Here is a 66,703-nt window from a genome sequence, read left to right as displayed (position 1 = left end):
CTCACTTTTGCCCCGGTCTGAGCCACTTTAGAGCCCAGATTTTGTGACTTCTTTTTTTTTTTTTTTTTAAGATTTTATTTATTTATTTGAGAGAGCGAGGATGAGGGGGGCCGGGGGCGGTAGAGGAGGAGGGAGAAGCGGACTCCCCGCTGAGGCGGGAGCCCAACACGGGGCTCAATCCCAGGACCCCAGGATCATAACCTGAGCCTCAGGCAGACGCTTAATGGACTAAGCCATCCAGGCACCCCTGGATTTTGTCACTTCTCTTGCATTATTTATCTGTGGCTCACCTCTCTGTGCCAGGTGCTGCTGGGCGAGGGTATCGGGTGGGTACAGAAATAGGGGGGACCTGACGCCCCTGTCCTCGGGGTGCAGTGCTGGCCCTGTGAGGACATGGTGGAAATTTAAATGACACCAGGCTGAGAAGTCCGAGGTCGGATCAGGGAGGAGAGCTCTCAGAGCAGCCTGGCTCCGGTGCCCCCGAGCTCACCCCGCTCTTCCTGCAGGTTATGACTTCGCTGCCGTCCTGGAGTGGTTCGCCGAGCGGGTCGACCGCATCATCCTGCTCTTCGACGCCCACAAGCTGGACATCTCTGACGAGTTCTCCGAGGTCATCAAGGCCCTCAAGAACCACGAGGACAAGATCCGCGTGGTGCTGAACAAAGCTGACCAGATCGAGACCCAGCAGCTGATGCGGGTCTACGGGGCTCTCATGTGGTCCCTGGGGAAGATCATCAACACCCCCGAGGTGGTCAGGGTATACATCGGCTCCTTCTGGTCCCACCCGCTCCTCATCCCTGACAATCGCAAGCTTTTTGAGGCAGAGGAGCAGGACCTCTTCAAAGACATCCAGTCTCTGCCCCGAAACGCTGCCCTCAGGAAGCTCAATGACCTGATCAAGCGGGCACGGCTGGCCAAGGTAGACTGGGGGTGGGGGCAGGGCCCCCTGCTGGGGGGGGCCCATGGGGGCTGGGACTGGCACTTGGGGCCCCAGGATTGGTCTGCCATGGCTTTTGGGGTGCCTGAGACCCATCCCCGCAGACCTACAGCCACACCTACGTTGCCCTGTGTCTAGACGGGTCCTCTGTGCGCCCATGGGTGTGGCCCTTTCTCAACTGAGTCTTCTTGATGCATGTAGATGTTAAGCGGGAAGGGAACACTGGGCCAAGGGGCGGCCTGGGAAGTGGGGAGCCAGTGGGGGTGCAGCTCCAGTCCTCATCGGCTTCCCCTCCCAGGCCTGTTGATTGAGCACTCCGCGTGTGCGGGGTGCTGGGGACACAAGGGGACTGACACGCACAGTCCCTGCCCTTCCAGCGCGCACCGGTCGTACCGGGAAGTGGAACATGTAAAGGGAAGTCAGGCACGGTTTTTTGTCCTCTCGTGGGATGCCGCAGAAGCAGGCGACTGGGAGGCCTCGGGTGGGTGCTGACGCATAAGCCAGGACAGGAAGGAGCTAGTGGAGAGATGGGGCGCAAGCCTGTGGGCCGAGGGAGAACCCTGGGCGGCCTCAGCCCCCAGAGGTCTCGTAAAGCATCCGGCCCCTCCCTCTGGCACCTGTTGGCGGCGTCTGGATCGCTCAAGAGCTTGGAATCTCAGCTCCGGGCCACGTACTTCAGGGAGACCCTGGCATGGCTGGGGCTGGGAGAGAAGGCTGATGCCCCCAGCGGGCCCCTCAGACACAGAGGGCCAGAACACCCCCCGATTGAACACAGCTGCATATCCTGAGCCTGCCTGGAAAAGTCCACGGGCCGCCACCGTGCACATGCACGGATCATGGATCCGTGGGGCTCAGAGCTCGGCTTCAGCGGGGACCCCATGCATCGCCGCTCCTCTGACGAAGTGGCCGCAGAGGGTAGGGGTGTCGGGGGGGCTAGGGCTTCGGCGAAGGCATGCTCCCAAGTAAAGGCCTGAGGAGTGGTGCCTCCTCTGCAGGTGGCAGGCCCCCCGCCGGGGAGAGCCAGGAGGAGCCCCGCGGCCCGCGCTCCTGCCTCCGGGAGCCAGCCGCGTAGCTCCAGCTTTTGAGAGTCCGCTGTGGGCCACGCACAGCAGCTCAGGCCGCCCCACACCGTCTCGAGGTCTGGAGTCAGGTAGCCTTTTGGTGCTCACCGTCTTGAGTAAAAAAAACTGACCCCTCCTCTTCTACCACCAGTCTGCGTCTCCACACTGGTTACCAGAGCGCTCGTGGACCATACTGGAGTGTGCTAGAAGCACGAGCCCTCGGGCCCCACCCCGCACACCTGAACCGCCTGGGGATCTGTATGCACAGTGAGGTTGCAGAATCTGCTCTGGGGTCTTGCTCCTCTCTCACTTCTGGAAGCTTCCCAGTGCAGGGAGCTGGTTCTGAGAAGGGACCCCGTGAGAAAACCCGCATCACTGGCTCCTGGCCTCCCGGTTCTAGGCTGCAGGGAAGGGCAGCGCTGTTCCCTCCTTGGCCAGCACCCCCCCTCCCCCGGCAGGGCCGCCTGTGCCCTCTCAAAGCCTCCTTCCGGGACAGCACCAAGGGAGGGCTCCCCGTTCATCTGCAGAAATGGTGTGTCACCGCCTCCGGGCACCCTGAGTCACCACGCCTGGAAAACCCCGGGGCCTCCGATCTCGTGTTGCACCTGCGGCTCCAGGCTGTTTCCTTTTCCTGGAGCGAACGGCCTTCTGTGCCAACCTGCAAAGGCCAACCTACACGGGCCGTGACGGGCGGAGCGGCGGCTGCCTCGCTCTGTGACAGGCCTGCTGCCCTCGGGCCGTTCGCACACAGGGTCAGGCCGGGGGCGGGGCTTCGATGGCGCAGAGCTGGCAGTGGGGGGGGGGGGGGGGGGGGGCGGCTGGCCGGCTGCGGCCCTTCCCGCCCGGACGTTACTTGGCGAGGCGGAGGGCTCTGAGGGCCTTGGAGGGTTACCAGCCCGCCGTGGGGAAGTGAAGGGTGTGCCGCCCTTCGCTGGCAAACACCGAAGTAATACTGAGCTCAGATAAACTTCAGAACATCTGGGTGAAGCCTCATGTGGTTTTCCTAATCCTTACTCACGCCAAGTTCTCCGGGTGATACACTGAGCAGAACTCGGGCCGTGTTGGGGTTTTGAGAACTCGACGTCCGCGGCCACCGTGTGCGCATGTGGGATGGCGGGCTCCGCATCTCCGCCGCGGGACAGGAAGCTGGGGGTGCACCCGGGGCCCCAGAGAGCACGGGTCCCGGACTGCTTTGGGCGGTCCCCAGTGACGGTCCCGGTCCTGGCCTTTTGGGGCAGCCTGGCGCAGGCCCCCTGCCTACACGGTGCCCCTTCCTGTTCTCCAGGTGCACGCTTACATCATCAGCTCCCTCAAGAAGGAGATGCCCAACGTGTTCGGGAAAGAGAGCAAAAAGAAGGAGCTGGTGAACAACTTGGGAGAGATCTATCAGAAGATCGAGCGGGAGCATCAGATCTCCCCCGGGGACTTCCCGAACCTCCGCAAGATGCAGGTATGGCTGTCCCCCGCTCGCTGCCCTCCCTGGGACGGGGCCTCCAAGCTGGGAGTCCCTGAGTTTAGTGGCCGTGACACCGCAGAGGGGAATGCGGTGACTCACCCCCAGGGGTGGGGAAAGGGCGGGGCGCCAGGCCCTCCAGGACCATCCTGGCTCATCCCCTCCCCAGCCCTTCAGGGAAGGAACTGTTCCCACCTCCACTAAACAGACTGGGGAGCCAAGGCCAAGGGGCAAGCCTCGGTGGGGGCGTGACCTGGGGCCGGCTCTGTGGCTCGGGACCCCTGCTCCGGGCACTCTGCCTGGAGTCCATGGACACCTGACCCAGCCCTTCCCCCTCCCTTGCCCACCACAGGAGCTCCTGCAGACTCAGGACTTCAGCAAGTTCCAGGCCTTGAAGCCTAAGCTGCTGGACACAGTGGACGACATGCTGGCCAACGACATCGCCCGGCTGATGGTGATGGTGCGCCAGGAGGAGTCCCTGATGCCCTCCCAGGCCGTGAAGGGCGGTGCCTTCGACGGCACCATGAACGGGCCCTTTGGGCACGGCTACGGCGAGGGGGCCGGCGAGGGCATCGACGATGTGGAGTGGGTGGTGGGCAAGGACAAGCCCACCTACGATGAGATCTTCTACACACTGTCGCCCGTCAACGGCAAGATCACGGGCGCCAACGCCAAGAAGGAGATGGTGAAGTCCAAGCTGCCCAACACAGTGCTGGGGAAGATCTGGAAGCTGGCCGATGTGGACAAGGATGGGCTGCTGGATGACGAGGAGTTTGCCCTGGCCAACCACCTCATCAAAGTCAAGCTGGAGGGCCACGAGCTGCCCGCCGACCTGCCCCCGCACCTGATCCCACCCTCCAAGCGGAGGCACGAGTGACCACCCGGCCAGGCCCACCGGGGGGAGGCGAGGGGCTGGAAAGACTGAGCAGAGTTTCCTCAGCTCTCAGAAAGGAAAACCACCATCTTTCTTTTCAGGCTGTTCGCAGGCCCAGCAGGGAGGCGGGTGATACTTGTATGTGAATGATGGAATTTTGTGCACAAGAACTATGGATATTTTTAATATATAACGTTAGAGGCAGCGTTCTTTCTTGCCTCCTCCATTTGACAGCCCCACGCACATGAGCCCCTGTCCCCCCCCCCCCCCCCCCGCCCAGCTCTGCTCTACAGCACGTGCCCACCCTGGCTCAGCCCCGACCCGCTGGCAGGTGCCGTGTGTAGACAGGAACCCCAGGATTCCAGTTTGTTTCTAAGCTGAGTACTGCTTCACTGACCCAGTGGCTCCTTCCCTGTCCAGCTCTGCCCCCTCCCCACGCTCCTGGATTAAGCTGGTTCTGGTGCCTTCTGCCTTGCCCTCCCCGGTGGCCCCCATGCACGGCCCTGCTCTTTGCTTTCACATCGCACCCCCTCCCCCAGCTTGACAGTCACAGAAGCAAGCCCAACTCCCTTTTTTATGAGGTCCAAGGGATGAGGAGGGATGCGAGAACGTCTCCCAGAAAAACATACAAGCTAGTTTTATTCTGTAAAGTGACACCTTTCATACTTGACCGAATTTTCCAGTAACTTCCCAACCTCTTGTTCAGAAGCTGTGATTTTTGTCTCCTTTCTCACACTCCAGCTAGGGGGCAGCTCCACCCAGGACCTGTTGGATGTGCAGAGCACACCCTGTCGAGGACCCCAGGTTTTGTGTTTCCTGCTTCTCCCTTTCAATCTCCTGGAACATTCTGGTGTACCTCCTCCCCCACCTTGGATGGGTGGTGGGCCCTCATGAGTCTGGCCTGGCTTGGTGCTCCAGCCTGGGCCTAGTGTCCAGACAGCAGAGATCAGGGACAACCCCGACCCTTCTCCTCGTACCTCCGTTCATTCTCCATGGAAGCTCTCTCCTCCCATCGAGCAGAGTGGGGCAGCAGATGTCTTGGATGTCCTTCGAATAACCTCCCTCCAGGCTGAGGAACGAGGGACTGGAGGCAGCGAGCAGCCAGGGCAGGCCGCCTCATCAGCTTTGCCTCGGCCGGGCTCTCCCAGCACAACCTCCGGGGGCCGGGACGCACTCCACTCACCGGCCCTTGCTGGAACCGCGGCGTGGGGAGCACGCTTGCCACCAGGCACTCCCAGGGTAGGTCTCAGGGACTCCGGTGGACCTCTTCTGGCACCACCGCCCCCCGCCCTCCAGGGCTGCTCCCCGGGCCCCTGCGAGGTCTGTGTTACCTGCGTGTTACCTGCAGCTGGCTTCGGCCCACCATTGTGTGCAGTATTAGGTGAGGGCGGAGGCAGCCTCCTGGTGGGGAAGTCACTGTGAGGTGTCCTGGCTCCTCCCCACTTGCGTGTGGGAGGAAAAAGCAACCAAACACCACTTTTTTTTCTTGCATTAAAAAAAAAGTTTAATTGCGCTGAAGCTCTCGGTGCTTAGTTGTCTCTTCCAGGGGCCTGTCCCGCCCGGCGCCTGCTGGGATGCTGGCAGAGCATCTGGAGGGCCGAGGTGCCCGCAGAGACCGATGGGCAAGCCTGCCGGGGGGCGGTGGTGGTCCCCGCCCCGCGATGCTCAGCTCGGCGGCAGCTGCTGCCTTCTGCGGGGGTGGGAAGGGGTGAAGTCAGGAGAACTTCTGGTGACAGGCTAGGCTGGCCCCCCAGGGGCTGGGGGAGAAGGTACCCGCATTCTGCCACCTTCACAGCTTCTCCAACCTGGGCCCATCCCTGGCCGTGGGCAGATGGGGGGCACCGGGAGGGGTCAAGTAGACAAGGGTGCACCGTGCTCCACGCTAGCCGCAGGGTGACCTGGAGCCTGGCCCGGCGGCACACCAGCACTGACGAAAACACAATCGGGAAGGGTGGGGCCAGCGAGGGTCAGGGGGACTGTTGGTTCCAGCGGAGTGAAGGGGAGGGGAGGGTGGCAAATCGGAAGCTGATGCGCCCTCGAGGTGCAGTCTGGGTGGAGACCGGCCAGGCCGGCCCGTGTGTGGCAAATGGCAGAGCACAAAGAGGTGCCCGTGGCTTTGGAGGGCCGGGTTGTGGGCTGCAGCTCGTGTGGCAGGCGTCCGGCCTGATGGCCAGTGGCCCAGCTAGTGGGGGGCCCACCGGCTCAGCTCTCCCGTTACCACTCAGAAGGTTTGCCTTGACCTCCAAAACCTAGAAGGTCACTTTTTCCCATTTTGCAGCCCGGAAGCGGAGACTCGGGAGAGCTGGGAGACTCAAACCCAGTCTGCCCGACTCCAGAACTCTCGAAAGCAGCCTTTAAAAAGGAAAAGCTCGAGGGGCGCCTGGGTGGCTCAGTCGTTAAGGGTCAGCCTTCGGCTCAGGTCATGATCCCAGGGTCCTGGGATGGAGCCCCATGTCCGGCTCCCTGCTTGGCAGGGAGCCTGCTTCTCCCTCTCCCTCTGCCTGCTGCTCCCTCTGCTTGTGCTCGCTCTCTCTGACAAAATCTTAAAGGGGCGGGGGGAGGAAAAGCTCGCTGTGTCCCCAAAGTCTGTGCCAAAGACTCAGGTTTGAGAACCCCACACTGAAGGTCCAACGAGGTCACTCCAGCCCAGGGCCTTGAAGGCTTGGGACAGCTAATTTCCAGGGGTCACCCAAGAGGTAGAGCGTGCTTGTTCAAGCTGTTAGAGAAAGAAAACACAACTTCTGAGTTCTTACGGAATGTGGCTGAGAGGCGCTGCTGGCCTGCTCTGCCCCTTTCAGCCAAGGCCCGCACTCTCAGCATGGGGGTGCTGCCCCAGGAAACCTCAGCATGGGGGTGCTGCCCTAGGAAATGGCTGCCCATCTGAGGCTTGAAGGAGGGGCCCTCAGCAGGTGTCTGCCCCCCTGCTGCTTCAGAGCTCCTGTCCTTGGTCTGTGCTTTATAGTTGGGAGGGGGTCTTCTAGGTTCAGATGTGGCCACCCTCCTGAGGGCCGGCCCTCCTATCCCTTCCTCCTCCCTGCCTCCCTAGCTGGCCAGAATCCTGGGCAAAAGGCCCCTCTTCAGAGACTAGTCTGGGGCACAGGGGGCTGTTTGCACCCGGCCCCCAGAGCTCCTGGAATGAGGTGTAGCACCTCAGAGCCCAGCACCCAGGGGGCACTGGGGCCCACCCCCTGTGTAGGCCCCAATCGACAGCTCTGTTTTAAGATTTTATTTTTTTGAGAGAGAGTGCGCATGAGCAGGGGGAGGGGCAGAGGGAGAGGGAGAAGCAGACTCTCCGCTGACCAAGGAGCCCAACGAGGGGCTCGATCCCAGGACCCCAGGATCATGACTCGAGCCGAGGGCAGACCCTTAACCAACTGAGTCACCCAGGTGCCCTGGCAGCTCTGTTTTACACATTGACATCCCACGTGAGAACACATCGGAATGAACATTCCTTCTACTTCCTAGTAAACAAAAAAGTAAACCATTGAATCCAACCCAGTGTCCTGTTCTTATCTCAGACAGGCTGGTTACAGGACTTGCCCAAAGCCACCACTCCTGCCCCTCTGCATTCAGAACACCCCAGCCGAGAAAGTACACAGAAGGCAGGCCTCAGGCCAGGCAGGGGCAGTTAGAATCCCAGCTCGGCCTCTTGTTAGGACTTAGCCTCTCCCTTCCCAAGGCTGTTTCTTCATGTGCCAAATGCAGCTTCACAGAGGGAAGGCCCCTGGGGTGCCCAGCTCCGGAGGCGCACCGTGGTTGGTCAGGGGAGGGGTGGTAAGGATTGGTGCAGGGAGCCCAGCACCGCACCCAACTCCCAGAACAAAGCAGGCAGGACCCACCCTTCCCTGAAGCAGCTCGCAGACCGGGTGGCGCCCATGGGCCAGAGGGGTGGTGGCCAAGGGGGCTCAGGGCCTGGCTTCCTGTGCACCCAGAGGGATTGGTAATTATAAAACCACGTGGGGCTGCAGCCGCTGTGTGGAGCGTGGGAGCCCCTATAGTGTGCTGGAGCAACACAGAGAAGGGTTTTGGAAGAAAAACCAGGATGATGAAATCACCATATGTCCACCCATTTGGCGCTTTGGACTTTTCAGAGGACACACCCCTGGTGTGTTGGGGAGGGCGGGGGAGCGGGCATGCGGGGCTGCCAAGACTAGCTTGGGGAGTGGGGGCCCTCAACCCCACCATCTCTATCAGTCCTTCCCCGAAAAGCCACCCCAGTAGACAGGGCGATAAAACCCGAGTGCCTGAGTAGCAGGACACAGGGAACCCCCCCGACTTACCACCCCCCCTCAACCCCACACTCTAACTAGACAAACAAGCGCCAGCAGCCGTTGGTGGCCATCCTGCGGACCATTTGCCTCTCACGCCTGAGCTGGGCAGTTCTCCCTTGTGCACAGAGACAAGCGGCCCAGAGACAGAGGAAGTGACTTGCCCAAAGCCAATGCCTGGTCAACAGTAGGCAGGGCAGGATGAGGCCGCAGCCAGCCTCTCGGTTTTCCCTGGCTCTCTGGGGCAGGAGTGGGTCACTGCTTCTGCTGTGGCCAAGGGCAAGGGCAGCCTGGCACCCTAGTTAGCCCTGCAGGACCATCTGCTGAGAGTGGCTTCCGGAGCAGGGCTGGGAGGGGCTCAGCCTCAGCCACTGGGCCTGCATCTTGCTCGACCTTGGGGGAAAGGGGAGCCACAGACCAGGCTGGGGAGGCTTAAGATGTGGCCGTGGATGCAAGAGACCCTGGAGCCTGGCTTGTTTCTGGTCCCCTCATAGACCCAGAGGTCTATGGTCTGGGGGCGGGAGAAGCTGAGTGCCCTGTCACTCACTTGGGGCCCCCCTATCGGGGCTGGCCTCTCTCCCCTGCTAGGCCTGGGTCTCGCCATCTAAGGACCTTGGCAGAAGTCTATGTCAAGTCCACTGTGAACTATGTCCTCGAGGACCATGTCCTCGCCCCTGTCCCCAGCATCTGGGCACGACACGCTGCCCTCCTGCTGCCAGGTACTGGTGGACACCTGCAGCCTGGGTCAGGATGCAAGCTGGCACTGCCCACCTCCCACCTCCCCAGCCTCAAGGTATTATTCTATTAAGAGAAGGAAATAATAACCCCCTCCTCCCGAAGATAACAGATCTGCAGTCACTTTGAAATGCTCAGAAGCACAGTAGGAATGGAATGTAAGGTGTTATCCAGGTGATCTGCTCCCCACAGGGCTGGATGAGAGATGGTGCTGGCACCTCAATACCAAAGGGACTCAGAGTGGGGAAGAGGTTATGAGGGGAGCAGGTGTCCCTGCAGCTGGGTGGGCCTCCCACAAGCAGTCACCAAGAGGGCAGTGGGGAAGAGGGAGGTGGTGGAGGTCTCCTGCTCAGACCCACCCGCTGAACACCCACCGGCCTGGGCCAGGAGCCTCGTCCCACACAGGGCGCCCTGGGGCAAGGACCTGTGGCCCTACAGGTCTGGCTCACACACGCTCAGAGAACAGATCTGCTGAGGCAAAGCAGCGCTGCGTGCAAGAACTTTCTGCCCTCAGGGCTGGAGGACCGGCGGCTTGTGGAGGCTGGAGCAGAAGTTCAGGCACCGACTGAGTCCTGAGGGGCTTTCTGACCTTGAGGCCGCACAGGAGTGGGCAGGGCGCCCAACCCCCTTTACAGACAAGGAAACTGAGGCTTGGAACAAGGATGTGACAAAAACGAATACAGGGGGCACCTGGGTGGCTCAGTCATTAAGCGTCTGCCTTCGGCTCAGGTCATGATCCCAGGGTCCTGGGATCGAGCCCCGCATCGGGCTCCCTGCTCCGCGGGAAGCCTGCTTCTCCCTCTCCCACTCCCCCTGCTTGTGTTCCCTCTCCTACTGTCTCTCTCTCTCTCTGTGTCAAATAAATAAACAAAAAATCTTTAATTAAAAAAAAAAAAACCCAAACAAATACAGGACCAAATAGAATCAAGTACCGGATGGGTGGGGAGTGCCAAGCGCCAGTCCCTTCTCAGCCCAAGCAGACCTCAGCAGTACTCAGCTTTTGCTGCCTGTGACTCAGTTTCCTTTCTGCCGTCCTATGTGGAGATGGCATCTTTTTTTTTTTTTTAAGATTTTATTTATTTTTGCGAGAGAGAGAGAGAGAGAGAGAGAGAGAGAGGGTGAGAACACAAGAGGGGGAGGGAGGGGCAGAGGGAGAAGCAGACTCTCCATTGAGCAAGGAGCCTGATGTGGGACTCGATCCCAGGACCCTGAGATCACGACCTGAGCCGAAGGCAGACGCTTAACCAACTGAGCCACCCAAGCGCGAATCTTTTTTTCTTTTTAAGATTTTTAATTTTCTTAAGTAACCTCTATACCCTGGGGCTTGAACTTAAAACCCCAAGATCAAGAGACCCCGGCTCTATGGACTGATTCAGCCAGGGGCTTGTGTTGTGATGGTTTTTAGAGGGAGCCCCCAGTAAAAGGCAGGAATTTCAGGCATTCAGGTCACCATAAGGTGGGCTGAGTCAGCCAGGTCCCCCTGTGGGGATGGAGTCTTCTCAGCAAGAGGATAGCCTTGTCTGAGAATGGCATTCAGAGAGGCTAGGGACTTGCCAGAGGTCGCACTTGGAGTGATCCAGGACCCAGAGGCCTCACTGGTTGGCCCGTGACTGCTGACCCCTGCGGGCTGTGGCGGGCCGGGGGGCAGGGAATCAGGGTGGCCAAGAGGGGCAGTGAGGAATGGCCCATCTTCCCACCCAGGACACCTTCCCTACCCTAGAGTTCCTTAGGAGATGGGCACTTGAACTTGGCCTGAGCACCTGGCCCTCCTCTGGTCTCTGGCGCCCCCCTGTGGCCTGTAGTGGGGGGAATCTTCCTGTGGGCCCCACCCCAGCCCTGCCCCATTAGGAGGACCCAGAATGCTTCAGGTGAGAGCGCACCAGAACTCCTGCCCCCACTCCCTGCCAGGAGTGAGTGAGACAGCCTGACTCCATTTCCCCACTTGGCTGAGGGTGGGCACAGGGAAGCCACAGGGCAGGGCTCAGAGGACAGCAAATTGGAGGCCTGACAGAAAGTCCCCTGAGTACTGCCAGGGAGGCTCAGCTCAGCTCCGCAGACATTCACAGAGCGCCTCCTCCGCCAACGCTGGCAATGACTCTGTCCGGACTCAGGGAGGTCCCCGTCTGAGGGGGCAGGCAAAACCCCAAAGAGATCTTTTAATGGAAGAATTTGTTGTCTAAAGCCACTAAAATGCCCCACCCTTTGTTCCCTCCTCTTGGACAGACCCACAGTCCCATGGCGTCCGGTCCAGCCCAGCTGTCTCCAGCTGGGCAGAAATCAGAAATGCCACTGGATAGAATCAGTACCTCCACTCGCCCACCTCCTCCAGCCCAGCTTCCACCTCTCCTTGGTTCTCATGTTCCAGGCCGGCCGCAGGCCTTGCTCCCGCCTAGGCTTGAAAAGCCTGTGGTGGAGTTGCCAGCCCAGCCCCACTCCAGGGTCTAGCTGCGGGGCCTCCTCACCCTCAGCCTCTCCATTCACCTTCGTCCTTCTCAAGCCTCAGTGTGTCCATCTGCCAAATGGGTGTAACCATCCCCGCCTCACCTACCTCTCTCCCAAGTCGGCTGTAACGATACAAATAAAATGAAATCTGAAACTACCGAGGTTCTCCCCGCCAGCCCTTGGGAGTGGGGTGGGGGGGTGCCAAGCGCGGCGGGCATCCCGGGGAGAGAGGGGACTACAACTCCCATCCGGCTCCGGGGCCGCGGGCGTCTCCAGCCCCCTCTCCCTGACCTGAGGGAGAGGCAGTCGCTGTCCCAGGGCGGGCGAGGGAAGCCGAACTGCCCCGGGCATCCCCTACCTAGGTTAGGGGTCGGCGAAGGGCCGGGTACGGCTGGGTCTGGGGCCGCGCGGAAATCCAGGCAACCTTCCCGGGCCCCTACGGGAAGACCCCCTTGTCCAGCCCAGCCAGGAGTTTACTGTTCGGGGCCCGCCCCCCCACTTCCTGGCCCAGCGTTGTCTCCGCCCCCGCGCGCCTCCGCCCTCCCACCTTCACCTCCAGTCGCGTCTCCCATTGGCCGGCGCTCACCTGCCCGTCCGTCGAGGGGCGGGGCAGAGGGCGGGGCGCGGCGCCCAGGTGTGGGCGCGCAGGCGGCTGCCGAGGAAGGTGACAGCGGGGAGGGCGGGAGGGGTGGGGGGAGGACTCGCGGACGACCCGCGGACCGACAGACGGACGGGCCGACGGGCGGGCATGCGGGAGGCCCGGCTCTAGCCCGGGCGCGGGGCTCCGGCCGCAGCCATGGAGCGGCGGCTGCGCGCGCTGGAGCGGCTGGCGCGGGGCGAGGCCGGCGGTGGCCCCGGGCTCGACGGCCTCCTGGATCTGCTGCTGGGGCTGCACCACGAGCTCAGCAGCGCCCCCCTCCGGCGGGAGCGCAACGTGGCGCAGTTCCTGAGCTGGGGTGAGTGACCCGGGCGGGACCGAGGTGGGGCCGAGGTGGGGCGGCCCGAGGGACACCGCGCCGGGACCCTCTCCCCCCCGCGCCCTGCGCCCACAGACCCTCCCGCAGGGAGCGGCACCCCCACGGGCTCCCCGCGCGGAGCCCGCACCGGCCCTGATTCGTGCCCCCCGACCCCTTGGGCCCTCTCAATTAGCTGCACACCTTATCCTGCCTCAGACTCACACACACACACTCCTTCCCGCGCACAGAAGCTGGCGCGCGTACACAACACACAACTTACACAGACACACAAGCTTGGTCCCAAGTATAGACTTCAGACTCAGGTACACAATACACGGGCTACAGAGTCACGTCAGGGGTTCCTCACTCACACATCATACTTCATGACCCTGGAGAACAAACAGGCACCCATGCAGACCCCTGTGTGTCTCCCGCACTGACACACGCGCTTTCTGTCTCCCCCATACCACACGGACACGCTGAGATAATCACAGCTCAAGGAGAGATCCGGGGAGCCCCACACTTCACCCTGAACACCACCCCAACCGCACTGGCTGTTACACACTTGCCTACTTCCACTCACAGATCCACAGGGATCGCACACTTGCAGACATTCACACACAGACACTTCCATCTCTCGGCACACAAGGCCACCCCAAACTGGACACAGGAACCAACCTCAGCCCCTTGCCCTGTGCAGGTCGCTGGCCAGGCTTCCTGAGGTCTATTCCCCAGGGCCGCGGAGGGGGGCTTGGCTGGAGGTGGGTCTGCACCCCTTCTGGTTGACTCCTCTGAGTCACCGGAAGTGGCTGACCTGGGGCAACCCTCGACCCAGTGCGGACACCGGCCCGGCATCAGCCGCAGGCCTCCTGCTTATGTCTGGCCAGGCCGTGGGGGGAGGGCACAGGGGCCTGGCCTGGAGGGTGGGGCGAGGCCGGTGTTTGCCCAGTGGGTGACTAGCGTTCCTGGCACTCCTTAGCTCTGGGCCGGCACGAGGCCTGGCCTGGCCTGGTTGGGGGCCTGCAAGACCTTCCAGTGAGCTAGCCCCCAGGCCAGCCCTGTCCTCCAGGGTGAGGGCAGCCAGGAAGCCCCTGCCTCCGGTGCCTGCCACGCTCCCTGGCACTTCTGCACCTTATTCATGTGTATCTGACCGTGTTGTCATCACCCGCTGTGACGCACACGCACACGTGTGTGTGTGTGTGTGTGTGTGTTTGCACACACATGTGCTCCTCCCTGCCAGCCTCTGGCGTCTCCGCCTGGGACCCCAGCATGGGGGCCTGTCTGTTGACATCTCCCGAGGTAACCGGCAGGGCAGTGACTCACTCAGCTCCTGCTCCAACTCGTCCCTGCTCCTGCCCAGAGCCCCCGTCCCCTGCGGCAAGGCCAGAGGACTGGGCAGCCTGTCCTGGGGACCGTGATCCTCCTGACTATGGCCCCTGGCTTTGGCTCCTGTCCGGCTGATGGGTAGCCACCTGGCCTCAGTTCCCCCTTGGAGGCCTTGGGCTGCTCCTCCCAGCCGCACGCACAGGCCTGGGAAGGAGACAATTAATTTCTGTAATGAAGTTTCCACACCACCCTTGCTGCGGGAGTTCTGCCCGATAAACCTGTGGAGCAGCTCTCTGTCCCACCCACAGACCCGCCCAGCTGGCAGGGAGTTTACCTGCTGGCAGGGGGAAACTGAGGCAGGGAGCCAGACTGCAGCTGCCCCCAACCTCCCACCCGTCATTCTTGCCTCCCTGAGTTTCCAGGCTCCAATTCCCTCCCCAGGCCTGTGGCTTCTCCGGGCCTGGAAAAGGCCTGGGAGTGGCTGGAGATGCCCCTCAAGGGAGTGTCAGGGACTGGGAGACGTGGAGGCTCTTGCTCAGATAAAAGCCAAGTCCAGAGAGGGAGGCAGGGCCTAGAGCTGTAGGGCTGGTCAGGCCTGGAGAAGATCTTGAGTGTTCGCTCCCTCAGGTGCCAGCATCAGGCACCAGGGAAAGGTTTTTTGGCTCCGTTTTTAAGTCTTGTGAGAATGTGGGCAGACCTATTTATGCCTGCAGACAGAAAAGGCCCCACATGGGGAGCACAAAGCCTGTCCTCCCGGAGCCCTGCGGGACCACTGTGTGACTTGTCCTCTGGGGCTGCCTCAGGCCTTGCTCCCAGCCAGGTACCTCTGTGCCTGTAGGGTCCCAAGACCAGGGCTCACAGCTCCCAGTGGCAGGGAAGCCTCTCTGGGGACAAGGAATGTTGTCCGTCCAGTTTCCCAAGACAGGCCCAGGCCTGGTCCTGCTAGGCGCCAAGAACTGTGAGCTGAGGGTGGGAACGGTATCCCCTTCCTCCTCAGGGTGACCTGGTCAGCCAGGGTCAACCCCAGACTGGGAAGGACTACAAGTTCCATCAGCCCCTGGGACTGAGACCGCCTCGAGTCTGGGGACGTGGGTCCAGGGAACCATGGATTTCAGGAGGTCTGGGGGTCAGGTGGTCAGCAAAGCCCAGACCCCACCTTCCGTGCTTCCTACTCTTAGCAACTTGACCAGAGGCCACCCCTGGGGAGGCCATCCCTGCTCTGGCCTCCTGGGGGTTGCAGCTTCTACTTTCCTCAGGCAAGAGAGGGAGCCAGGGCCCTCCCTGTGGGTTCCCTGAGCCCTACTCTGTGCCCCTCAGCCAGCCCCTTCGTAGCGAAGGTAAAAGAGCTGAGGCTGCAGAGAGATGACTTCGAGATCTTGAAGGTGATCGGCCGAGGGGCCTTCGGGGAGGTGAGCAAAAGGCATGGGGTAGGTGGGAAGATGGGGTTCGCACCTGGGCAGAGCTGACCCCGGTGCTCCTATGGCCTCAGGTCGCCGTGGTGAGGCAGAGGGACAGTGGGCAGATTTTTGCCATGAAAATGCTGCACAAGTGGGAGATGCTCAAGAGGGCCGAGGTCAGTTTGGGGTCCGATGGGACTTGGGCACCCTACCAAGGGACAGGGGGCAGGTTGTGCTGCCACTGGGGCATACAGGGCATTCCGGGGAAGGGGCAGGAGAGGCTGCTGAGCCTGCAGAGGACCCACCCCAACAACTGCCAACCTCCCCCATTGCTTCCCCACGATAAGCCTTTCTTAGAAGCTAGCGTAGTTCCCATTTTCCTTATGATAACACTGAGGCCCAGAGCCAGAGAGCACAGGCTCTGGCTTACACAGGCAACCTCAGTCCCAGCTCCTAGATTTACTTATTCTTCATCCCGTGAGCTGGGGAGGAGGGTTTCCTGGGCCCTGATCCCATCCTTCCCCTTCCTCCCCAAACCTGCTGCAGACTGCCTGTTTCCAGGAGGAGCGGGATGTTCTGGTGAAGGGGGACAGCCGCTGGGTGACTGCTCTGCATTATGCCTTCCAAGATGACGAGTACCTGGTGAGGAGACTCGGCAAGGTTGGAGGGTGTTGCCTGGGGACAAAGGAGATGCTGGGTCTGAGGAGAGAGAGACCCCTCCTATGGGAACCACGAGGCTTCCACTCCCCACCAGCTGCTGGGCCTGGAGCCCTTGCCTGAGCTCTGGCTGGAAGCTGGCGACCCTAGAGCTGCTGGGAGACATTCTCGCCTTCCCAGAACCCCTCAGAACCATGGGGAGGTGGGCAGGAGGCAGGGCCCTGGGACAGGTACCCCCCTACCCTCCCCGTCTGATTCTTGCCCACCCCCCCTTCCACCACCATCCAGTACCTGGTGATGGACTACTATGCTGGTGGGGACCTCCTCACTCTGCTGAGCCGCTTTGAGGACCGCCTCCCACCCGAGCTGGCTCAGTTCTACCTGGCTGAGATGGTGCTGGCCATCCACTCTTTGCACCAGCTGGGCTACGTCCACAGGTAGGGCCCGCAACCCACCTGCTGACTGCCCTGGGGACAGCTGACAGTTGCTGAGCACCCACCACATGCCACGCCCTATGCTGGGTGCTTCGTATACACGATGCCTTTGAATCCTCATGCTAAAAACCTTATGTGATCGGGATTGCCCTTGTCCCCACTTTACAGGTGAGAAAGTCAGGGCTTAGCCTAGGTAAGCACCTGGCTTGAGGTGACTCAGCTAGCAGTTTGCACCTGGGAAGTCTGACTCCTGTGTAACCCCCGGCGTGCCCTGCTGCCTCCAAAGATCATCCTTACGGGTCGCTTTTCCCAATCTAACCACCTTCTTCCTTCTTGAGAGCCAGGAGGCCTTGCCACCAGCCTCCACCCCCCGCCACCGGCCCCCCGCCATATGCATGCACACACATTGTTCTTGTGTGCTCACGGGAATACGTGTGAGCAGATACGTGCTGGTGTTTGCGTGTGCCCATGTACTCACATCCAGGCAGGTGCCTGAACACACACCTACACCCGTGGGTCAAGCCCCTCTTCCCCTGCGCTCCTCCAGGGATGTCAAGCCAGACAATGTCCTGCTGGACATGAACGGTCACATCCGCTTGGCTGACTTCGGCTCATGCCTCCGTCTCAACAACAGTGGTATGGTAAGGCCCCAGGGTGAGGGCAGGGGCACCCGGCCCGGAGAGCTCCCAGGGGAAGGAGGGACTGAGTCGAGGCCCCAGGTGGGGTCAGCAGGCTGGCTAAGCCTGAGGGAGGGGGGGTGTCAGGGCCAGACCGGGGGCTCTGGTGAGGGGCCATCAGGCCTAGCCAAGCCCAAGGCTGTCCTCATGGCGTCCTCACCGCCCCCCCACCAACCAGGTGGATTCGTCAGTGGCAGTAGGGACACCGGACTACATCTCCCCCGAGATCCTGCAGGCCATGGAGGAAGGCAAAGGCCACTACGGCCCACAGTGTGACTGGTGGTCCCTGGGCGTCTGTGCCTACGAGCTGCTCTTCGGGGAGACGCCCTTCTATGCTGAATCCCTGGTGGAAACCTACGGCAAGATCATGAACCATGAGGTCTGGCTGCCAGGCTCTGGGGCTCTGGGAGGGCAGCAGGAGTCCTGAGCCCCCACGGCCGGACAGCCGCAGATGGGGGTGGGGTCCTGGGTGCCCACCTGCACCCCTCCCTCCCCCTGGCCCGCAGGACCATCTGCAGTTTCCCTCAGACGTGCCTGACGTGCCGGCCACTGCCCGGGACCTGATCCGCCAGCTGCTGTGCCGCCAGGAGGGGCGGCTGGGTCGTGGGGGGCTGGACGACTTCCGGAACCACCCCTTCTTTGAAGGCGTGGACTGGGAGCGACTGGCAACCAGCACCGCCCCCTACATCCCTGAGCTTCGTGGGCCCATGGACACCTCCAACTTCGATGTGGACGACGACACCCTCAACCATCCGGTGAGTAGTGGGTCCCACTGCCTTGACCCTTGCTGGCTGTGGGAACCCCCCAGAAGTTCTCCAGAGCAGCTGCTGGGTGGAGGATGAGGCCCTCGCACTCCAGAGGCTCACGGGCATTATGGTTCACCTGAGCGGGTTTACCTGTACCGCGGTGGGTTTTAACGGATGGAGGTCCTCGGACCTCAAGTATCATCCTGTTAACCAGAGGTCTTGTAAGGAAGAAGACCCTAGCAGCGCCTGGGAGGCCGTGGCCATAAGGACTTGTGGGAGTCGTGGTCTGTTTAGGTGGGGGCCACGTCACCCTCCTCGGTTCCCTCTGAGCAGGAGGAGGTCGGCACTCCCAGTCCCAGGGGAGTCTCCTGGGTCTTGAGCCTCAGCCTGGAGCCAGGCCTGCCTGTTGAGAGTGACACTCCTTCCCCTCCTTCTGCAGGGGACCCTCCCACCACCCTCCCACGGAGCCTTCTCTGGCCACCACCTGCCATTCGTGGGCTTCACCTACACCTCGGGCAGGTGAGTCTCGTCCTCACATACCTAGAGGGAGGCCTGGCCTGGAGTACACTGGGCACGTGGCCTGCTGGGACCCCGGGAAAGAGGCTGAATGGCCTACCTGGTGCCTGCCTGTGACAGGTGGTCCGGGAGTGTGCTCGGAGCCCTCGGGAAGACACCTCCCCCGTCCTCAGATTCTGGTGGAGCCCTGCCTATGCCCCCATGGGTCCTATCCCAGCATCTGCCCCTTAGAGGACCCTCCATGCAGGCTGAGAATGTCCTGGACTTAGAACTAGAGGCCTAGAGTTAGACGGGCCCCTCCAAGTCCCTGAGCTGCGCTTTATGCCTCTTTATGCCGATTTTACACTGGGTCGGGTGATCTAGTTCTTTCGAGGGGCTGGCCTGAGACTGCGCTGAGAAGGCACTCTGATGTGCAAGCAAAGGCGTCTGACCCGCACTCCAAGCGCCACTGTGTGCTGGGCATGGGGCCAGCTGGCCCAAATCTCCCCGTCCTCGTGCCAGTCCCTGGAAGAGGGCCTGTGAGGAAACTGAGGTGTTCCTCAGATATGTTAGGTGACTGTTCAAAAGGGCCAGGGCTGGGGCTTGAACCTGGGTCTGGGGGACCTTGGGGCGCAGCCCTGGGCTGGGGTCTCGTCCAGGCTGGTCTTTTTCTGCCGGCACGGAGCCCAGGGCTGGGTACAGAGCTGGCGGACAGAGGCTGTTTCTTGGGTGAACGGACGACTGGATGCGGGAGGATGGCGGGCTCTGCGGGGGAGGGTTTTCTGCCAGCATGGGTCGCCCTGCTGTCCCCAGCCCGAGCCCTGAGAGCAGCTCTGAGCAGCTGGCTGGCCTCGAGCAGCAGCTCCATTGTCTGGAGCAGGAGAAGATGGAGCTGAGCCGGAAGCTCCAAGGTACGGGCTCCCCAGCCGGGCCGGGGTGGGTCTGACCCGGGAGCTACTGCTGGACTAGCTACTCACCGACGGGTGCCCCCGCTCCGCAGAGGCCCTGCAGGTCTCCTCAGACCACCGGGAGCTGGAGCGCCTACGGAAGGAAGTGCAGACCCTACGGGGCAGGCTGTCAGGTATCCCGCCCCCCCGATGCCACCCCATGTCTCTCCCCCATGCTCACCCCAGAGGCTGAGCAGCTTTCCCCAGCACACCTGAGTCCAACCTGGATTCCAGTCCCGCCCCGACTCTGTACATGAGGTGTGATCTCAGGGAAGTATTTTAAACTTTCTGAACCTACGTGTAGAAAAATGGGCCAAGGAGACCCACTTCCGGGGCTGTGGTGGGGGTTCTGTGAGCCGCTGCATGCAGCATGTCTGGCTGAGGCCATCAGTACGTGTGGGCCTCAGTGACGATTCCTGGCAGAGACACCGAGGGACAGCAAGGCTCAGACGGAGGGTGGTAGCCTGGGCCAGGACTGCGACCTACGGCAGGAGCGAGACCGGCTCGTCCGGGTGAGGGTCTGGTGAGGTGCGGGGTGCGGCCCAGGGCTCCATGCTAAGGGGGTCCATGCCCTGACTCCAGGCCTTGCCCTTCCCCCCCCTTCTCGGGCTGCCCAGGAGCTGGCCGAGGCTCAGGCAGGGCTGCGGGGGCAGGCACAGGAGCTCCGCAGAGCCCAGAAGCGGCAGGAGGACCTGCTCCAGAGGCTGCAGGAGGCCCAGGAGAGAGAGGCGGCCACAGCCAGCCAGACCCAGGCCCTGAGCTCCCAGCTGGAGGAAGCCCAGAACAGCAGCAGAAGGGTGAGTGATGGGGGCGGGTGGGGACAGCGGCAGAGCCCTGCCCCTGTGGCCCCCCAGGGTGGTTGGAGGAAGCCTAGGGAGCTCAGGCCTCGGGGCTGGCAACGCCATGTGCCTGTGCGGCCCCACTGTGGCTGACCGAGGCCCGAGCCAGGGGATGTGTTTTGGCGGGGGGTGGGGGGTGGGGGCGCGGCTGGAGGTTCACTGCCTGCATTCCTGCTGTGGCCGGCAGGCCCCAGAGTCTGTGGCAAGGCGGGGGAGTGGCTCAGGGTGGACATGGTCAGCAGTGGCTGCCCCCACGCCTCGTCCCAGTTGCAGGCCCAGGTGGCCACCCTCTGCCGGGAGGTGACCCAGCTCCAGAGACAGAGGGAGCGAAGTCTCGAGAAGGAATCTTTCCGGGTCAAGGTAGTGAGGTCTTACCCTCTTCCAAGGGGCACTTCCCTTGGCCCAACCTACTCAGGGCCCTGAGGGCCCCACCTGGGTCCCTGGGAGGGGTGGGCCATAGCTCCTTAGGCCCCTGCCCTGACCCCTCTCTGTGTCCTCAAGACCATCCACACAGCCTCTGAAACCAATGGCACGGGGCTGCCTGAGGGCGGGCCTCAGGAAGCGCAGCTGAGGAAGGAGGTGGCTGCCCTGCGTGTGCAGCTGGAGCAGGCCCGGGGCCGCGGGTGAGTTGGGCTGCCGGGGTGGGGGACTGGAGGGGGGCCTGTGCTGGGAATCATCGAGTCATCCTCTCTTCCCCAGGCTGAGTGGGAAGGAGGAGGCTCTGTGCCAGCTACAGGAAGAGAACCGGCGGCTGAGCCTGGAGCAGGAGCGGGTGAGCACGGCGGATGGAGGGCGGACAGACTGACAGGCAGTGGGGCAGGGGTGGGGAGCTGGCCGGGTGGGTGGTCCGAGCTGCCAGGGTCCCAGAGCAGGCGGTCTCCCCAGCCCGGTAGCACCCACAGCTGGCAGGTGAGCTACGGTGGGTAAACTAGGGTGGACACAGATGGGGCTCCGGGGCGTGCAGGGGCCCCTGGGGACTGACCCTTCTTCCCGCCTGTCCCCCAGCTGGTGGAAGAGCTGGAGCGGGAGCAACAGAGCAAGCAGCAGCTGGAGGGCGAACGGCGGGAGACGGAGAGCAACTGGGAGGCCCAGATCGCGGATATCCTCAGCTGGTGGGGGCCAAGGGGCTAGTGGGGGAGGGGCTGGGCCCAGGCGGGGCCGAGGGTCCAGGCCAGGTACCTGAGCCCCCTTCCCAATCAGGGTGAATGATGAGAAGAGCTCAAGAGGCTACCTGCAGGCCCTGGCCACCAAGATGGCCGAGGAGCTGGAGTCCTTGCGGAACGTGGGCACCCAGACGCTCCCTCCCCGGCCGCTGGTGAGCCCCTACAAACACCCTGGGGGGTGGGCGTGCTAGGAGCCTCACTCGGCAGGCGGGGACACCGAGCTCATGGAAGATCAGTGACTTGCCTGAGCTCACAGCAGGTCAGTGGCCAGTCTAGGGCTTTGAGTCTGGCCAGGTGGCATGGAAGGCAGTGCGCTAGGGTGGAAGGGGCCTCTGAGGCAGCCCCTTATCTGGGTGCCCCCTGGCCACCAGGACCACCAGTGGAAGGCCCGGCGGCTGCAGAAGATGGAGGCCTCTGCCAGGCTGGAGCTGCAGTCGGCCCTGGAGGCCGAGATCCGGGCGAAGCAGAGCCTGCAGGAGCGGCTGACACAGATGCAGGAGGCCCAGCTGCAGGCCGAGAGGTGAGAGCACGGGCAGGCCCTGCAAAGGGGGCTCCGGACCTCTGCGGGGGGCTCTGACGAGCTCTCCCTCCCTCAGCCGCCTGCAGGAGGCCGAGAAGCAGAACCAGGGCCTGCAGCAGGAACTGGCTGCGCTGCGGGAGGGACTGGTGGCCCGCGGCGCAGGGGGTAAGTGCTCGTCTGCCTGCCTGTCTGGGAGCGAGGCCCCCGCTCAAGCTTCATGGGGACCAAGGGGGGCCCACGATGGCCTTACAGAGCTGTGGAGACAAGAGCTTGTTCCAGACTCTGCTGCTTACCCCACTGTTACCCGGCACTTACGGAGGCCACCACAGCCTGCAGTCATTGCTCCGTTTCACCAAGGTGGAAACTGAGGCTCCTGCTGGCCCCCAGTTCCTCAGGAACGAGTGTTAGGGCTGGGCCAGGGACCCACCTCCAGTGACCTGTGCTCTCTGTTTGCAGACACTAAGCCCTCGAACTCCCTGATTCCCTTCCTGTCCCTCCGGAGCTCAGAGGTAAGAACTGTGCGCGCAGGCTGGTTGGGAGGAGTCCTGAGGAGAAGCACAGGGGCCTTGACTCCCCCCACCCCGCCCCATCTCACTCCCCAGAAGGATTCCGCCAAGGACCCTGGCCTCTCAGGGGAGGCCCCGAGGCCTGGTGTGGAGCCAGAGCTGAGGCCAGAGGGCCGCCGCAGCCTGCGCCTGGGGGTGAGGACAGGCGGGAGTCCCGCGTCTGGGGGGCTGGGCCCCACCGGCTGCCTGTGCCCTCCTCACCTGTTTGCTTGCCTACCCCCAGGCCGTGCTCCCCAAAGCACCTGCTGCTCCCACCGCCCCTGCAGAAGGTCCTCCTGTAAAGGTCAGCACCTGGAGGGGTGGAGCAGGCTGGGGGCACCAAGCCATTCTGCCAGGCCTCCAAGGACCTGCTTGGGTCCCTCCATGGGCATGATGGCTGGCAGAGCCCACGGGGGACGGTGGCAGTGAGTTGGAGTGCTGTGACAGACTCGCTGGGGCTGGGTTCACAACGCCACGGGCCCATTCCCCCATCGCACCTGACCCCTCAGGCTGGCCTCGGGGGTGGGATGCAGGCCGCTGGGAGGCCACGGTCAGGCGAAGGTAACGGGCGTGTCCCACCTCCCCAGCCTGGCTCACACACGCTGCGGCCCCGGAGCTTCCCATCCCCTACCAAGTGTCTCCGCTGCACCTCGCTGATGCTGGGCCTGGGCCGCCAGGGCCTAGGCTGTGACGGTGAGGCCCCCACCCCACCTTCACGCCCCCCTCCCGTCCCTGGGTGGAAGGAATGAGACGGCCCTGATCTTGACACACCTCGACTTTCTGCAGCTCGTTTCCCGCTGCTCCATTTTGCTCTCTTGTTTTGATTCTTCTCACGTGATGGGGGAATTGGTGAGAGTTCAGAGTCCTGGTTCCGGGCTGTCCCCACCCAGCCTCACACCACCGGCTTCTCCTGCTTTCCCCACAGCCTGTGGCTACTTCTGTCACTCAGCGTGTGCCCCCCAGGCCCCGCCCTGCCCTGTGCCCCCTGACCTCCTCCACGCAGCCCTGGGAGTGCACCCCGAAACGGGCACGGGCACAGCCTACGAGGGCTTCCTGTCGGTGAGCGGTGGCTGGCCGGGGAGGAGGCGGGGGTGGCCAGTGCGGGCGAAGCCCAGAGCCCGGTGGGCCCTCCCATGCTTGCCTTACCCCCTGCCCCCCCGCAGGTGCCACGGCCCTCGGGTGTCCGGCGTGGCTGGCAGCGCGTGTTCGCGGCCCTCAGCGACTCCCGCCTGCTCCTGTTTGACGCCCCTGACCCACGGCTCAGCCCGGCCAGCGGGGCCCTGCTGCAGGCCCTGGATCTGAGGTGGGTGCCCGGCAGGGGCGAAGGGCTGCAGCGGTGGGGGGAGGCGGCCAGGGGCCCTGTGACCTCTGACCAACTCCATGGGCCTCTCCAGGGACCCCCAGTTCTCAGCCACCCCGGTCCTGGCCTCTGATGTTATCCACGCCCAGTCCAGGGACCTGCCCCGCATCTTCAGGGTGAGTGCCAGGCAGGCTGGGCCGGGCCACCTTCTGCCTCCACGCAGCCCTGCTCCAGCCACCCTCCTCTATGTCCTTCTCCGTGGCTGCCCCACCTCCGCGCCACCTCCACAAGGACAGCTATGGTAGCCTCCATCCCACAGTGCGGTTTGCTTTCTGTTTGTGAAGCTGGCCGTGTTCTGCTCATTTAGAACCCTTCTGTGGCTTCCCATCACCCTCGGTGCTCCTGACCGTGGCCTTGAGGCTTCACATTTCTGATCCTGTGGGTCTCCCCCGCCTCCCTCTGGAGCCTCTCTCTGCTCAGAACACGGCTCGCTTTCTCCAGTTCCAAAAGTGCCCTGTAACCACGGACCCTTCCCATCCTGTTTGCTCTGCTTGGCTCAGGCCGCCCCCGAGCCTCTCTCCAGCCTGGACCATTCCTGGTTACTCCACTCACCCCCTGGGCTCCAGCAGAAATGTCTCTTCCCCGGGGCGGTCATCTTTCACTGTCGGCCTGGGGCTGTGTGTTTCCACGATGCCCCGTCCCTCCCCGACCACGGCACTGGCTCTGGGCTCTGGCCTTGTTGGTGGGACAGTCTGACCGTCCTGTCTGGCGAATCACCTGCTGTAAGACAGCTTCTGGCCCTGCACCTGGCCGCTCACCTGGTGCCAAGAGGCATCGACCAGGGCGGAGGGAGGGGATGGCCGGCTGTCGGCCCACAGCCTGCAGCCTGGGTCCCTGCCCACAGGTGACAGCCTCCCAGCTGACCGTGCCCCCCGCCGTGTGCACCGTGCTGCTGCTGGCCGAGAGTGAGGCCGAGCGGGAGCGCTGGCTGCAGGTGCTGGGCGAGCTGCAGCGGCTGCTGCTGGACACGCGGCCAAGGCCAAGGCCGGTGTACACACTGAAGGAAGCCTATGACAATGGGCTGCCACTGCTGCCCCACGCGCTCTGCGCCGCTGTCATCGGTGAGCCGCATGCTGAGGGGCATTGCCCTGGGCGGGCTCCGGGGAGGAGTCTGGGCCTGTTGGGAGGGTCCCTGCCCAGTCCCTACAGCCACGAGCTGCGGACGCTCCGCATTACGGACGTCAGCCTCCCCTGGGCGTGGCTATGTGGGCAGCCTGAGCCGGGGGGCCGGGGGCTTGGCTCCTGCCACTCCATTTCTCTGTGCCTCAGTTTCTGCTCTTTCTCAAAGAATCTTAAGTGAGTGAAAAGAGCAAAGGCTTTTAGCAAGAGACGAATGAGGGCTCCCGTGCTGGCTTTCTTACTGGCAGCAGGGAGACCACAGGGGAGCCTCACCCCACCTCCTGTGGGGCTGCTGTGGTCGTCCAGGAGCCTGGCGCTCAGCGGGACCTCCATGAGGAAGTGAGGGAGCAGTGCCTCCTGGCTTCCCCGGGCAGCTGGCCGCGGCCCTGAGCCAGCCCCTGCCCTGGAGAGCTGGGATCGCCATCCCCATGTCCTCAGGAGAAACTGAGGCTCAGCAAGGACAGGCAAGCTGCCTCATCTCCGGCTGCCAGATGGGCTCCCTGACCCCTGATTCTCTTCCTCCCTCTACTAGACCAGGACCGGCTTGCCCTGGGCACCGAGGACGGGCTGTTTGTGATCCACCTGCATAGGAATGGTACATGCCAGGGTGGAGCTGGGTGGGGGCCAGCCCCAGGGGCCAGAGGAGGATGGGCATGGGGCTGTTCTTCACCCACCTGCTGGTGACCCTCCCCTTTGCCAACCCCGAAGACATCTTCCAGGTGGGCGAGTGCCGGCGGGTGCAGCGGCTGGCTGTGAGCCCCGCGGCGGGCCTTCTGGTCGTGCTGTGTGGCCGTGGCCCCAGCGTGCGCCTCTTCGCCCTGGCCAAGCTGGAGAGCGCGGAGGTGGTGGGTGCCAAGATCCCCGAGTCTCGAGGCTGCCAGGTGCTGGCAGCCGGGTGCATCCTGCAGGCCCGCACCCCCGTTCTCTGTGTAGCCGTCAAGCGCCAGGTGCTCTGCTACCAGCTGGGCCCAGGCCCGGGGCCCTGGCAGCGCCGCATCCGAGAGCTGCAGGCACCCGCACCTGTGCAGAGCCTGGGGCTGCTGGGCGACCGGCTGTGCGTGGGAGCCGCTGGTGCCTTCGCCCTCTACCCGCTGCTCAACGAGGCTGCGCCCTTAGCGCTAGGGGCCGGTCTGGTGCCCGAGGAGCTGCCACCGTCCCGCGGGGGCCTGGGCGAGGCGCTGGGCGCCGTGGAGCTCAGCCTTAGTGAGTTCCTGCTGCTCTTCACCACTGCGGGGGTCTATGTGGACAGCGCCGGCCGCAAGTCTCGCATCCACGAGTTGCTGTGGCCAGCAGTGCCCACAGGCTGGGGTAAGGCCTGCAGAGGGCCGGGCTGCGGAGGGTCCTCCTGCCTGACCAGCCCCTGCTCTGCCCTCAGTGGACTGCACCGGATCTTCCTCTCCCAGGCCTTTGCTCATGCTCTTCCCCCCACCTAAACTGTTCTTCCTGTACCAGGCAAACTCTTTTTTTTTCTTTTTTTTTAAGATTTTATTTATTTATTTGAGATAGAGAGAATGAGAGAGAGAGAGCACATGAGAGGGGGGAGGGTCAGAGGGAGAAGCAGACTCCCTGGCGAGCAGGGAGCCCGATGCGGGACTCGATCCCGGGACTCCAGGATCATGACCTGAGCCGAAGGCAGTCGCTTAACCAACTGAGCCACCCAGTCGCCCCCAGGCAAACTCTTAACCAAGTCCAGCTGCAGTGCCAGCTCAGAGCCTGGAGCTGGTAGGCTCTCCGCAAATGACCACCATGATTTCTGCCATTGTCATTACTGCTTTCATGCTCCCTGCCCTGCCTTCCCCCATTGCTGGTCCTTTGTTCCTTTTTGCTCCCCCACCTGTGTGTGCAGACCTCTGCCCTACTGCTCTTCGCACCTTCTTTTAATGACTGGTTTGGTACAGTGGGGGCCTACGGAATGGGCTGGGGCTGGTTTCTTCATCCCATCCTGCACCCAGCCCAGGGAAGCACACCTTAGGGGCTATGAATGTTTGGAGGAATGAATGATTGAATGAATGAATGAACAGGGCAGTGGGGGAGGTAACTGTGAGATGGCGTCCAAGCTAGAAGACAGGGACAGAGCTCCCTTCATAAGCAGTGGCTCTTCTGAGGTTGGGCCTGTGGGTTGGGTGTAGCAGAGACTTCGTCTGTAGGAGTTGGAATCAGACTGCCCAGGGCTAATTCCCAGCTCTCACTCACCACTGGGTGACCTTGGCCATTACTTAGCTCTGGGGTTCCATTCTGTCATCTGTAAGTTAGGGGTGATAAATACGACCTGCCCAGAGTTGTTTAAGAAGTGAAGGAGAAAACGTCTGCCAAGTGGTTGGAACTTTGCCTGGCATGCCAGATAGCGAGCGAGTGCTCCATGGCTGTCATCTCTGATTCCTTATGGACCTTGGGTGGGGCAACCTGGAGTCTTCAGAAGGACCTTCGGTTGGGCGTGGAAGTTACTGTAGGGAGGAGGACACGCGGCGGGGGTGTCCCCGCCCCCACAGAGGTGCCTGACATGCGGGTCTCCTGCCCCGCAGGTTATGCGGCCCCCTACCTGACAGTGTTCAGCGAGAACTCCATCGATGTGTTTGATGTAAGGAAAGCAGAATGGGTCCAGACGGTGCCACTCAAGAAGGTGAGGGCCTGCCCAGACCCCGGGCCCTGCACCGGGGTGCAGCCGGGGAGCACGGCTGACCTCTGTGCCTGCTGCCTCAGGTGCGACCCCTAAACCCGGAGGGCTCCCTGTTCCTCTTTGGCACGGAGAAGGTCCGCCTGACCTACCTCAGGAACCGGCTGGCAGGTGAGGACGTGCGTGTGCAAGCGAGTACGGGGTGTGTGCGTTCCCGTGTGCGTGTGTGACCCTGAGCTCCAGCGGACGGGCCCTGGGGACTGCGGAGCACCGTCCGGCTCTCTGCTGCTCCCACAGAGAAGGACGAGTTCGACATCCCCGACCTCACTGACAACAGCCGACGCCAGCTGTTCCGCACCAAGAGCAAGCGCCACTTCTTCTTCCGCGTGTCTGAGGAGCAGCGGCAGCAGCGGCGCAGGTGCGCGTGCGCGAAGCGGCCGCTGGGCGGGGCCTCCCAGGCTTGGGGGCGGGGCGTTTCGGGAGGGGGCCGGGGAGGTCTCTTGCGCCGCCCCTCCCCCCCATATTCCCTCCCCCCGCAGGGAGATGCTGAAGGACCCCTTTGTGCGCTCCAAGCTCATCTCACCGCCCACCAACTTCAACCACCTGGTGCACGTGGGCCCCACGGACGGGAAGCCCAGCGCCAGGGACCTGCCCCGGGTGAGTTCTCCAGGGCCAATCACAAGCCTCCCTAGTGAGGCTCAGCCAATCACCGGTCGTCCTGACGCGCTTGAGCCGATCGCAGCCCTCTGCTTACCTCGGACCCGGGACCCCAGCACGTCCAGGCTGGGGGCCCCACTGCGGTTCTTTTGCCCTGGGATGGTGCGCCGCCCGGTCCCAGCCCTTCTGCATTGTCCCCCAGCAGGCTCCAGAAGGGAAGGGCCGAGGTACCCGCGGCTCCGGCCCCCAGCGTCCGCATAGCTTCTCGGAGGCTTCGCGCCGCCCAGCCTCTGTGGGCAGCGACGGGCTCGCTGGAGACGCGGACGCCAGTAAGGACAGCCCCGCTGCTTCCACTGCCTCCAAGTCCCTCCCCAAAGTTTCCACCCCCTTTGGGCCCCTCATATTTAACCTTGGATTTTTGTGTCTCCCCCCCTCCCCCCCATCCTGCTCCTGGAGCAGTGAAGAGGAAGCCTTGGACATCTCTGTCCAGCGAGTCCGTGTCCTGCCCCCAGGGATCTCTGAGCCCCGCAGACTCCCTGATACAGGTGAGCTGATGGGGGTTTTCCCCTCCCGTGTAAAAGCACAGGTAGTTCTGTTCTGTGCTAGACCCTGTGCTGGGACCTGAAGCCAGAGAACAAGCTGAGCCCATCCCTGCCCTGGATCCTAAGAGAAGCAGACTTGTCCCCACAGTGGGCCCCAACAGGCCTGGAGGCAGGTCGGCCTAGGTGGGAATCTTGGCCCTGACTGTCCCAGGAGTGTGGCCCTGGGCGAGATGTCCAGCTTCTTTCACTTATAAATGAGGTTATTATTTGAGATTATTCTAGAAGTGGTAACCGTATGAGGTGGTGATGACTTCAGCGGGGTACCTGACACATGGGGAGAGTGCCACAGAAGAGCAACTCTTTAGAGGCCCAACCTGAGGTGGAAGGATCAGAGGAGAGTCCACTCTGGCTGGGGACGGGGAAGACATAAGAGGAGCTGGGAAGGCTCCCATTCACCCTCAGGCCACTTCTCCATTGCCACCCCCAGTGGAGCCGCACCAGGCCACTCAGAGCCCTGGGACTTGCCATATTCTTTCACACCTTCAGGCTCTTGCCCCTGACGTCCCCCCTGCTTTGAATGCCCTTTCATTAACATCCAGGCCACCTTCAAAGCTCTGCACTAATATCACCTTTTCCAAAGATCACCTGGTTGCCTGGCAGCCACCAGCCTCCCTAGGGCCCGTGCCCTTCCCTCCACCCCTCCTTGTCAGTCCTTCTGTGCTATGGTCTTCCTCCGATGCCAGTCCTCCTCCCTCAACTGTGGGCTCCCTGATAGCGAGGGTCAAGTTTGTCTTCTGCCTGCCTAGAGTAAAGCGTGTCTGTTGATCGAGGAAGAATAGAGTAAATGAACAAAGGGACTTTGATTTGGGCTCCAGGGTTGAGTAGGAGTTCCCAGGGTTTTTCTCCTGTAGGCCCACCCCCACCTCACATCTGGCCTCCTCGAAGGGCCTGGATGCAGGAGGTGATGGGTCCTGGGAAGGCCTCTGGGGGACACTGGTCTGGTAAGGAAAGAGTCCTTCCTTCTGTTTCCCCTCCAGGTGTCAGAACGGCCCCGGAGCCTCCCCCCAGCCCCTGAGTCAGAGGGGTCCCCTTGACACCCTCTGGCAGGGCCCACCCCGATCCCAGGACCGAGAGACAGAAACGAGCAAAGAGCTTGAGGAATGCCATGCTCCGGCTGGCCCGGGATGTGTGGAAATTCGGACTCAGGGAGGGCCTGGGTTGGAGAGCGCCTCGGAGGCTGGTCTGGGTACCCAGGACCTGGGGGCCCTGACTCCCAGCCCTTATCCTGCCTTTCCCCTCTGCTCCCAGCCCCTATCTGTGCTAGCTACTGGGAATAGAATGGGCCCCTTTCTGCGCTGGGGGCCCATCTGCCCTGGAGTCCAAGGGCGATTGTGCCAAAGCTCTCCTTTCCAGTGCCAAGCCTCAGAAGGCCTGCAAGCAAGAGTTGGGATGAGGGATGGAGAAGGACTGGGTCCCTGGGAACAATGTGGGGTCTCTTGGCTGTGGACTGTGTAGCCTCTAGGTGAGGCCAAGTTGGGGCATATCGCGGTCTCTGCTCAGGGTCAAGGTAGGAAAGACAGAGTCTGATCCAAAGGGAAGGAGAATGGGGCGCCTGGCTGGCTCAGTCAGTAGAGCATGTGACTCTTGATCTCAGGGTTGTGAGTTCAAGCCCCACGTTGGGTGTAGAGATTACTTAAAAAATAAAAAATATGTATATTTTTTTTTCAAAGGAAAGGAGGATAGACAAGGAGCAGGGAGGCTGTAAGTGAAGGAGGATGTGGGTGAAGGAAGTAGGAGAGGGAAGGGGAAGGAAAAGGAGTGGAAGAGGCAGGAGGGAAGAGGCATCCAGAGGAGGAGAGGGATAAAGGAGGAGCAGTGAAGAGGAGCAGAGAGCCGAGGGGGGCCGGGAGGAGAGCACTACTGATAGGGGCCTTTCTCTCTGGGGAGGAGCTTGGCAGGGTTGGGAACAGAGGGGCCCTGAGAACCAACTGACCTTGCATCTAATCCGCCCAGGGGGGAGATCATTCCTAGACAGGGACGGGATGGGGAGGGTATTTATAAAGGCTACTTGGTGGGAGATGGCACCTGATGGGGGCCGCTGGAGGGTCTCCAGGCACACTCTGGCCCCTCCCAGAAAGGGGTTGGTCCTTTTTCTCAAAGCTTCAACCACCTGTGTATTAGGGGATCATAGGGGGCGTTTTATTATTGGTCATAGTCATTATTATTGTTATTATATTACTATTTTTATTAAACTTTCCTCTACTGACAAGTTGGGGGCAAAATAAGTATTTATCTCTTCAAATGCCATATTCCCAGGAGGGACTGACCCTGATGCTCTGTGAGGCAGTAAGAAACCAATAAAGATGACTTTTTAAGCTGCTGGCCTCCCTGCCTGGATCTGTCCTCCTGGGGCTCAGAAAATGGGGGGGCGGAGACCAGAGATGGAGGGAGGAACAGGGATGTCAGGGACAGTTACAGACTGAGTTGTCTCCCCCGTACTTTCAGGAATCATATGACACATGCAAATGGGGGTGAGGACAGTTCAACAGCAAAGGGACGGTTTACAAAAGTGTGGGCCGTGGTCCTAGAGCCCACCAAGGAGAGACGGTGCTCCTGAGCCCTAGCGGGTGGGAAGCTGTTAGCCCCCACAGGCAGGAAGAGGCAGTGGTGGCCCCTGACAGTCGCTGTGGCTCTCAGTAGGATTTGGCTGTGGCTGAGCAGAAAGGCAGCCAGCCCAGGAATAAACTCCTCATACCTCCCTCAACTCCCTCCCTCCACCTCCTGCCTCCCTTCGTCCGAACACAACCAGCAGCCAAAGGACACTAGAGCCTGGTCACTGCAGCTCTGGGAACAGCGGGAACAGCGCAGCCTTGGGGGCACCGAGCTGGGTGGAGCAAGGTAGAACGGGATCTGTAGGGCACACCCAGGGTGCCAGCACCCTGTTGCCCCACCCAGGCTGGTAGGCGTGGGAGGACCCTCACTGGTTCTTAGCTCAAGCGTCCCTGACTGAGCAGGACCCAAGAGGTGCATGAGGAAGGAGGGTACAGCCTGTGACTCTGGGGTCAGAGCAGGCCTGGGGAGCTGAGGCCTATGCCCTGAGACTCATGGCCAGCCCTAAACTGGGGAAAGTACCAAGAAGGGGCCCCAGTGTCACATCTGCTTGGGGATGGGAGTTGGAGGGTGCCCAGGGAATTCCAGCCTTGAGAGTCACACAACCTGAATTCTAGTCTAGCTGTGCAGTCATGAACAAGTTATCTGACCTCTCTAAGCCTCCATTTTCTCATCTGTAAATGCGGGATCCTAAAGCCCACTTCATGGGAGGTTCTGGCGAGACTTTGGTGCACTGAGTGTAAAATGCCTTCAGCCCACTCTGGAAATGTTTGCTTCTGCCCACTGAGATGCAGAACCCCAGAGAGGGGGCAGGGACGCCAAGACCTCTTGCAAGCTAAGGCCCGCAGCCATCCTCTCCAAATTGGGGAAATGCTGCTTCCCAGATACCCAGCAATGATTTATCCAAAAGATTTCCACATTTTTAAAAAATTAATTTTCTCCCAGGGCACCTCCTCAGGCTCCTTGCTCAGCAGGGAGCCTGCTTCTCCCACTGCCTGCCACTCCCCCTCCTTGTGCTCTCTCACTCTCTCTCTCTGGCAAAAAAAAAAGAATAAGGAGCCACCAGAAGTTACTGTTACTGTCTCAAGAGATTTAACACTGATACAACAATATTATCTAGGGGCGCCTGGGTGGCTCAGTCGGTTAAGCGTCTGCCTTCGGCTCAGGTCATGATCCCAGGGTCCTGGGATCGAGCCCCGCATCAGGCTCCCTGTTCGGCGGGAAGCCTGCTTCTCCCTCTCCCACTCCCCCTGCTTGTGTTCCCTCTCTCGCTGTGTCTCTCTCTGTCAAATAAATCAATAAAAATCTTTAAAAAAAACCAAACAATATTATCTAATGACAATCTTTTATGGGATATACTGTGATCCCCCCAAATTTGTTTGTTGAAGTCCTAACCCCAAATAGCTCAGTACATAACCTTACTAAGAAAGAGAACCATTGCAGAAATAGTTAAAATGAGTTCCTTAAGGTGGGCCCTGATCCAATATGACCGGTTCCTTTTACAAAGGGGAAACTTGGGGGCGCCTGGCTGGCTCAGTCAATAGAACGTGTGATTCTTGATCTTGGGGTCGTGAGTTCATGCCTCACATTGGGGTTAGAGTTTACTTTAAAAACTTCTTTTTTTTTTTAAGATTTTGTTTATTTGAGAGACAGAGTACAAACAGGGAGGGGCAGAGGGACAAGCAGACTCTGTGCTGAGTTCGGAGCCTGACGCGGGGCTCAATCCCAGGACCCTGAGATCAGGGCTCGAGCCGAAGTCAGACGCTTAACCAACTGAGCCACCCCGGCACCCCCCCCCCAATTTTTTTTAATTAAAGAAGGGGGAAACTTGGACGCAGAGACACACACACGGGGAGAAGACCATGTGAAGCTTTAGGCAGAGATCGGGGTGATGCTTCTACAAGCCATGGACCACCAAAGATTGTCAGCAAACCCCCAGCAGCTGGGGAGAGGTCTGGACCAGATTCTTCCTCATGGCCTCAGAGGGAATCAGTCCCACTGACACCCTGACCTCAGCCTTCCAAATGCCAGATGGGGAGACAAGACATTTCAATTTTTTTCTGTTGTTTAAGCTGCCCAGTTCATGGTACAACTGTGTCCAAAATGTTCTTTATACCATTTTTTAAAAATCGGGTATCTAATTATGGATCAAACGTTGCATTTGGTCTAGGCTCTCTAGTCTCCATTAACCTGGAGCAATTCTATTGGCCTCCCGTTTTTGTTGCCTCCATGATATTAACATTTTTTAAGGGTCCAGGCCTGTTATTTTGTTGAATGGACTGCAATTTACATTTTTCTGATGGTTTCCCCAATAACTTTTTTGTCAAGAATATTATGTAGCTGGGGCACCTGGGTGGCTCAGTTGGTAATCATCTGCCTTGGGCTCAGGTCATGATCTCAGGGTCCTGGGATGGGGCCCCACAGTGGGCTCCCTGCTCAGTAGGGAGTCTACTTCTCCTCTCTCTCTGCACCCTACTACCTCTGCTCATGTGTGCATGCTCAGTCTCTCTCTCAAATAAATAAATAAAATCTTTTCTTTTGGTCTTTTTTCCCTATTGTTTATTTATTTGAGAGGGAGAAAGAGAGAGAGCAGAGTGAACGAGAACTTGAGTAGGGGGGAGAGGCAATTAGAGGAGAGGTAAATTAGAGGGTGAATTCCCCTGTGACTCTCTTCCCTCCCCCCATAAGATGAGTTTATGTCTATGTGTTGCCATATAAGCCAGACATCGAGGGACCACCCTCCCGCAGCCTCCTTGCTTCCATCAGCGGAAATCAAGTCAGAGCCTTCAAGGCTTTCCCTACTCTTGGCAGGTTCCCTTACCCTCAGCTTCACGGCAAGGGACTCAGGCCTCCAAGGTTCTCCACACTCTGGCCCTCCCCTTTTCTGACCTCATCTCTATGCTCGGCTCCTAATAGCTATCCACGGTGCCCTCCGGGCTCCTGGTCCGTCTTCAGCAAAATCACCCATGTCCTTATCCCCTTCTGTAGATGGTCCCTAACCTCCTGCTCTAGCAGGAACCCTGAGGTCACTACTGCCCCCCACCTTCTGTCACTGGCCTGGAGGTGGGGTAGGTGCTCTCCATGATTCTCACTGATGCTTACAGACATCCTCCTCCCTCCTTTCAAAAACTCAAGTTGGCGTGCACTCAAGTTTGTTGCTAACATCTCCCAACCCACGGATTGCTCCTTTTTTGACCATTTCTAGCTCCTGGCTTCCTGTCACTCTCTCCCTCCCACTCCGGTTTTAATTCTTAGAGACTGTGCTATAACACACAGATGATCCAGCGCTGGGTCCCGTGACCGTGTCTTCCACTCTGCCCAAGCCACACGCTCCTGTAGCCATCCTGGAAAGCTGCTCCAGCCTGAATGAGAGCCACCAATTACATGGGCTGTGGAGCCGCTGACAAGTGACTAGCCTGAAATGAGATGTGCTCTGCGTATAAAATACATAGCAGATTTCAAAAACTTAGTGTGGAAATATATATAAATTATCACTAATTTTTATACCGATTACAAGTTGAAATAACATTTCGGACGTTATTTTTTTTTTTAAGATTTTATTTATTTATTTGCCAGAGATAGAGCAAGAGAGAGAGAGAGCTCACAAGCAGGAAGAGTAGCAGGCAGAGGGAGAAGCAGGCTTCCTGCTGAGCAAGGAGCCCGATGCGGGACTCGATCCCAGGACCCTGGGATCATGACCTGAGCCGAAGGCAGACACCCAACTGACTGAGCCATCCAGGCGTCCCAACATTTCAGATGTTATTAAAATTAATCTTACTTAAGTCTTTTACTTTTTTAAATGTAGCTACTAGGAATTTTAAAGTTATATATATAGCTCATGTTACATTTCTACTGGAAGCACTGGGCTAGGTCTTTTCATTGCCAATAACAACAGCTCTCTCCCAGTAATCTCAGTCCCAAGCATCCCTATCTCAAACATCTCTAACCAACACCCCTATCTTTCCAGCTCTCTCTATCATCCCAGCTCCAGTAAACTTTTGACCCTACCGGAACCTACAATCCACGGATTTTGCCACACTTTTGCTGTCCCTCATCCCTCATGTGTCCTTACGTCTCTCCTCACACAGCATAAATTCCAGGTCAATCACTATAGTTACTGTTTTGCATAATGCATCTATTTATTCAGCAAATCTGTGCTGAAGACCAATTATATGCCAGACTCTATTCTGGGCATATGGGACACATCAATAAACAAAACAGACAATATCTTGTCCTTGTGGAGCTTATATTTTGGTGGGAGGAGACAAACAATAAACAAATAAGTAAGTTATATAATATGCTGGAATGCTTATATAATATGCTCAATTGGGGGTAATTTTGTCCCCTCTCCCCCTCAGGGGACATTTGGCAATGTCTGGAGACATTACTAGTTGTCACAACGGGGGAAGAAGTGCTACTGGCCTCTAGTTGGTAGAAGCCAAGTGCTGCTGAACATCCTACAGCCCAGAGGGCGGTCCCCAACTACAAAGAATTATCCAGCCCCAGATGTCAATAGTAACGTGGTTGAGAAACTCTTTTCTAGAAGGTGTTAGTAATTTAGGGGGGAGAAAAGTAGAGCAGGGTGGAGGGATTGAAAGAGAAATTTGTGTTGGAGAGTATGATCTTTTTTTTTTTTAAGATTTATTTGAGAGGGAAAGAGCATGGGGGGAGGGGCAGAGGACAAGCAGACTCCCTCCTGAGTGCAGAGCCCAAGGGAGGAGGGCGGGGCTCCATCTCAGGACCCTGAGATCATGACCTGAGCCAAAATCAAAAGTCAGATGCTTGGGGCGCCTGGGTGTCTCAGTCGTTAAGCGTCTGCCTTTGGCTTGGGTCATGATCCTAGGGTCCTGGGATGGAGCCCCGCATCAGGCTCCCTGCTCGGCAGGAAGCCTGCTTCTTCCTCACCCACTCCCCCTGCTTGTGTTCCCTCTCTTGCTGTGTCTCTCTCTGTCAAATAAATAAAAAATCTTTTAAAAAAAGAAAGAGATGCTTAACTGACTGAGCCACCCAGGTGCCCCAGAGAGTGTGATCTCAAGTAAGCTGGTCAGGTCTGGGTCAGCCTCATTGAGAAGGTGACATTTGAGCAAAGGTGTGGAGGAAAAGAGACAACCAACTGGGTTTCCTGTTTTCATTGAAAAAATTAAAGTACCAGGACATGTTCCCATGTATTCTGCCTTCTCTCCAATTATTGCAGAGAAACTGTTCATGCTCCTAGCAAAGGCCAAACCTGCCACTCAGGAACTCCCATTCCCTCCACCCATTCAAGGCCATCAGTCCTGCAATTCTCCCCTATTAAACACCACCACCACAACCTCCTTTGACCTTCTTTCCCCCTCCCCGCCCCACCCACCAGCTGCCATCTTATTTTTCTCCTGTCTTTGCTGCAAAGCTCCCTGAAAGAGTTGAGTATTAGCACTGTCTCCAGTTTCTTTCCTCTCATTTTTCTTGAGCCAAGGAACAGGCTTTTGCTCCGAAACTGCTCTTAATGTGATCACCAGGCATTCCCTCTGAACCAAATCCAGTCAGTCTTCCATGCTCAGTTTGCTGAGCTATGAACAGCGTCTGACAAGGTCATTAACACCCCTGTCTCGGTGGTCCATCTTCTTCTGCACAAATGCTCGTCTGGTTCTCTTACTGTCTCTCTGGCCAGTCTCATTTGCTCGTTCCTCCTGGTCTCCTAATCTCTATGCGAAGAAGTACCCCACAACTTGGTCATTGGTGATCTCATCCCTATATACTCTTCGCCCAGGTTCCCCTTAATGTTAACATTTGACAAAATAGTCATTTATCAAACCTAACAGATGAAAACTATGAACGAAGCTACAGACTTTATTTGAATTTCACAAGGAGGGTTCCCAGGTGCCCTGACTAGTTTGGTTTTAAGACTAAAATCCCATACTCCCGAAGTCCCCTCAGTCCTGGGCAAACTACGACGGTCAGCCACCCTATTGACCATTTTTTCCCCACTAATGTCCTTTTTCTGTCCCAGAACTCAACCCAGAACACCACGTTGCATTTAGTTGTCCCGTCTTCTTACTCTGTTCTAACCTGCAAAAGTTTCTGTCTTTCCTCATCTTTTATGACCTTGACACTTTTGAAGAGTACTGGTCAAGTGTTTGGTAGAATGTTCCTCAGTTTGGGCTTGCCAGATGTTTTCTCATGATTAGACTAGGCTTATGGATTTGGGGGAAAATACCCACAGACGTGAAGAAGGGCAGAAATTTGATGTTTTACTCACTGCTATATATCTAGTGCCTAGGACTGAGTGCCTGGCCCACAGGCATCAAAAATCTGTTTGTTGAATGAATAAGGAAGGTGAATGGATGATTCTGTAGAAATTATTGTATTATTTTGAAGTTTTGAAATGTTCTTAATAGGGGTGCCTGGGTGGCTCAGTCAGTTAAGCATCTGCCTTCAGCTCAGGTCATGATCCCAGGGTCCTGGGATAGAGCCCCACATCAGGCTCCCCACTGAGTGGGGAGCCTGCTTCTCCCTCTGCCTGCGACTCCCCTGCTTGTATTCTCTCTGGCAAATAAATAAATAAAATCTTTTTTTTTAAAAGCCTCTTTAAAAAAAATAAATAAAATGTTCTTAATATAGATAGTATCTTACCATACATACCGTTCTGAAGCTTTTTTCCCTCAACAATATGCTCTCACCCTATTACAAATAACTATGATTCTTCAGATGTTCATCTTTTTTTTTTTTTTTAAGATTTTATTTATTTATTTGACAGAGAGACACAGCGAGAAAGGGAACACAAGCAGGGGGGAGTGGGAGAGGGGAAGCAGGCTTCCTGCCGAGCAGGGAGCCTGATGTGGGGCTCGATCCCAGGACCCTGGGTCATGACCTGAGCCGAAGGCAGACGCTTAACGACTGAGCCACCCCAGGCGCCCCAGTTTTCCTCACATCTTGACGTCACGTGACAGCCTAAGCTTAGTGACCGCCTGAGGAATGCCTGGGTCACTCCCTGGACTACATCTCCCAGAATGCACCGCGGTTCACGGCCTACCTGGAGGGCGTGAAATGGAGTGACCAATCCCCGAGGACCTCAGGAAGGTGGCGCAGCCTCCACTCCTCACCTACCCCTGGGGAGCCCAGAGCAGCGGACTACCACTCCCATCAGCCACCGCGGACTGTCGGCCCGGCCACCATTTCAAGACACGGCAAGGGCAGGAGAGGGCCCGGGACTGCACTTCCCGGCAGGCAGTGCGGCCCAAGGGGCGGAACTCCATTTCCCAGCAGGCTGCAGGCGGCGGGCGCCGTGGTGCCTTGTGTGGGATGTAAGCGCGGAGGTGGGCGCGGGGGACCCAGGCCAGGACTCCTCTTGGGATTTGGGGGGCATGGCTTAGGGGCGCCTTCCGGACGGACTCTAGGTGTCCGGGGTACGGTCGTAGAGAGGGGTAGGAGCGACCATGGAGGGTTCCCCAGCGGGATCCTAGAGGCGCACCCCCATCGGGGCCGCGGCTGCTGGGGTTGTGGGGGACGAGGAGGCCCTTCCAGCCTCGGCTAAGGGGTCTCCGACGGAAGAGGGGGAACAGATGAGCGGAGGGCCAGGGGGGCGGGGAAGCAAGAGAATGTAGGGAATAGGCGTGTAGAACCTTAGCTGAGCCTGGGAGGGGGCTCCCTGGTCGTGCCCGCCCGACCCTCCCTCCTCCGGCTCGCCCGCAGGCCGAGGCCCGCCGCCATGGGGCTGAAGGCCGCCCAGAAGACGCTGTTCCCGCTGCGCTCCATCGACGACGTGGTGCGCCTGTTCGCTGCCGAGCTGGGCCGAGAGGAACCGGACTTGGTGCTCCTATCCTTGGTACTGGGCTTCGTGGAGCATTTCCTAGCTGTCAACCGCGTCATCCCCACCAATGTGCCCGAGCTCACCTTCCAGCCCAGCCCCGCGCCCGACCCACCCGGCGGGCTTACCTACTTCCCTGTGGCCGACCTATCCATCATCGCCGCGCTGTATGCCCGCTTCACCGCCCAGATCCGTGGCGCCGTCGACCTGTCTCTCTACCCGCGAGAGGGGGGTGTCTCCAGCCGAGAACTGGTGAAGAAGGTCTCCGATGTCATCTGGAACAGCCTCAGCCGCTCCTACTTCAAGGATCGGGCCCACATCCAATCCCTCTTCAGCTTCATCACAGGTTGGAGCCTGACAGGTGGCAAAGGGGGAGAATCCTGTCTCACCTGGGAACCTTGGCCGACCTCTTCACAACACTGTATGGTTTGCAGAGCCCTTTAAGACCTGTAAGCCTTGTGAAGTGGGGCAAGTGTTACTACCCTCTTTGCAGCTAGGGAAACTGAAGCACAGAGAAGGGAAGTGATATGCCAAAGGCACGGAATGGCAGGGCTGGGCCTGCACCTCAATCACTTGACTCTGCCTCCTCAGCACCCCCATCCCTGCCATTGAGCAGCTACAGGAGACCCTCAGCCCAGTATGAGGCACTAAAGGCAGGAGCGAATCTGGGGAGTGAGGTGCCAAAATCTGGCTACATTTGAGACACTTAAATGAAAGTGAACAGATGAGGGAGGGGCTTCGTGTCAAGGAGCTTAAGACTCAGGGCTTGCAAAGAACTTTCTACTTTGCTCCAAGCCCAGTTGACTGGCAGTCAGGTCCTGGAGAGCCACGTTGAGAAGGAATTGGGCTGCTTCTGCGCCTAGCAGGAAAAGTACGGAGATAAATTAGGAGTATCTACCAGTGGGTGTGTGAAGAAAGAGTGTTGGCCAGAGGGTCCCATTTTTGCTGTCCCTGTTATAATCTAATAGGCACAATAAAACATAATATGGTTGCAGAGAAAGAGAAGGGACAGGGTCAAAGGGTGGGTGGAGCTGTGGAAGAGCCAAGAAGGTCTTTTGCTGCAGCACGTCAAGGGGGAGGGAGAGGCTTCGAACACATAGGAGGAGAGGGATTGAGAGTTGATGGGCAGGAGCATCTAAGGTTTGGGCACAGGCTTGGAGGTGAGGGTGGGAGGGAGCATGGCCCATCACCACCTGGCCCCTTTCCCCAGGTCAGAGCTCAGAGGACCCTCTTCCATGCCCTTCCCTTCCACAGGCACTAAACTGGACAGCTCTGGTGTGGCCTTTGCCGTGGTGGGGGCCTGCCAGGCTCTGGGTCTCCGGGATGTCCACCTGGCCCTGTCTGAGGACCACGCCTGGGTAGTGTTTGGGCCCAACGGAGAACAGACAGCTGAGGTCACTTGGCATGGCAAGGGCAACGAAGATCGCAGGGGCCAGACAGTCAACGCGGGTGTGGCTGAGCGGGTATGCCCCCTCCCCCCACCTTGTCCATTTCACACTCTCCTCTCCTAGCCCAAGCCACCTCCCCTCTTCCTGGCACCACCTTCATATGCTGAGAAGGGGGAGTGCCCCTTTTCTGGCTGTCATTCCCTGGAGCAGGCACAGGTGGGGCCATCCTGAGACATCTGGTCTTGTCCTCTCCCAAGAGCTGGCTGTACCTGAAAGGATCATACATGCGCTGTGACCGAAAGATGGAGGTGGCATTTATGGTGTGTGCCATCAACCCTTCCATTGACCTGCACACCGACTCCCTGGAGCTGCTGCAGCTGCAGCAGGTGAGAGGTGCCTGTGGGACCATGGGCGGGGGCACTTTCCCTTCCCGAGCTTCAGCTTCCCCTTTGGTAACAGGGGTTTACTCATTCTTGGCCTGGCCTTTCCCAGGGTTCTTGGGAAAGTAGAATTGAGATGTGAAAGGGCTTTGACTCCTGTAAGGGGCTGGTTCCTGAATTTTGGCCCCACCCACCTGGTGGGAGGTCCCTGCTGGTATGCCACTCCTATCTGCCTGGTAGACTGAGACCCTCCTCACCTTCCCTCAGCTCATACCTCTCTCCTTCGGCCCCCCCCTAGAAGCTGCTCTGGCTGCTCTACGACCTGGGACATCTGGAAAGGTCAGTAGGGGGAAGTGGCCAGGCTGGGCCTCAGGGGGCTGGGAGGCAGCCTGGACTCATGACCCTTTCCCAGGTACCCCATGGCACTGGGGAACCTGGCAGATCTGGAGGAACTGGAGCCCACCCCTGGCCGGCCAGACCCACTCACCCTCTACCACAAGGTGGGGACATCTCAGGAGGGTACAGAAGGGAGGCCCAACAGTGGCTGGGGTCCCCTTCTACCTGGGGACTGGGAGGGGGCAGGTGAGGAGAGAGGAACTTTATGTGTATTGGGGGGGTATCGCCCTTCCATTTCCCATTTTGTATTTACCATGCGCGTATTCAGTGTAGTCAGGGCTGTCTGAGGGATGATCTGGGTTCCCCAGCCTGGGAGGGGTGGGGCCTGAATTTGTTCTCTCAGCCCTGCTTTTTCTGCTGCCTCTTATTGTCCTAGGGTGTAACAGAGGTCACATGTGGCGGGAGCACTGAGGAGGGGTTGTTAACTTTGTGGGGGTGGGGGGTAGGATGGACATTGCGCTAGGCTTAGAAGGCTTTGGCGTTTGTGTAGGAGTGTGTCAGAAAGCCAGGGAAATGGATATGTCCCGAGCTTGGAGGATGGGTCCTTTCCCTTTCCTAGCCCTTGTTCTCTGGGGGTCCCTGCCCCCTGCAGCATGGCCCAGGCCTCAGCAGGTAGTCCTGCAGACCCTGGGGAGGAGCACCTGGCAGAGAGGATAGAAGGGGGTGGAGGTGAGACTGGAGGCGGGACCCTCTGGGATCTGCCTACTGTGCCTCATGGGTGTGACCCAATTGGATTTGTGCCATCCAGGGCCACTGGGGCTGCTCCCTGAGGTCCCTCCGCTCTATCCCCAGGGCATTGCCTCAGCCAAGACCTACTACCGGGATGAGCACATCTACCCCTACATGTACCTGGCTGGCTACCACTGTCGCAACCGCAATGTGCGCGAAGCCCTCCAGGCCTGGGCTGACACGGCCACTGTCATCCAGGAGTGAGGATCCCCCGACTAGGGCCTCAGGCCAGCCTTTCTTCCCCTTCTACCTAATTTCCAACCACCCTCATCCAGGCTTGAGGCCTGGGTCCCCAGCCCTATCCCCTCTCCATCCAGTCCCTAGGCAGCCAAGGCCACCATCACGCAGGAGGTTGGGACCCCTTGATGAGGGCCTCACACCTTTCCCTGGCTCCCCTGGCCTCCCAGTTTCCAACCACTGACATCCAGCAGTAGAATCCACATGCCCTGCCCCACGCCCCCCACCCCTGGCCCCTTGCTCAGACCCATCATTTCCAAGTGAAGACCCCAACCGCTCACCAGGTCCCCTGGGGTCCCTGCCATGGCCCAGACCTCACAGTGCCCTACTGCTCTCACAGCTACAACTACTGCCGTGAAGACGAGGAGATCTACAAGGAGTTCTTTGAAGTAGCCAATGATGTCATCCCCAACTTGCTGAAGGAGGCAGCTAGCCTGCTGGAGGCTGGCGAGGAGCGGCCAGGGGAGCAGACCCAGGTGAAGAGCTGGAGCTGCAGCCCGTGTTCACCTTCCCCCTCTCCCCCAGCAGGGCTCCCCATCCCAGGACACAGGGACTGCTGTGCAGGACTGGGGCCTGCCGGGGGAAGGGGGTCCTGCGCAGAGAGCTACATTCTCTGCTGCAGTAGGGGGTCCCCGGCCTGGCTCTGAGGGAGCTGAGGGTATTTTAGGGGTTTCTACCCTGTGCCTTCAGGTAAAGGGGGTGGAAGCCCATCTCTCTCATGGTCTGTACCCCTCATTCAGTTGAGGGTGTGGGGTGTAGGTAAGAGATGGCTTCTGCTTTCCCCCCCAAGTCCTGGCTAAGGACTGGTTTTATAAAAGGAAAGAGGTTCTAAGCGATCTTTTCCCCTGTGCTCACCTCTTTTGAAGCCAGGGCTCTCTGCCTAGGCGAGGGGCTTGGACTGTGCCCTGTGATAGGGGGTGCCTAAGGCGGGGGTCTAACCTGCGCCCTCATTTCCCCTTGCCCAGGGGACCCAGAGCCAGGGTTCTGCCCTCCAGGACCCAGAGTGCTTCGCCCACCTGCTGCGGTTCTATGACGGCATCTGCAAGTGGGAAGAGGGCAGCCCCACGCCCGTGCTGCACGTGGGCTGGGCCACCTTCCTCGTGCAGTCCCTAGGCCGCTTCGAGGGACAGGTGAGGGGCAGCTGGGCAGGGTGGCTTGGGGGGGCAGCTGCCGAAGCAGAACCTTTGTGGTTCTGAAGAGGGTTGGCTTGTCCCCTTTGGGTGCAGATAAGACAGGCCCTGGCACGCAGCGGCCGAGGCTGGTCTTGGGGTTCCAGCCGCTGGCCTGCAGCCTCTCCTCCACTTTTCCTCCCTGTCCAGGTGCGGCAGAAGGTGCGCATCGTGAGCCGCGAGGCCGAGGCGGCTGAGGCCGAGGAGCTGTGGGGCGAGGAAGCCCGGGAGGGACGGCGGCGAGGCCCGCGGCGGGAGTCCAAGCCTGAGGAGCCGCCGCCGCCTAAGAAGCCGGCGCTGGACAAGGGCCCGGGCGGAGGCCAGGGGGCGATGGCGGGACCCCCTCGGAAGCCCCCAGGGACAGTCCCCGGCACTGCGCGCGGCCCTGAAGGAGGCAGCACGGCTCCGGCGCCTGCACCCGCAGCGTCGCCGCCACCGGAGGGTCCGGTGCTCACTTTCCAGAGCGAGAAGATGAAGGGCATGAAGGAGCTGCTGGTGGCCACCAAGATCAACTCAAGCGCCATCAAGTTGCAGCTCACGGCGCAGTCCCAAGTGCAGATGAAGAAGCAGAAGGTGTCCACACCTAGCGACTACACTCTTTCCTTTCTCAAGCGCCAGCGCAAGGGCCTCTGAAGGACCTGTCAGCCCTTGCGGTGCGGGGAGGAGGGCGCCACCCCAGTCACCCCCACTCCCCCGCCCGCCCCTTGAGCCTAAGCCCCACCCCGGGCCAAGGGGGCCTAAGCCCCTCCTCCAGGCCCCACCCCCACCCGGAATCCGGGCTGCAAGTTGCTGGAGTACGGGCTACTCCGGGGCTCTGCAGATCCCATCCCCCAGAATCCCAGCCGGCCAGTGGAAACCTCACTTTGAGCTCCATCATTAATCTTTAAAGGTCCAAGCACTGGAAACAGGGCCCCACCTCAGAACCGAAGCTCTAACCTTGGGCCAGACCAGGGCTGCTCACGGTTGCTCCCGGGCCCGTGGGGCTGAGGTTTCGCCCTACACCCCAGAAGCACAGGTCCCGTCTCCAACCACTCAGCCCCTAGGAGTACATTTCCGCACTTCAGAATTCCATCCCTTGGGAATCCAACCCCCCTACCCCAAAGAACTTAAACTTTCAGGGTTTGGAAATCCTAGCTTCTTCCCTTCTCTGTCCTGCGAGTCTGGGACACGAAACGCAGTGTCCGGCCTGTGAATCCTGAGCCCCGCCCCCTTCCTGACCAAACTGGCCCCAGATCAGAGCAGACCTTTCCGACCCTCTGGGAACCTCCCCGAGGTCCTGCCCGTCTCAGGGGACTCCGGAGGAAATCTGCAGGGGTTTGCGAGTGGGTGAGGGGAGCCTGATCTCTTCCTGTTTTGTACATAGATTTATTTTTCAGTTCCAAGGAAGATGAATACATTTTGTAAAAAAAAAAAAACAAAAACAACCCGTCCGTGTTTCATCGAGGAAATTGCGGGAGGGGCGGGCGGGACGAGGGAGAGGGGGTTCCCTCTTCCCCCTGCCTTCTGGCCTTCGGGCTCCCCACCTTAGGGCGCAGGCAACGGGTGGCTGGCCGAAGGGCCTCTGCGGGTCGGCTCCGCCCGGCCTCGGGGCTTCCCCTCCCCGCCGAGGGCCTGTCCCGCGGGCGCCTCCTCCCGGCCGGGCGGCAGGGCATCCCCCTCCTGGCCCCGCCCCGGGCCCCGGCCCCGCCTCCGCGGCCTCGGAGCCACCCGCGCCCGCCCCGGCGATCCTGCCCCGCCCCACCCCGCCCCGCGCCGCCCCGCGCCGGCTCCGCGGCTCCGCAGCTCACGACCGCCCGCCCGCCCGCCGGCCCGCCCGGCGCCGGGCAATGGCGCTGCTGCGGGACGTGTCGCTGCAGGATCCGCGCGACCGCTTCGAGCTGCTGCAGCGTGTGGGGGCCGGGACCTATGGCGACGTCTACAAGGTGCGCCAGGCGGCCGGACGCGCGGGAGAGCGGCGGGGAGGGTGCCGGCTCTGCGCCCTACCGCGCATCCAGCCCCCAGCCCCGCCCCCTCCTCATTCCGCTTCACCTCCTCCGCCCCTGCAGGCCCGCGACACGGTCACGTCCGAACTGGCCGCGGTCAAGATAGTCAAGCTAGACCCAGGTGAGGGCCCGGGACCAGGGCCTCTGCGCTGGAGGGAGGGCAGAGCGCCGGGCGGGCGCTGAGAGTTGGCCCCCTGAGAGGCAGGCCCTAGGGTACTGTCACTTGGGATCTTTCTGGCCTGGATGTGCCCATTTTGCAGATGGGGGCACTGAGTTAGAGCAGTCCGTATGCGGCCCCCCCCCCATGATTCCCTGTGCTTCCCAGGGGACGACACCAGCTCCCTCCAGCAGGAAATCACCATCCTGCGTGAGTGCCGTCACCCCAATGTGGTGGCCTACATTGGCAGCTACCTCAGGTGAGGCTGCTTCATCCCCTTGCCTATCCCCAGGCAGCCCCCATGTGGCCCTGCCATGTGCCCACCCCAGTTCTGTGCCCCCCCCCCCACCAGGAATGACCGATTGTGGATCTGCATGGAGTTCTGCGGAGGGGGGTCCCTGCAGGAGATTTACCACGGTGAGGGCCAGGACTCCAGGCCCCAGAGGGCCACAGCCTTTTCCCAACCCACTCTTCCCCAGCATGGGGCAGGAGAGGAGAGCTGAGGTCCTGGGCTTGGGCCCTTCTCCACTCCTCACTGGCTGTGTGACCTTGAGACATTGGTGTCCTTCTCTGGGCTCTGTATCCCAGGCTGTGCAGGGAGGGGATGTGGCCAACACCTCTTTCACCTAGCAGTGCCTGCTGCTTCCCCCCACACAGGGTGGCCTGGGAAGGTCAGCATATCCTCCCGACCTCCATGCCAGTCTTCACCCCTTCCATTTCAGCCACTGGGCCCCTGGAGGAACGGCAGATTGCCTATGTCTGCCGAGAGGCACTGAAGGTAGCTGGGCCCTTACGACTGTTCACACCCCCAGTCCCCAGGAGCTGTGGTCAGGGAGCCCAGCTGGCCTGGCCAGTGCGTGCCTCTGTGTGTGTGTGTGTGTGTGTGTGTGTTGGGGGGGTGGAGTGCCTCGGGCAGAGCTGGCCTGAGGGGCTGTGGGTCCTGGGGGGGAAGGGGCCCCAGCCCTGTTGCCGGAAGCAGCACATTTCCCTCTTGGCTCAGTCACTTCCTGTTTGGGGAGAGGGGAGGAGGAAGCTGCTTGGGTGGGGGGCCCCAGTTGCGAGAGGGGGCTCAGGAAAGGGGAGATAGTCCTGGGTGGCTGTTCTCAGGAGCTCCTCTTTGTCCCCAGGGGCTGCACCACTTACATTCTCAGGGGAAGATCCACAGAGACATCAAGGTAGGGGTCTGGCCAAGGACATCCTGGGAGGGAGAAGGAGGCTCTTGGGGGCACCAGATGGGATTCTCTCTCCTCCATTCCCACAGGGAGCCAATCTTCTCCTCACCCTCCAGGGAGATGTCAAGCTGGGTCAGTACCTCGGGGACACAATCAGGGTGAGGGTTCTGTGGGAGCTTATGGAGTCTTAGGGTCTGCATTTAAGTGCTGGGTGTCCTTGAGCAAGTCACTTTACCACTTAACCCTCAGTTTCCCCATTGAGAAAGTGTTACCGTCCTCCTTCCCTGCTAGAAGTTGGGTGTGGTTGGGTCTGTATGGAGTCTAACCTGGGACTACGCACTTGGTGAGGGAGAGAAGGTAGTGGACCCCTCCCGGAGGGGGCCCTGGCCTTGCCTTCAACGTGTGGCAGTTGTGGCTGAACGTGGGCCGCCTGCTCTCTGAACCCTTCAGGTGCATTCCGAGCCTCAGCCCTGGAGGTGGGTGGGGGGTGGTAGATAGAGGGCGGGTGGGAGCAGCTCTTTCTCCCTGCAGCTGACTTTGGGGTGTCAGGTGAGCTGACGGCATCTGTGGCTAAGAGGAGGTCTTTCATTGGGACTCCATACTGGTGAGGCTGTGCCTTGGGCTGAGGGGGTGGGGGGGGGCACAGGTCGGGCACCTGGCCATCCCACTTGTGACCCCCTCTCTAGGATGGCCCCAGAGGTGGCCGCTGTGGAACGCAAAGGAGGCTACAACGAGCTCTGTGACGTCTGGGCCCTGGGCATCACCGCCATCGAGCTGGGCGAGCTGCAGCCCCCTCTATTCCACCTGCACCCCATGAGGTCCGCTGAACACTTACTTGCCCCTTGCCTGACCTCCAGGGCACTGCTGACCTTGTCCCCTGACCTCGTGCTCTGTTCCACAGGGCCTTGATGCTCATGTCGAAGAGTAGCTTCCAGCCGCCCAGGCTGAGAGATAAGACTCGCTGGTGAGGGCCTACATCCCCCACTGGGGCCTCCTTTCCAGCAGTCTCCACGGGGGCAGAGAACCTGCCAACTCCCAGGGTGCAACCTGAGGAGCCCCGCACTCTCAGCCTTTGTGGACCGTCTGTGGGAGGGGCCTGAGCCCTGCCCCCGGGCCGAGGGACTGGTGTGGGCAGGGAGGAAGGACAGATGGTTATGATAGAGGAGCTGCTGTGCCCCAACGGCAGGATTGCTTAGGCCAGCTGCCCTGGGCTTCGGTCTGGCTCCTTCCTGAAGCAGACTCCCTCCTCTGGAGCTCGCAGGATGCCCCACATGAGGGCTAACCTGGGTCTGGGGGCGGGGGCTCTTGTGCCCACTAGGACCCAGAATTTCCACCACTTCCTCAAGCTGGCCTTGACCAAGAATCCCAAGAAGAGGCCGACAGCAGAGAAGCTTCTGCAGGTGGGAGATGGGGGCAGGGCAGGAGCCTAGGTGTTTGCAAGCAGGGGCCTAGAGGCCAGGAACCAACCTGTGCTCCTCCCCCCCAATCCTCCAGCATCCATTCACAACCCAGCACCTCCCTCGGGCTCTCCTCACACAGCTGTTGGACAAAGCCAATGACCCCCACCTGGGAACCCCCTCCCCAGAGGACTGTGACCTGGAGGTAAGTGAGGGGAGCTGAGGAATGGATCTTGGCCTGGCCAGGTGGTAAGGAATGCAGACGTGATATGGATCAGGTCCCTTTAACTTGCGAATTTCCAGCACTGGGAGCTTTCCTCCAGGCGAGCCCACCCATTAGAAATTTTCCCTGGGCCCATCTCGCCCCCGGTACCCCTCACTTGATAAATTCCTGTGCTTGGCTTAAGCTGACCTGACCCTAGCTTAGCTCTCTTCTGGTTTTTATGTGTTCTTTGGCCAGTTATTTGTTTCTCTGTGGTGGTTTTCTCATCTTTAATCTTACAATAATCTCATAAAGATGTTGTAAAAACAAAGTGTGGGTAAAGCACTTCCAGTGATACCTGGCGGAAGGCAAGTGCCTGGTGTGTGTCAACCGTTGGTGTTTGTGTTCTTTCCTAGACTTACGACATGTTTCCAGACACCATTCACTCCCGGGGGCAGCACGGCCCGGCCGAGAGGACCCCCTCGGAGATCCAGTGTGAGTTTGCTTGAGGTTATGTGGGTGTGTGGGGGGGGGCTATGTGTGGATTTGGTGGGGGGCTGTGTGAGTGGATCTGGTGGGGGGCTGTGTATATGGACTTGGCTGGGGGGGCTGTGTGTGTGGATCCGGTGGGGGGGCTGTGTGTATGGATTTGGTGGAGGGGGCTGTGTGTGTGGATTTGGGGGGAGCTGCGTGTGTGGATTTGATGGGGGGCTGTGTGCGTGGATTTGGATTTGGTGGGGGCTTGTGTGTTTGGTTATGGTTGGGGGCTGTGTATATGAATTTGGTGGGGGGGTGTGGACTTGATGGGGGTGCTCAGTGTGGATTTGGGGAGAGGCTGTATGTAGAGCGGGGAGCTGGTATTTGGATTTGGTGGGGGGTTGTGTGTGGATTTGGTAGGGTAGCTGTGTGGACTTGGGGGGCTATGTGTGGATTCGGGGGGCTGTGTATGTGGATTTGGTGGGGGGTGCTGTGGTGGGGGGATCTGGGGGGTGGCTATGGCGGAGGCTGTGTGTGTCTGAATCTGGTGGAGGGGGCTAGGTGTGGGGATCTGGTGTGAGTATGGGGGTCAGTCGGAAGGCCGCCTTGCTAACTCGTGTACCCTGGGCCCCCCAGTTCACCAGGTGAAATTTGGCGCCCCACGCAGGAAGGAAACAGACCCACTAAATGAGCTGGTGAGGGGGCTGGTGGGTGGTGCAGGAGGGGCGGTGCGCAAGGGCGGCCTAGGGAGCTGGGCTAGAGGTGGAGCGCCTCAGATCCCTGAGGCCCGTGACACTGAAAGGGGGGGCTCCTTCCTGGGCATGGTGACCTCACCTTTCTAAAAAATGGGCCTATCGCGGACTTGAGCCCCCATCCCACCCGCTCAGCGTGGTTCTCTCTGCCGGTTCTGTGTCTTCGCCCAGTTGTCCGACCCACCAGCTCTGGCTCTTGCTGCCCATCTGTCCCCTCTCACCGTTTGTTTGTCCTCCTCTTTCATAGTTTCTTTGTCTCTCCTTGCCTCTCTCACAATTTTCTCGCCTGTTACCATGTCATTTTTCATCTGTTTGTCTGTTCTTTCTTTCCCACAGTCTCTCGATCATCCTCTAATGTGGCTTCTCTTCTCTCTGCTTCTCTTTTGGTTTTTCTGATTTGGTTTCCCTGCAGTGGGAGGAGGAGTGGACACTGCTGGGAAAGGAGGAGCTGAGTGGGTGAGTGAGGCAGAGGGAAGCTATAGGGGAGGGGTGAGGGAGGGAGAGGGAAGCTACAGGGGAGGGGTGAGGGAGGGAGAGGGAAGCTACAGGGGAAGGTGGGGGTGGCAGAAAAGGCTGACTTCTGACCTCATGCCCTCCTGCCCAGGAGCCTGCTACAGTCTGTTGAGGAGGCCCTAGAGGAAAGGTAAGGGGCTGGGCCTGAAGGTGGGGGGCGGGCAGCTGGACCTGGGGCCCGGTCACATCTCACACCTCATGTTCCTCTGGTTTGTCCCCCACAGGAGCCTGACCATCCGGCCAGCCTCAGAACTCCAGGTATGGAGTGCAGGGAAGTTGGAGCAGGGGATGGGAGAGGGCTGTAGAGGCCGCAGTTGGGGTAGGGCCAGGTTATGGGGTCTTGCTGACTGCCAGGCTCGGTCCCCTGACTCTCCTGCCAGGAGCTGGACTCCCCAGACGATACCATAGGAACCATCAAGCGGGTCCCATTCTTGGGGCCATCCCCCGCTGAGCCTCCAGCTGAAGACCCTCTATCCAGCCCCCTAGGTGAGTCCAGGCTTGGGGGACCAGGAGGCAGGAGCGGGTGGGGCTAGAGCTGGAATTCACAGCCAGTCTGTGCCTGCAGGAACCCCACCTCCACCTCCCCCAGGCCCTAACAGCCCCCCACTGCTCCCCACTGCCTGGGCCACCATGAAGCACAGGGAGGATCCTGAGGTGAGGGGGTGCTCCAGAGGGGCTGGGAAGATGGGAGACTGGGGGTGCCACCTCGGCCCTGACTCTTTCCCACCCTTCCAGAGATCGTCCTGCCATGGGCTTCCCCCAACCCCCAAGGTGCATGTAAGTGTTTGTCCCTCAGCCCTGTCCCCCTGCTGCCCCCACCACCTACTGCCTCCCCCCACTTCTGTCTTCCTCACCAGCCTCTTGCCTTCTCCCCAGATGGGTGCCTGCTTCTCCAAGGTCTTCAATGGCTGCCCCCTGCGGATCCACGCTGCTGTCACCTGGATTCACCCTGTCACCCGGGGTAGGCGGGGCAGGGAGGAAGCAGGAGCGCGGGAATCCCCAGCTTGGGCCAGGGGCTGTGACTGACCTCTGACCCCCTAACCGCCCCCCCTCCCCGCAGACCAGTTCCTGGTGGTGGGGGCCGAGGAAGGCATCTACACCCTCAACCTGCATGAACTGCATGAAGATACACTGGAGAAGGTGAGGCCCGGCTGGCTTTGGAGCGGGGAGGGTCCTGGGGGGCTTGGAGTGCTGACTCCCTGTCCCTCAACCACTCTGTGGCCTCCAGCTGATTTCACACCGCTGCACCTGGCTCTACTGCGTGAATAATGTGTTGCTGTCGCTCTCAGGTACAGGTTGGGGCAGGTGGGGGGCCGGGGCCTGCACCCCGCCGGCCCACACTCTCTGAGCCCCTCTCTCCCTCCCTGGCAGGGAAATCCACGCACATCTGGGCCCATGACCTCCCAGGCCTGTTTGAGCAGCGAAGACTCCAGCAACAGGTTCCCCTTTCCCTCCCCACCAACCGCCTCACGCAGCGCATCATCCCCAGGTCAGGGACCCTAGGGGAGCCTGGACGTGTAGCGGGGTGGCAAGGGAGAGGCAGAGGGGCCGAGCCGGGGTTGGAATATGGCCTTGCCTGTGACTGGGCTTGTGATCTCAGACGTGGCTTTGCCTCTCTGAGCCTACTTTCCTCATCTGTCAGAGCCTTTGTAGCCCCCGCCCCGGGCCGCTGGGCCCATAGGGAAGCAAGGAGACCACAGTGAGGCCGTTGTGGTTGTGAGGGTACGGGGCCAGCCTTTACTGAGCACTAGCTGTAGGCCTGGTCCTAAGCTGGGCTGGGAGACAGCAGATCAAATGCATCTTTGACAGTAAGGACCTGGCCCTGAAGTGAGCCTGGGGGAGAGCAGGGGGTGGGGGGGCGGGGCGCAGAGGCCTCTGAGAAGCTGGCCGCCTGAGGGCGTGGGGTTGGCAAGTGCACAGTGGGCTTCCGGGCAGATGAATTTGGGAATGGCATTCCAGGCAGGGGAAGAGCACCAGCGAATTCTTGTGGGTGATCTGGGGAGATATAAGGCGTTTGGCCTGGGGGAGGAGGGCGGAGCAGCCTGAGGGGAAGACGCATGGGTGGCAGAGCCCTTCCTTTGATGCCAGGCCCGGGATCTGGGTTTTGTTCAACTGGCAGCAGTGCTGGGTTATTTGACAGAGAAAGATGCAGCGAAAGAGGGAACACAAGCAGGGGGAGTGGGAGAGGGAGAAGCAGGCTTCCCGCGGAGCAGGGAGCCCGATGCGGGGCTCGATCCCAGGACGCTGGGATCATGACCTGAGCCGAAGGCAGATGCTTAACGAATGAGCCACCCAGGCGCCCCAGTGCTGGGAGCATTTTAGAAGGATCCCTCAGTATGTCAATCGGGACTCTTCCTACTGCAGGCGATGCAAGTGATTGACTAGCAGAAAAGGGAATTTAGTGGTTCATGTAACTGCAAGTTCAGGAGTAGGGTTAGCTTTAGGCCCAGCTGGATCCAGGCTTAAATGGCTTCATCAGGAATCTCTTGGCTCTGCTTTCCCCTATCACCTTCGTTCTCAGGTAGGCTTTCCTGTCCAGGGAGGGAGGGCCGTGGTTCCAGGCCAGCGTTCCATTAGCTAACAGGCTTGTGGTACTAGAACCTCTGCTTCCAAGTAATTCCCACAAAGTCCGGGGGCCAATTCTCACGGGTCTAGCTTAAGTCCCTGCGCACTCTGAGCCTCTCACTGTGGCCACGGCATGAGGAGCTTGGTGGGGGCGGGGGGGGCAGGCCTGGGTCACGTGCCCTCTCCTAGAGCTGGGGGGTCAAGAGAGACACATGAAGACTAGAGGCATCTGCTGGCTGACTGTGCTGAGAGTGGTCACAATGACTTGGAGGGGGAGGCTGGTGAGAGGGCACCTGGGAAGGAGGCCAGTGTAGTGACCTGAGGTGGTGGGTGTTAGGCTACAGGGTGGTGAGAGATGAACGGACTTGAGCCATATTCAGGAATTGGGGTTGAGAGGATCTGGGGCCTGACCCGAGTGAGCAGGAGGGAGAAGGGAGGGACTGGGAGACCTTGGGAGAGCAGATCGTGTCGTGTGTTTTATGAGGCTTCGGTGGGGTGGGGGGAGTTGTCCAGATAGAGTCCCTTGTTCAGTCATTCAGAGAGTATCTCCTCAGTACCTAGTACGTGCCTGGGGGCCTCTGTGAACTAAAGAGTCCCTCATAGTCTCCAGACTTTCTTGTCACAAGAGACAGACAACAAACAACTAACATAAAAAGGGTATTCTGTGGTGATGTGCAGAGGGGAAAGTGGTGCGTAAATTAAAGCGTGGGGAGGAGGAGGACCAGGAGGGGTGGGGCCTGGATGGTGGTCTTAAACAAGGTGGTCAGGAAGGACATTTCCTTTTTTTTTTTTTTTAAGATTTTATTTATTTATTTGAGATAGAGAATGAGAAAGAGAGAGCACATGAGAGGGGGGAGGGTCAAAAGGAGAAGCAGACTCCCTGCTGAGCAGGGAGCCCAATGCAGGACTCGATCGTGAGACTCCAGGATCATGACCTGAGCCGCTTAACCAACTAAGCCACCCAGGCGCCCTAGGAAGGACATTTCTGAGACAGTGCTGTTTGAATAAAGACTTAGAGCAAGGCTTGTTGATATCCAGGGGGAAAGTGACATGGACTGAGGTTTTGAGGGGATCGTCCCTGTAGCCGCTATGTTGAAAATAGACTGAAAGGGTGAAGGGAAAGCAGGGAAACCTGTCAGGAGGTTCTTGTACCCATCAGGTGGGAGGTGATGGTGGCGTGGGCCAGGGTAGTAGTGAAGGAGATGAAAAGCGGCTGAATTCTGGTTTTCTTTTGAAAGTTGAATCAGCAGGATTTCCTGACAGTTGGTAGATGGAAGAGAAAGAGGAGTCGATGACTCCAGGATTTTTGGCCTGGGCAGCAGGAAGGATAGAGCTGTCATCAGGTGTGGGTGGAGCAGAATTCAGTGTTGTCACATTGAGTCTGAGATGTGCAAGTGGGACCTCCATCGACCGTGGGCTAGGTGTGGCTGAATTCCAGGAGGGGTCCAGGCAGTAGGCTTAGATGTTGCCCTGCCCAGGGGGGTGGTGGGAGCTGGTAGGGGCGGTGGGAGAGGTCAGGCCAGTGGCTACCCCAGCTGGGGAGCTGTGGGCCCAGGCCCTTCCTGCGGCAGGCTCGCTCATGTACCACATCTGGAGCCCTGCAGCCCTGGGGCTTCCTGAGCTCAGTGCCCGAGCAAGCCTCTGCTTTGTCCCAGGACCTGCAGGAAACAGGCCCGTCAGAGCCCCAGCTTGGGTGTGTGTTTGGAAAGTCACGGAGTCAACGCTGTCCACCTTGCACATAAAAAGCAGAGAGCCAGAATTGTTTGGAGAAAAAACAGATACAAAAATATCTGCCTCTGTCCCGTCCAGAAGCCAGTTGGGGGAGAGAGGAGACAGAGCAAAGGGAGAGAGGAGACAGAAGGGCAGACGACCCGGGTTGCTGGGAGGAGGTGGCAGGCCTCCAGACATGTAACCCTGTTCCCCAGAGGAGGAAACGGGCTCAGGAGGTCCCCTGAGGGCTTGGGGGACAGCCAGTAACTGAAGCAAGGATGCTACCTACTTTCCCCCTGCCACCAAAGCCAGCCACCAGCCGGCTCCCTGTGGTGTCACTTCAGAGAGGGCAGGCCAGGCCGATTGTTTGTGGTTTTTTTGCACGTGTTAATCTTCTTGGGCCCCGCCTGCCTTTCTCTGACATGTGCCATGTGGCAGGCGGAGGGGGGAACCGCCGTGAGTGCTCGCAGGGCTGGAGCCGTGCCTGCCCCCTCCGTGCCCTTGTTTCTTCATTCACGTCTGCTTTTAGACCTTGCCTTCGCCTCAGCAGGGTTTCCAGTGACGGGCAGTAGGCGGGCAAGTCATCATTCGGAATGGGCAAAGCTAGCCCTGTGTGAGTGCACGCAGCGTGCCGGGCTCTGCTGGAAGCCCTTCTCCTCACTACGGGGTCAGGGCCACGGTTACCCCCATTCCCCGGATGAGCAAACTGAGGCAGGGGCAGCTTAAGTGAGCTGCCCAAAGGGGCACAGGTAAAGGTGCTTCTGTGCCTGCACCCCTGGGCCGCAGGCTGTGGAGGTGGGTGTTGGAGCCTCAGGTTCTCCCCCGTCGGGCAGGGAAGGGGACAGCGCCCATCTCAGGGCTCTGTGGGGCCTTGGCCATGGACGGCACCCATGACACATGCCCCGGTCGTCATCCCTGCAGGCGCTTTGCCCTGTCCGCCAAGATTCCAGACACCAAAGGCTGCCTGCAGTGTCGTGTGGGTAAGAGCCGGGCGTGGGGGGGCTGGGGGCACGGGCGCGGCCAGGTCCCCACCGCCTGCCTCTGTTGCAGTGCGGAACCCCTACACGGGCAGCACCTTCCTGCTGGCTGCCCTGCCCACCAGCCTGCTCCTGCTGCAGTGGTATGAGCCGCTGCAGAAGTTCCTGCTGCTGAAGGTGCGGGGCGGCCGGCTGGGGGGGGGGGGGGGGGGGGGGGTGGCCGGGGGGGGGGCAGTGGGCCTGGGGGGAGAAGTGGAGGCCTGAGCACCCCTGCTGCCCCCAGAACTTCTCCAGCCCCTTGCCCAGCCCCGCGGGGATGCTGGAGCCCCTGGTGCTGGATGGGAAGGAGCTGCCGCAGGTGTGTGTGGGGGCGGAGGGCCCCGAGGGGCCCGGCTGCCGAGTCCTGTTCCACATCCTGCCCCTGGAGGCTGGTCTGATGCCTGATGTCCTCATACCGCCTGGTGAGCCAGAGGGCTGTGTGTGTGTGTGTGTCAGAGAGAGGGGGCGGGCAGGGAACTGGGTTCACCACAGCTATCGGCTCCCAGCCCCCCTTCAGCGGGGCTTCTCTAAGAGATTTCATTAGGGGGCCGCAGGGACAGAACCAAACCAGGCAGGGCGGGCCTGGGGGCCTTCATTCTGAGCAGGGAAGCAGGACCCTGGGTCGGGACGGCTCAGGGGAACAGAGGGAGTGGCCGTCGGTCAAGAAGGACGGGTGCACTGGACTAAGGCCCAGCTGTGCCCCAGGCCCCGAGCCAGGGGCCTCCCACACAAGCCTTCATTCTTACTCCTCACGGCAGCCCCGCAAGGTCGGCATCGTCCTGCCTGGGTTACACGTGAGGGAACTGAGGCTCAGAGACTCACACAGTGGTGGAGTTGCACACGGTGCTTCTCCCGGCTCCAGAAACCCTGCCCTCCCACGGCTCCCTGGGACTCACCTCTGCCTCTCTACGGCGCCTGCAGGCGGCTCACTCAGCCGCTCTGAGCCTCAGTTGCCCCAGCTGCGCTGTGCGGGAATCAGTCGGACTGCTGTGGGGCTGAAAGGCGCTTGTGGGGGCAGCTGGCTGTAGCCGTACCCCAGGGTCTTCCTCGCGGGGCTCAGCCAGGCCGTGTCTCCCTTGTCTGCCTGCAGAGGGCCTCCCGGGCACCGCCCAGCAGGTGATCCAGGTGGACAGGGACACAGTCCTAGTCTGCTTTGACCGTGAGTGCCCCTGAGGTCAGGGCTCGGGGCAGTGGAGGGGCTGAGGGGAGGCTGAGGGAAGCCATGTGCATGTGGGTCTGCCTCCCCAGAAGGGAACCACCCCGTTCGCACCCACCAGCCCTCTCCCTGTACAGGCTGCGTGAGGATGGTCAACCTGCTGGGTGAGCCCACGGCCACACTGGCGCCCGTGCTGACCTTTGACTTCCCCATTGAGACTGTGGGTGAGTGAGCTGGATGGGGGTGGGGGCGGGAAGGTCCCCAGCCTAGAGCATGTGATGTGGCCCGGGGCGGGGCGGGCAGTGGGACAAGGAGGCAGGTGCCCCAGCCCCTCTCAAGAGCCACACCTGTCGCCTGCGGTCTGTGAGGACCTCGGTGGCCCAGACCTGGGGCCAGGGTGTGGCGGGGGGCGCCAGCGTCCTCGGGGCAGGTGCAGGGCTGAGGCAGCCTGCTGCCTCCTAGTGTGTCTGCAAGACAGTGTGCTGGCCTTCTGGAGCCATGGGATGCAAGGCCGTAGCTTGGACACCAACGAGGTGAGTGGAACTCTGGACCCTCGCTGCCCCTGGCCTGGTGGGCACCGCCTCTTAGGAGAGGAGCCACTGGGGTGGCCTCAGTGCCCCTTTTCTTCCCAGGTGACCCAGGAGATCACAGACGAGACAAGGATCTTCCGAGTGCTTGGGGCCCACAGGTAGGACGCGGTGCCCCGACCTCCCCTTCAGAAGCCCCTGAGGCCATATGGATGTGCCACAGGTCTTCCCTGCCCTGCTCACCTCCGGTTCTCTCTCCCCTCCAGGGATATCATCCTCGAGAGCATTCCCACTGACAACCCAGGGGCTCACAGCAACCTCTACATCCTCACGGGCCACCAGAGCAGTTACTGAGAGGGCCGGGCATGGCCGGGGGCATCCCCTCTACCCTGCCCCCAGGCCTTAGCTGCATTCCCTTTTAGGCAAAAGGGGCCCCTCCCAGGTCAGAGGAGCCCAGGCTCTGCTGGTCTGAAGGGCAGAAATAATCCTGAGAAGAGTTTTGCGGGCTGGGGGTGGGGGGAAGCCCACCCCAGGCCCCCCACAAAACTGGACCAGAGGAAGCTGCTGTTACCTCCCCCTTCCCTGTGGGCAGCTCAGGCCCTGCGGCAAGGGTCCCCGGGCAGGGTGGGGGCAGGCCCAGGTGACCCATTCCATTTTGTCTCCACATTTCCTTTCCATTCTTCCTGCCAAGAGCCTGCCCCTGCACCCTGTCCTGGGGAATATGGTATTTAAAAGAGAGACTATATTGGTATTAAAGCTGGTTTGATTTTACTCCACTGATCCCTCTTTGTCCGGGGGAGCTGAGCCCACTGTCTCATCTCCCTCCTTCTTCCCTTCCTCCCTCCAGCACATCTCTCTGTGGCACCAGGGAAGGGGGCCCCCCAGTGTTCTGGTGACTCCCTAATGGGGGAGCCCGGCAGAGCTGACGGAGAGGCCAGTGGCCCCCAAAAGGCATCTCAGGGGCACTGTCTTCCCGGGCTCTCCTGCTCAGGATGAGCCCTCAGCTTTGAAGTGTGAGGCCTCTTTTGTGGCCGAGAAACCATGCAAATGGGGGGGGGAGGCCAAGCTGAACAAAGGGACTCTCATCCAGGGCACCCCTGCCCCGTTCAGGGTCTCACCAGGCAGCCAGGGCCCAGGAAGGGCCAGCCACTGGCTGCGCCACCCAGTGCCAGCGAGGCTTTGGTCTGTGGACACAGCCTGCTATGACCTGTGTCCCCTGCCCAAGCCTGGGGCTGCATCCCTGCCTCCCAGCTGCTGCCTAGGTATCAGCGTGCTCCATCAGGCCAAGACTGCAGAGTATGGGCTCCGTCATCAGGCTAGACTCTGGGAAGATTAGCCTGTGTCCATTTAACAAGTATTCCCAGACAGCCTCCTCAGTGCCAGACCCTGGGCTCACAGAGAGGTCAGTACCAAGATGTGGACCAGCCCCCAGTGAAGGCAGCGATCCTTGCTGGAGCCTGCATCTCGAGGGTACGTCTGTCTGCCCGTGGCTGACCTTTTGCTTTGCATTGTCATTCTTGCACTTTTCCCTCTTAGAGGGCTCCATATCCTCAGGCCAGGAAGCACCCCCCTCCATTGCCCCAGGCACTGACCAGGCTGCTCTGGACCGGAGCCTTTGGGCAGGTGAGGCCAAAGAGGTAGGATGACAGCTAGCCTTGAAGGAGAGGTCAGGTGCACACACACGGCTGCATAGGGTGGGAAGGCCCTGGGTCTGGGGGAAGAGCTTGAGCAAAGGCCCAGGGGTCAGGTCTCGAATGTGGCCCAGTTATCTTTCTTCTGATATTCAAGGCAACTGTTTGAATTAAGAATTTCTCTCCACCTGGTGGGTTGCTGGTATTTGATAAATGGATGCAAGTGGGTGGGTGGGTGGTGGAGAGATGGCAGCTTAGGTGAAGAGCCTGCAGCGGCCCAGTCCCTACTGCCCCTGCCAGGGGCCCCGGCCATCCCAGGTTCTTCTGTTGTCCTCTTGTCCACCCCCCCCACCCCACCCCCACAGAGCCCTGACTGCTCTGACTCCTAGGGTTTTTTGGCTGAAATAGATTGTCAGACGGGGAGGGAGACAGAGCTGTACATTGGCACTCACACCTGCCCTCTCCCTGAGACCCAAAGGAGGGTGGCAGGCACCTCCCAAGTTCTCAAAGTCTGCACCTGCCTGGAGGACGTTGGATGGACCAAATGGTGGAGTGACATGATATGATTCCTAACTTCCCATTTTCCAGATTTCCTGGTGGAGGTGTAGGACTAAGTTGAGGCGTGCCGGGGGCGCCCCTGACCCTCACCCCAGGTACCCGGGAGAGGACGACCTTCCCGCCTACAAAGCAGCGGCCCGCAAAGAGCGCCACCTTGTGGCAGGTTGCCCTAGCCCGTGGCTGCCACCCGGGTCGGCAAAGGGGCTTTGGGGGAGTTGAGACCGTAACATGCCAAAAAGTGGGAGGTCGGGGGGGAAAAGCAAGGGCTTCTGATAAAATACTCACTGGCAGCACAGGCTGGCCACAAGCCAAAGAAAGACCAGGAAGCTGGAAATTTGCACTGAAAAGACTGAAAGTGTTATTTTATTTATGTATTTTTAAATAGGTAGCCCTTGTCCGTGGCCTGCTATTTTTTTAAAAGAATACAAAATGGATACAATGAAAAGTCTGAACCCTTTGGTTCAATGAAAACTTCTGAACCCTTCTGCAAGTATTTAAGCAGTTCCGTATGATTTATTCTTCTCCCCTTTTTAAATGTGCGGTGACACATTCCACACACTGTTCTGCTCTTACCCTTTTAAAATCTGTTCTGGGGAGCTTTCCATCATCAGTGCTCCCCTCCCCTTGTTGTTTTCACAGCTAGTGGTGTTCCATTGTATAGCTTTCCCACAACTCCTGTTCACTCACTGCGATTAGATCCCTTACTGATGTAACTGTGTTTCTACGACTTTGATATTACGAGGGACACTGCAGTAAATATCCTTGCGCAATAAATACCACGCCCATGCCACTCTGGCCATTCAGGTGTCCTGTAGGGTGACTTTCTGGAAGCGACATTGCTGCGTCAGAGTGGCCGTGTTTGTTCTTGTGAGAGCTCCTGTCAAATGCTGAGCTGTGTTTTCCCCATAGAGCAAATCCTAAATCGGCCTGCAGGGCCATGGGGAGGATTGAAAATCCTGTAATATACAAAATGCAACAACACGGAGGAGCCTCAGAGATCGAATACTGAACTCAAACAGCAAATCGCATGAAACTACGCACAGTACGGTTGCATTTTCAAAAGCTCAAAAAAACCAGCAAAAGGAAAGCATTTACTGTCTGGTGGGACAGGCACATGTGATAAAACCCTATTCGATCAGGGGAAGAAAAAGTACAAAATTCAAGACGATGGTCTCGGAGAGGAGAGTAGAGGAGCGATGAGGAAGGACCCCAGGAGTGTGCAAGGGTTTTGGTCAAATCTTGGTTCTCAGGTTGGGTTGTGGGTTCGTGGGCATTCGATGTATGTCAGTCCCTAACTCAGACAAGATGCCACACATCCTTTTGTATGTATCAAACACTATGTAATAAAATGTAAGTTTAAATATAATCCCTCAAAAAATAAAACCTTGTATTGGGTTAAAAAAACAAAACAAAAAAAAGCCAAGATCATCTTTTCCTAGATTATGAAATCAGCATTGTGAGTAGAACTACAGGCAGATCTCTCTCTCTCTCTCTAGTTTCTTCTATTGTTTTTTTTTTTTAAAGATTTTATTTATCTATTTGAGAGAGAGAGAGTGAGAGACAGAGAGCACGAGAGGGAAGAGGGTCAGAGGGAGAAGCAGACCCCCCGCCGAGCAGGGAGCCCGATGCGGGACTCGATCCTGGGACTCCAGGACCATGACCTGAGCCAAAGGCAGTCGCCCAACCAACTGAGCCACCCAGGCGCCCTCTTCTATTGTTTTTTAAGACAGCTTTATTGAGGGGGACTGGCTGGCTCAGTCAGAGGAGTATGCAACTCTTGATTTCAGCGGTGTGAGTTTGAGCCCCATGTTGGGTGTAGAGATTACTTAAAAATAAAAACTGAGGGGCATCTGGGTGGCTCGGTTGGACGGTTGCCTTCGACTTAGGTCATGGTCCCAGGATCCTGGGATCGAGCCCCCCATCAGGCTCCCTGCTCAGCGGAGAGCCTGCTTCTCCCTCTCCCTCTGCCTGCTTGTGCTCTCTGTCAAATAAATAAAAATCTTTTTTAAAAAAATGAAAATAAAAAATAAAAACTGAGGGGCGCCTGGGTGGCTTAGTCAGTTAAGCATCTGCCTTCAGTTCAGGTCATGATCCCGGGGTCCTTGCTCAGGGGGGAGCCTGCTTCTCCCTCTGCCTGCCGCTCCCCCTGCTTGTGTGCTCTCTCTCTCTCTGGCAAATAAATACATCTTAAAAAAAAGATGATATTAGAAAAAAGCATATCTTAAAGGGGCACCTGGGCGGCATAGTTGGTTAAGCGTCGACTTGGTTTTGGCTCAAGTTGTGATCTCAGGGTCGTGAGACTGAGCCCTGGGTCAGGTCAGGCTCTGTGCTCAGCAGGGAATCCGCTTGAGTTTCTCTCTCTTCCTCTCTGCTCCTCCCCCCGCATGCGCGTGCACACGCTCTCTTTCTCTCTCAGAGAAATTTTTAATAAAAGTGAAATCTTAAAAAAACAGCTTTATTGAAGGAAAACTGGCATCCAGTACACTGCATGTATTGAAAATGTACTATCTGATGACGACACATGTATACACCCGGGAAGCCACACCCACGCCGTTTCCCCTGCCCCTTTGTAATCATCCCTCCTGCTCCTCATAGTATCCCCTGAACTGCTTTCCATCACTATAGAAGAATTCGCATTTTTCAGAACTTACATAAATAGAATCGTACAGTGTGCACTTTTTCCTCTGCCTCTTTCACTGAGCAGATTATCTGAGATTCACCCATGTTGTTGCATGTGTTCATAGCCGTTCTTTTTCATTTCCAAGTACTATTCCATTTCATAGATGTACCACAGTTTGGCTAGTCACCTGTTGGACATTTGGGCTATTTCCAGTTTTGGACTATTACAAATAAAACTGCTATGAACATTCACGTATGTGTGTCTTGTGTGTGGACATATACTTTCATTTCTCTTGGATAAATACCTCGGAGTATAAGGCCTGGATCATGTGGTGAGTGTTGTTGAACTTTTTAAGAACCTGTGAAACTGGGGCGCATGGGTGGCTCAGTTGTTAAGCGTCTGCCTTCGGCTCAGGTCATGATCCCGGGGTCCTGGGATCGAGCCCTGCATCGGGCTTCCTGCTCAGCGGGAAGCCTGCTTCTCCCTCTCCCACTTCCCCTGCTTGTGTTCCCTCTCCCCGTGTCTCGTCTCTCTCTGTGAAATAAGTAAAATCTTTAAAAAAGAAAAAAAGAAACTGCGAAACTGTTCCAGAGTGGTTGTACCATTTTTTTTCTTTTTTTAAGATTTTATTTATTTCTTTGAGAGAGAGAATGAAAGAGAGAGCGAGCGAGAGAGAGCACATGAGAGGGGGGAGGGTCAGAGGGAGAAGCAGACCCCCCGCTGAGCAGGGAGCCTGACACGGGACTCGATCCCGGGACTCCAGGATCACGACCTGAGCCGAAGGCAGTCGCTTAACCAACTGAGCCACCGAGGCGCCCATCTTTTTTTTTTTTTTTTAAGATTTTATTTATTTATCTGACAGAGAGAGAGATAGCCAGAGAGGGAACACAAGCATGGGGAGTGGGAGAGGGAGAAGCAGGGAGCCCGATGCGGGGCTCGATCCCAGGACCCTGGGATCATGACCTGAGCCGAAGGCAGACGCTTAAGGACTGAGCCACCCAGGTGTCCCAATCTTTTTTTTTTTTTAAGATTTTATTTATTTGAGAGAGATTGAGAGAATGAGTGGGGGGAGGGGCAGAGGGAGAAGCAGACCCCCTGCTGAGCAGGGAGCCCGATGTGGGACTCAATCCCGGGACTCCAGGATCATGACCTGAGCCGAAGGCAGTCGCTTAACCAACCGAGCCACCCAGGCGCCTCATTTTTTTTTTTCAAAGATTTTATTTATTTATTTGACAGAGAGAGAGAGAGAGAGCAGGAACCACTGAGGCGCCCGTACCATTTTCATTTTGCATTCCCAGCAGCAAGATAGGCGAGTTCGACCCCCTCCACTTCCGCGGCAACACTCAGTATGGTCGGTCTTGGTTCGTTTCAGCCCCTCAAACAGATGTGTAGTAGAATCTCATGGTGGTTTTCATTTGCATTTCATTCATGACTGATGTCGAGCATCTCTTCCTGTGCTTATTTACCATCTGTACGACTTCTTTGGAAGGGAGTCTGTTCAGGGGCGCCTGGCTGGCTCAGTTGGCAGGGCATGTGACTCTTGATCTCAGGATTGTGAGTCTGAGCCCCACGTTGGGTGTAGAGATTACTTTCACTCTCTCTGAGTCAAATAAATAAAATCTTAAAAAAAAAATAGTACATTTTCATTTGTGCATTTGTTTTTCTCCTTTATTAGACTGTGATTTTCTGGAAGGCAGGAACTGTGTTTTATTTACTCTGGTATCCACCAACCTGTCTTGCACTCAACAGCTGCTCACACATTTAATGACTCTTTTCTCTCTTCCTCCAGAGAATTTGTATTTACTGAATAAATTAACTTTCCCTCATTTTCAAACAGATGATTTAAACAGCTTATATTTTGGGGCGCCTGGGTGGCTCAGTCGTTAAGCGTCTGCCTTCAGCTCAGGTCACGATCCCGGGGTCCTGGGATCGAGCCCTGCATCGGGCTCCTGCTCCATGGGAGGCCTGCTTCTCCCTCTCCCACTCCCCCTGCTTGTGTTCCCTCTCTTGCTGTGTCTCTCTGTCAAATAAATAAAATCTTTATAAAAAAATAAACAGCTTATATTTTTCCTTTTTTGTCCATATTAGCTTTTTTTATTATACAAATAATACTTTCTCAGTATAAGAAAATTAAAGTAGAATATAGAACATACAGAAATACAAGAAAAAAAGTAAAAAATTAGCTGAGATCCCACCACCATTAGAAATTTGGTGATTTTTCTGGGGCACCGGGGTGGTGCAGTCGGTTAAGCATCCGACTCTTGATTTCGGCTCAGGTCATGATCCCAGGGTCCTGGGATCGCTATGTCGGGCTCCATACTATGCGGAGAGTCTGCTTCAGGATTCTGTCTCTCCCTCTGCTCCTCCCCCTGCTCACTTTTTTTTTTTTAAGATTTTATTTATTTATTTGAGAGAGAGAATGAGAGAGAGCATGAGAGGGGGGAGGATCAGAGGGAGAAGCAGACTCCCTGCTGAGCAGGGAGCCCAATGTGGGACTCGATCCCAGGACTCCAGAATCATGACCTGAGCCGAAGGCAGTCTTTTAACCAACTGAGCCACCCAGGCTCCTGCCCCTGCTCACTCTTTCTCAAATAAATAAATCTTAAAAAAAAAAAAGAAATTTGGTGTTTTCCTATAATGCATTTATGTTTATAGTTATGTTAAAAAAATGGGATTGTCATAAATTTTTTTTTTTAAGATTTTTATGTATTTGACAGAGAGACACAGTGAGAGAGGGAACAGAAGCAGGGGGAGTGGGAGAGGGAGAAGCAGGCTTCCTGCGGAGCACGGAGCCCGATGTGGGGCTCGATCCCCGGACCCTGGGATCATGACCTGAGCCGAAGGCAGACGCCCAAGAACTGAGCCACCCAGGCGCCCCGGATTGTCATAAATGTTTAAAAGGAATGAAGCACATTTTTTTTGAAATGTTTTTTCCAATTTTTAATTTAAATTCTAGTTAGTTAACATATAGTGTATTAGTTAGATTTTTATTTATTTATTTGTTTATTGATCATGAAAAACTTGTAAAGCAGGGGGAGGAGCAGAGGGAGAGAGAATCCTCAAGCAGACTCCCTGCTGAGAGCAGAGCCCCGGGGGGGGGAGGTGTGATCGCATGACCCTGAGATCATGACCTGAGCTGAAATCAAGAATTGGACACTTAACCCACTGAGCCACACAGGTGCACCAAGATTTTGTAAACTTTTTTTTAAAAGTAAGTCTTTTTTTTTAAAAGATTTTATTTATTTGACAGCGAGAGAGGGAACACAAGCAGGGGGAGTAGGAGAGGGAGAAGCAGGCTTCCCGCTGAGCAGGGAGCCTGATGTGGGACTCGATCCCAGGACCCTGGGACCATGACCTAAGCCGAAGGCAGACGCTTAACGACTGAGCCACCCAGGTGTCCCATGAAGCATATTTTAAAAATACGTTGAGTTCTTGAAATGTATGGAACAATTTCCAGGTAACCTGTTTTCCTCTCCAATGTCTTCACTAATAACATGCTGTGTATACCCTTCTATAGCTTTCTCTATCCTCGCGTAATCAAATGCAGACAGGCACGTGCACACATATATAGAGTTTTACAAAAACAAGATAATGTAATATATCTCTGCTTTTTTTATTTAGTAACAGCACAGACGTCCCTCTAAATTAGTTGGTATGGATTAACTGATTTTCAAGTCTGCCTATTAAAATAGGTTAGGGATTCCAGTTTATTGAACCCTTCACTTATTAAAGGAAACTCACTTTGTTTCCAGATTTTCACTATTACAGACAGTGCTGCAGTAAATGCAGTAGAAAACCATGAACACATTACATTATATAATCACACGCCTTGCTTTGGGGCAGATTCCCAGGAGTGGGACTGATACATGGAAAGGGCTTATTTTTAATTTTTCTTGAAAGGGGTACAATTTTAATAGATAATAAAATGCTTTCCAAAAAAGAAATTCTCAGTAGTGTTAGCACATTGGTTGTTTGCTATTTTGATGGTTATATAAAGAGATTCCTCCTTATCATCTTAATTTGCATTTTCCTGCGGAGGGTGGGTACTGCTGTCTTTTCATGGTTTTTTTTGCTATTTGGATTTGCTCTTCTGAGACTTGCCTATTACAATCTTTGCTCATTTTCTATTGTTTTTGTCTTATAATTAGTTTTTAAGACTTCTTTGCATATTAGCTATCACGTACGGCAAGTATATCTTCCTAATGTGTTACTGTCTGTTGACTTTCATCAATTTTAATTTCTTTGGTGATCAAGTGTATCTTTCATTGGTCTGAGTTTTTGTTTCCCTAAAAGTCTCTACCTTTAGATGACCGTGACACTCGCCTATATTGTATTCTAGGTCTGTTTTATTGTTTAATTTAGGACCCTACACCATCTGTTAGCTAAATTTTTTCTTTACTGAATCTACTTACTTATGGGGAATCTATTTCCAGTCTCTATTCTGTAGCACTAATCTGTCTTTCCTACAACAAAATCACTTTCATTATCCTGTCTTGTGTGCTCTTCCTATTGTCTGAAAAGCAAGTTCCTCTTCAACCTCGTTTACAAGTTTCCCCACTATTTTCAAAATTATATTTTAAGATGATGTAATCAACCCCCAACCCAGTTGAGATTCTAATGGAAATGCAATGTACTTGTAAATTAATTTTGGAATTGACTTTATATTGTTTTCCGCCTAAAATTAGGTGTTCTTCCATAGGCCCAAATATTGCTTTGATCCTTCAAAAAGACTATTTTATAACTTTTTTTTTAAGAAAAACAGGAAGTCCCTTTTCACCTGCGGCGAGTCAACGGATCCGGCTTACGGGC

General features: G+C 58.3%; 4 protein-coding genes across 8 annotated transcripts in view; all 4 read left to right on the top strand.

Moving 5' to 3' along the window:
• Window positions 1-4,551, top strand: part of EHD1 (EH domain containing 1) — a 19,633-nt gene extending 15,082 nt beyond the window's left edge. The window contains exons 3-5 of the mRNA XM_035013168.1: window positions 507-919; window positions 3,284-3,448; window positions 3,804-4,551. Coding sequence (XP_034869059.1) covers window positions 507-919; window positions 3,284-3,448; window positions 3,804-4,328 — 1,103 coding nt within the window. The 3' untranslated portion in view covers window positions 4,329-4,551. The remainder of the gene's footprint in view (window positions 1-506; window positions 920-3,283; window positions 3,449-3,803) is intronic.
• A 7,914-nt stretch (window positions 4,552-12,465) lies between these two features.
• On the top strand, window positions 12,466-30,565 carry CDC42BPG (CDC42 binding protein kinase gamma). The gene is made up of 37 exons (XM_035013167.1): window positions 12,466-12,726; window positions 15,370-15,461; window positions 15,542-15,625; window positions 15,996-16,091; window positions 16,395-16,543; window positions 17,088-17,181; window positions 17,396-17,596; window positions 17,724-17,972; window positions 18,403-18,482; window positions 19,272-19,369; window positions 19,459-19,539; window positions 19,829-19,917; window positions 20,023-20,202; window positions 20,512-20,604; window positions 20,746-20,867; window positions 20,944-21,016; window positions 21,250-21,356; window positions 21,445-21,559; window positions 21,779-21,927; window positions 22,004-22,092; window positions 22,384-22,436; window positions 22,530-22,628; window positions 22,717-22,776; window positions 23,060-23,165; window positions 23,398-23,531; window positions 23,636-23,775; window positions 23,867-23,948; window positions 24,677-24,893; window positions 25,484-25,546; window positions 25,660-26,259; window positions 27,474-27,571; window positions 27,652-27,736; window positions 27,863-27,983; window positions 28,105-28,222; window positions 28,428-28,551; window positions 28,682-28,767; window positions 29,802-30,565. The coding sequence occupies exons 1-37, from the start codon at window positions 12,567-12,569 to the stop codon at window positions 29,856-29,858; spliced, it is 4,644 nt and encodes a 1,547-aa protein (XP_034869058.1). The 5' UTR covers window positions 12,466-12,566; the 3' UTR covers window positions 29,859-30,565.
• A 7,877-nt stretch (window positions 30,566-38,442) lies between these two features.
• Window positions 38,443-44,862, top strand: MEN1 (menin 1). Of its 2 annotated transcripts, none has more exons than XM_035013165.1 (10): window positions 38,443-38,657; window positions 39,046-39,506; window positions 40,415-40,623; window positions 40,806-40,934; window positions 41,227-41,267; window positions 41,341-41,428; window positions 42,117-42,253; window positions 42,631-42,766; window positions 43,256-43,420; window positions 43,610-44,862. In XM_035013165.1, coding segments are annotated over exons 1-10 (1,851 nt in total). In that variant the 5' UTR covers window positions 38,443-38,655; the 3' UTR covers window positions 44,093-44,862. The 2 variants fall into 2 exon arrangements, with proteins under 2 accessions (XP_034869056.1, XP_034869057.1); XM_035013166.1 differs by having other exon boundaries at window positions 38,443-38,669.
• A 376-nt stretch (window positions 44,863-45,238) lies between these two features.
• MAP4K2 (mitogen-activated protein kinase kinase kinase kinase 2) lies at window positions 45,239-60,797 on the top strand. Of its 4 annotated transcripts, XR_004680739.1 has the most exons (34): window positions 45,239-45,381; window positions 45,505-45,562; window positions 45,767-45,857; window positions 45,951-46,015; window positions 46,321-46,376; window positions 46,726-46,773; window positions 46,860-46,902; window positions 47,302-47,374; window positions 47,457-47,588; window positions 47,672-47,734; window positions 48,089-48,170; window positions 48,265-48,372; window positions 48,786-48,864; window positions 49,483-49,541; window positions 50,011-50,054; window positions 50,203-50,241; window positions 50,336-50,369; window positions 50,492-50,597; window positions 50,677-50,765; window positions 50,847-50,888; window positions 50,988-51,072; window positions 51,172-51,251; window positions 51,340-51,400; window positions 51,483-51,600; window positions 55,308-55,366; window positions 55,437-55,540; window positions 55,647-55,824; window positions 56,493-56,561; window positions 56,696-56,782; window positions 57,021-57,091; window positions 57,173-57,246; window positions 57,352-58,487; window positions 58,622-58,708; window positions 59,305-60,794. XR_004680739.1 is itself a non-coding variant. In XM_035013163.1 (32 exons), exons 1-32 carry the CDS (start codon window positions 45,286-45,288, stop codon window positions 57,437-57,439), a joined length of 2,481 nt encoding a protein of 826 aa, XP_034869054.1. In that variant the 5' UTR covers window positions 45,239-45,285; the 3' UTR covers window positions 57,440-60,797. The 4 variants fall into 4 exon arrangements, 2 of the variants coding, with proteins under 2 accessions (XP_034869054.1, XP_034869055.1); XR_004680738.1 differs by having other exon boundaries at window positions 57,352-58,708; window positions 59,305-60,795; XM_035013163.1 differs by having other exon boundaries at window positions 57,352-60,797.
• The last annotated feature ends 5,906 nt before the right edge of the window (window positions 60,798-66,703 follow it).

The sequence above is a fragment of the Mirounga leonina genome, unplaced genomic scaffold (assembly GCF_011800145.1).
Source record: "Mirounga leonina isolate KUSES-001 unplaced genomic scaffold, KU_Mleo_1.0 Mir_166, whole genome shotgun sequence".
In the NCBI taxonomy this organism is placed as follows: domain Eukaryota; kingdom Metazoa; phylum Chordata; class Mammalia; order Carnivora; family Phocidae; genus Mirounga; species Mirounga leonina.
Note: the sequence above shows the minus strand (reverse complement) of the source record. Positions and strands in the feature narration are given on the sequence as shown.

Excerpts from the sequence above, each read along its gene's own strand:
- CDC42BPG (XM_035013167.1), top strand. The coding sequence starts at position 12,567 with ATGGAGCGGCGGCTGCGCGCGCTGGAGCGGCTGGCGCGGGGCGAGGCC. Across the intron at positions 22,093-22,383 it reads GGTGGCCCGCGGCGCAGGGG|ACACTAAGCCCTCGAACTCC; the intron begins GTAAGTGCTCGT and ends CTCTGTTTGCAG. Across the intron at positions 22,629-22,716 it reads GCCGCAGCCTGCGCCTGGGG|GCCGTGCTCCCCAAAGCACC; the intron begins GTGAGGACAGGC and ends GCCTACCCCCAG.
- MEN1 (XM_035013165.1), top strand. Across the intron at positions 39,507-40,414 it reads CCTCTTCAGCTTCATCACAG|GCACTAAACTGGACAGCTCT; the intron begins GTTGGAGCCTGA and ends TCCCTTCCACAG. Across the intron at positions 40,935-41,226 it reads AGCTGCTGCAGCTGCAGCAG|AAGCTGCTCTGGCTGCTCTA; the intron begins GTGAGAGGTGCC and ends GCCCCCCCCTAG.
- MAP4K2 (XM_035013163.1), top strand. The coding sequence starts at position 45,286 with ATGGCGCTGCTGCGGGACGTGTCGCTGCAGGATCCGCGCGACCGCTTC. Across the intron at positions 46,903-47,301 it reads CCAGGGAGATGTCAAGCTGG|CTGACTTTGGGGTGTCAGGT; the intron begins GTCAGTACCTCG and ends TTCTCCCTGCAG. Across the intron at positions 55,541-55,646 it reads AGAAGTTCCTGCTGCTGAAG|AACTTCTCCAGCCCCTTGCC; the intron begins GTGCGGGGCGGC and ends TGCTGCCCCCAG.